Raw genomic sequence first — 68,953 nt, 5'->3', positions numbered from 1 at the left:
TAACCCTTTAAAGGGGTTGTACCAAGTAGTATTGTTATCTCCTATCCCAAATCTGTTGCCAGTCCGACTGCTGAGATCCCCCTGGTCATGAGGTTAACAGTGTCCCTACATGCCTCCTACCACTTCATTCAAGGTATTTTTCGTACTCGTGTTCAATGGCAGACATATATCAGCACATGTATGCCAGTTTTTTTGTGTACAAACCCTGAAATAATCACAATTACTAGCAAAACTCCATTAATTGGGATTATTACCCCCTATGTGGAGGGTTGTCAAGGGGGCGAAGCCAGCAGTAGAGTAAGCTGGCACAGGGCAGGGAAGCCTTTGTACTAGCTACAGCCTACAAACATTAAGGCCTGAAAGTTTGAAGGATATAGCACAATTCTACTGCACTACCTTGCGCTATAACCTTCAAACTTGTATGATAAATGTCCCCCACTGTCTGGGAGTGTGAGAGGTAGCCTATTGCTATGCTCAACTATTTATGCCACTCACGTAGAAATGAGACACAAGACACATGCTCCCCCACTGCTCCATCACATAGTGAGAGAGGGACCACCTTGCACTGATGGGATCCAATGTCTTGATCAGTGGTGGTCTCAGAAGTTAGAACTTCACCGATCATATTATTATCCTGTGTAGAGTTGAAAATAAACATGATACAGCTCCTTTGAGTTTGTAATTCATAATATATCCAGTTGCACATCAAATAGTTCATAGAAATTATCAATCACTAAACACCCGATTACATCGGTCGAGAAATGGGTTTCCCAAGAGTGTCTTCGCCAGATTTCTTTGCCCTAACCATCATCAAACATATAGCTAATTATTATTTATGGGTTTTGGCAACTTACAAGTTTGAAGAATCTACAGGTCCTGCATTAATTTGTGGATGCTCAGGATAGAGAACCTGTATGATCCATGCCCAACTGTATCTCATCATGTACCCAAGCTACAAGTGCCTTCATAAGTAACAGGTTCAACAATACAAATTTCCCCCAATAAACTTATCCTATCATTCTAATATCGAAGTCACTTACAGATATCATCATTACATTTACACAAAGAAACTTACATTCTGTTCTAACAAATTCTTGGTTATTTTCTTTTGTCAATGAGTGTAGTATATAAGTGACACCAGCATATGTAAAGCCCTTTAATTCACACCTACAGCTGGGTGATGGCACCCACAAGTCATCTGTGACGTAGCCACAGACAAACAATGGTTTGACCCTATTTTATTACACATTGTACCTTAGACATGTGGCTGAACAGATGCAGAGTTAAGAGCTTTTGACATGGGAGGGCAAATCAACTGCAATTAAGAAACAGCGGGTCCTAAATTCTGCCCCTGTAAACAATGGGCCATAAAGGCAACAAACATTTGTTAGTGGATTGCATAGTTTCTGCAAGCTTGTTTCTCAAAGAATATCTGCCCATGCAAACCGGTTATGTGCTACCAATGTAACGGTTCGTAACATCACTGAGTATGTGTAATCCTCTACTTTAAGTTTTCAGGAGTTTTCATCTTGTGTTTGGAGTAGTCAGGAAGAAAAGTTTATGAACTGCCAAAGTGTTAGCCTATTAGAAGTACCTATTTGCATTGGATGATTATGAACATGTAACAAGTGCTGATTGATAATACTATTGATGTATTTATTGCCATTTACACGGAGCAGTTGTCGGGAATTTATGTAGCTGTTAGACCACCCCCATACACATGCACACAGGCGTCCTATGACAGGGGCTTATCTACCAAGAGAACAAAAGTCTTGGACATGTTGCAATCCAGCGTAGAACATGCTCTAGCCGGATTTAGAGGTCACTTTAAAAAGTCCCCTTTTTGTTTCTTTGTTCATTTTTCTTGCAAAACAGAGGAGCTCAGGACATGTCAAGGCAGTCATCTGTCATTTGATAAGAAGGCCACAGGCAACCGTAGGTCAATCTGCAGATGAGGAGAAATGGCCGCCCTGAGGGTACATGAGGATACAATTACTTGGATCAATAGACAACAAAATGTTTACACTTGCAACATGCAAAAAAACAAAACTAATAACCATCAGTGACATCCATTTTTTAGCATTTAGCAAAAGCAACGGATGGTTGGCTAAAAATATATAAAAAATGGTGACAGATTTTGCTTCTTTTTTGCGTTCCCATTGAAGTAAATTATGTGCAAAAATCATGGAAAAGAGTCCATATGCATAAAACTGTGACTCCCTTTTTCAAGATCAACATTAATGTCATGCTTTACTCCCACTTTAAACCTATTACATTGTTTTATTACTATAGTATACACTCACCGGCCACTTTATTAGGTACACCATGCTAGTAACGGGTTGCCTTCAGAACTGCCTCAATTCTTCGTGGCATAGATTCAACAAGGTGCTGGAAGCATTCCTCAGAGATTTTGGTCCATATTGACATGATGGCATCACACAGTTGCCGCAGATTTGTCAGCTGCACATCCATGATGCGAATCTCCCGTTCCACCACATCCCAAAGATGCTCTATTGGATTGAGATCTGGTGACTGTGGAGGCCATTTGAGTCCAGTGACCTCATTGTCATGTTCAAGAAACCAGTCTGAGATGATTCCAGCTTTATGACATGGTGCATTATCCTGCTGAAAGTAGCCATCAGATGTTGGGTACATTGTGGTCATAAAGGGATGGACATGGTCAGCAACAATACTCAGGTAGGCTGTGGCGTTGCAACGATGCTCAATTGGTACCAAGGGGCCCAAAGAGTGCCAAGAAAATATTCCCCACACCATGACACCACCAGCACCAGCCTGAACCGTTGATACAAGGCAGGATGGATCCATGCTTTCATGTTGTTGACACCAAATTCTGACCCTACCATCCGAATGTCGCAGCAGAAATCGAGACTCATCAGACCAGGCAACATTTTTCCAATCTTCTACTGTCCAATTTCGATGAGCTTGTGCAAATTGTAGCCTCAGTTTCCTGTTCTTAGCTGAAAGGAGTGGCACCCGGTGTGGTCTTCTGCTGCTGTAGCCCATCTGCCTCAAAGTTCGACGTACTGTGCGTTCAGAGATGCTCTTCTGCCTACCTTGGTTGTAACGGGTGGCGATTTGAGTCACTGTTGCCTTTCTATCAGCTCGAACCAGTCTGCCCATTCTCCTCTGACCTCTGGCATCAACAAGGCATTTCTGCCCACAGAACTGCCGCTCACTGGATGTTTTTTCTTTTTCGGACCATTCTCTGTAAACCCTAGAGATGGTTGTGCGTGAAAATCCCAGTAGAGCAGCAGTTTCTGAAATACTCAGACCAGCCCTTCTGGCACCAACAACCATGCCACGTTCAAAGGCATCAAATCACCTTTCTTCCCCATACTGATGCTCGGTTTCAACTGCAGGAGATTGTCTTGACCATGTCTACATGCCTAAATACACTGAGTTGCCGCCATGTGATTGGCTGATTAGAAATTAAGTGTTAACGAGCAGTTGGACAGGTGTACCTAATAAAGTGGCCGGTGAGTGTATATCAGTTGCACTATTTTAAAGGAAATACTGCTTTTGTGGAGCACCCAATTTTTTTGAATATGCTGCTCCTCGTGGCGGTGACGTTCAACAAATGAATCCTCATTCCGACTTTCCTAAATAAAATCTATTGTGATCAATGCATGAAGCGTTGCATACAGTGGTGAGGCATGACTGGAATTTTTCTGGAGCCTCATGACATTCATGGTCACAATGATACAAGGAATTCCATATATTCATTGCAGGCAATGTCCAGGAAGCTGCAGAACCACTTGTTTTCTCTCTAATCTCCACACTCTTCCCTATCCATTTGTTCAGGTTTGATAATACATTTCCTGTTGAAAGCCATATCTTCTGACGTCAGTCCCATGACGGATGTTATTACAGAGAATATATATGAAAATAAAATGAAGCTAAGTGTTCAAAAATAGACAAAAAAAAAACAAATTAACAAATAACACCTTATTAATGCAACATTTTCCTGTTTTTGATATCATTCTCTATCCATTAGAAACATCTGAGAGTAGGATCTGGGTAGGCACTAGTAGGGGTCATTTAAAGGGGTTGTCCAATTCAGAAAAGCTCTGTTATGCATGTCTCTCAATGTAATCTTCAGGACATCTGATCTACTAAAAACCTGGGTAACGAAAGTATTTAATTTTCCAGCAACGCCACCAAAGCTGGAGAATAGAGAATAAACAGTTCCTATTGGACTACAGTAATCAGCTGCTCATATAATGTATGGAAAGGGAGGGTGGCGTAACTAGAAGCTGATGGGCCCCAGTGCAAAGTTTATAGAAAGTTTATGGGAAAGTGAGACCTTGCGGGCCCCTAAAGCTTCTTGGGCCCGGTTGCGACTGCACCCACTGCACCCTTTCAAGTTACGCCCCTGGTCATGGGCACGGTCCCCCTGCGACCCATATCCCAGGTCGCAGGCGCACCCGCGTTCCACCCAGTGCCTCCGGTATCTCGCTGAAAGCTAATATTTAAAGGGCCAGCGCACCGATAATTGGAGCTGGCTGGCTGCCTTCCCTGATAAATTCCCAGCCCCTGCCGTTGAAAAAGCTTTTGTCCTTGCCTTGCGCTAGTGTTTGGATTTCCTGTTGTGACCCCGGTTCTGCCTTTGACTCTGATCCTGTTCGGCCTACCCTGACCTCCTGCTTTGTTCCTGACATTGATCTCGATCTCCTGCCTGTCTCCGACCACGAGTTTGTCTGACGATTCTGTACCTCGCCTTGGCTGCCACCTTGGACAAAGTCGCACCAGTGAAACGACCTGGTGGTACCACACTGCAGCAAGTCCTGCCCGCATTGCGGCAGGCTCTGGTGAAAACCTGGTGCCAGTTAGACTCCGGTCCCAGGTGTCGACATACATTGTCGTCCGCGGTGGTCCAGTGGGTCGACTACCCCTGGAGCCTGACAAGGACCAACTATATGAATGACTGTTCCATTTGATAAATAGCTGTTTATTGAAGAAGCATTCACCTGACAGCTAGTGTTCTTATGGTGGAGTGGCAATCTAGTATAAACTGGGTATATTCTAGGATTGTAGCTGGACTTGGTGGCGTAGGGAGCACTTCTATATGCGATCTCTTCATTAAACCACTGCACATCCCTTATACTCTGATCTGAGTAACAGTAGAAAAAGGATTCTTGTTAATACTTGAAGAAGTTTGCTATAACCAAAAGATTTTACTTGGAATAAAGATCACCATTCCTTCTTTTTAAAAAAATTTGTGTCGCCTCTTTTGTGGATTATATAATAGGTTTTTTTGCCAAGAACTTTATGGCTTAGCACCCACCCTTATTAAGTTGCTGTGCTTCTCTGAGCTTTAAAGTGTTTTTCCCACAAAACAAGTTAGGCCCTATCCACAGGATAGGACTTAGCTCAATGATGAGACCCCCACAGATCACGAGAACAGGGTGTCTGATGTACCTCCTTATGACCCCTTGTCGTTTACCGAGATGGGTGCAGATGAATGTTCCCCATTCATCTCTATGGAGCTGATGGAGTTTGTAATGCTCAGCAATCTCCTTTAGCTCCATAGAGATAAATGAGGAAGCACGGACAGGTGCATCCGTCTGCTGCACTCATCTCGGGGAGCGACAAGGGGTCCAACAGAGGTAAATCTGACCCCATCACTGAGACCCCCAACGATCAGCAAGTTATCCACAGGATAGGGTCTAACTTGTGTAGTAGGAAAACCCCTATAATTTATGTATATACAGTACAGATCAAAAATTTGGACATTCTCATTCAAAGAGTTTTCTGTATTTTCAAGATTCACACTGAAGGCATCAAAACTATGAATTGTGAAATTATATACTTAACAAAAAACTATGAAACAACTCAAAATATGTTCTAAGTTCTTCAAAGTAGCCACCTTTTGCTTTGATTACTGCTTCATACACTCTTGGCATTCTCTTGATGAGCTTCAAGAGGTAGTCACCTGAAATGGTCTTCCAACAGCCTTGAAGGAGTTTCCAGAGATGCTTAACAGCTGTTGGCCCTTTTGCCATCACTCTGCGGTCCAGCTCACCCCAAATCTAGATTGCTTTCAGGTCTGGAGACTGTGGAGGTCATGTCATCTGGAGTAGCAGCCCATCACTCTCCTTCTTGGTCAAATAGCCCTTACACAGCTTGGAGGTGTGTTTGGGGTCATTGTGCTTTTAAAAAAATAAATGATGGTTCAACTAAACGCAAACCGGATGGAATAGCATGCCGCTGCTAGATGCTGTGGTAGCCATTCTGGTTCAGTATACCTTCAAAATTGAATAAATCCCCTATAGCAGTGGTGGCGAACCTATGGCACGGGTGCCAGAGGTGGCACTCAGAGCCCTTTCTGTGGGCACTCAGGCCATCGCCCCAATTTCACCAAAGAGGACTACATCCACCAAATCTTCCTGCAGTCCCAAGCAACTTAAGGGATGCTGCTCTCAGTGCTATTTTAAAGCAACACTTCACTGGCTGTTTAAAACTGCAGGAAAAGTGAGAAGGTGTTGACCGAACTGCATTGTCTTTGGAGGTCCTCCTGCTGGACTCACCATTTTTCATGGAGCGAAGCTACAATGATGGTCTGAATAGGAGAGTCAATACACTTGAATGATGTTGAAGAACAGGAAGCAATAAGTTACTGCTTGAAATGCCATATTGGCACTTCATGTTAAATAAGTGGATTTTGGTTGTAGTTTGGGCACTTGGTCTCTGAAAGGTTCACCATGACTGCCTTATATTGTCACCAGCAAGCCCCCCACCACACCATTACACCTGCTCCTTCATGCTTCATGGTGGGAACCAGGTATGTAGAGTCCATTAGTTCACCTTTTCTGCATCACACAAAGACACGGTGGTTGGAACCAAAGATCTCAAATTTTGACTCATCAGACCAAAGCACAGATTTACAGTGGTCTAATGTTCTTAAACCCAAACATGTCTCTTGTGCTTGTTGCCTGTCCTTAGCAGTGACTTCCTAGCAGCTATTTTACCATGAAGGCTGCTGCACACAGTCTCCTCTTAAAAGTTGTTGTAGAGATGTGTCTGCTGCTAGACCTCGTGGCAGTGACTCGGATGAACTTATCCTCCGCAGCAGAGGTGAATCTTGGTCTTCCTTTCCTGGTGCTCTGACTCTTCCCCTTTTCTTCTGTTGCTGGCGTCCACCGTCAGCACATGTGCTGTGCACACAGGTGTGTGTTTGTTGTTCATTACTCAGCTCGCACTATCTATTGGCTCCTTCTGTGTACATATACCAGCTTCTCATTTCCTGGCGTCATCCTTTGAAAAAGACCTGGTGCAATTGAAACGCGCGTTGGGGTGCACGCCAGGTAATATCATGTCGTCTTTCTAGTCGCACTAGCTTTCACTTAGTCTGTATTACTTACATCTGTTCATCACTGTCTGTGATTTAGCTTTTGTGACTCCTGTCATTACTACAGGATACCTGTCAGTTATATAAGGGCTCTATATCATTATTATTTTACTGCTACTTCTGTATAGTACTGTTTACCATATTCCTGGGTCTCTTATACTGCATATTGTATATTTAGTTTATGTATCTTAGGACGTATTACCTGGCGTGCTTTCTTGTATCCATTCTGAGATGCTTCTCAGTCTATTTTATAAATTTTTATTGTTGTTCACTAATAAAGATTTTTATCTTCATGTTGTTGTATTGAAGCCTTGTCTTTTCCTCTTGTTTTCTCCTTTTTGGTATTTTGTTTAACAATCTATTCAGTAGGACCTGACTGACTTCTGCACAACACAACTGATGGTCCCAACCCCATTTATAAGGCAAGGAAACCCACCTATTAAACCTGACAGGGCGACCTGTGATGTGAAAACCTTTTCAGGTGACTACCTCTTGAAGCTCATCAAGAGAATGCCAAGAGTGTACAAAGCAGTAATGAAAGCAAAAGCTGGCTACTTTGAAAAACATAGAAGATAAGACATATTTTCAGTTGTTTCACAAAAATTTTTGTTTAATATAAAATTCCACATGTGTTAATTCATAGTTTTGATGCCTTCAGTGTGAATCTACAATTTTTATAGTCAAGAAAGTGCAGAAAACTAATTGAATGAGAATATGTGTCAGAACTTTTGGTCTGTACTGTATATATATAAAAGTAATTTTTTTCATAGACACAGTCTCACAGATAGACATGAACACATGTGAACGTTCCTCGTCCTCTATAGTGACTCATCCTGTATATATACGCCCTTTCATTTTTGAGTCTCTTGACTCATAAATTAGTCTTTTGGCGCTGGTGGCAAAATTGGGGTTAAAAGCTGCCTGTGCAGTCTGTTCTCAATGACCTCTATCACTGTCACAAGAAGCAGAAAAAAATGAACATTCTCAGATGACAATACTCCCTGTCTCGGCACTCCCCTGTTTCATTGCCAGACAACACCTCATAATTAACATTTTTTCTCTATCCACAGAAAAAAAGCACTTTGCTCAGCATGTCCTTATACACACATGGGACGGTACACAATATATATATATATATACACACAAATATATCTTTATTACAGCTGTTGAAATTTCATTAGAAAAAAAACAATTTTCCAATGTCAAGTGTACGGAAAAAAATTGGCATAAAAAATTCTCATACTGTGCTTTCCTGAAACAGTTAAGGTTTTTTTGACACTAGCTGTAGCTCCCGTCGATAGTAAATAACTGCTCTTATCTCTTATAACAAAATAGAATGGGTTAACAAAAAATATTTTATATGTATCATATTTTATATGAATAAATCCTCCTTAATGGGGAAACCCAATGGTGGCTGGAGGAGGTGTAATATAATAAATATATAAATAATAATAAAAAAAGAGGACATATGCTCCAGCTCTTCCACCTGACCAGCTCAATTCCCTCCTCTTCCAGCCCTGCCTGGAGCAGGGGTGAGACACCCGTGCCCAATGTGAACCCATCACTGGCCTCACTTATTGATAGTCTATCCTTAGGAAACATCTCAAATATTTCACAGTGAAAATGGAACAACAAATTGCCACTTCTTGATGATCTGTAGGGTTCTGACCTCTAGTATTGTGGCCCCTGTGATAATTACGGGGTTGGTGGCGTACAGGCGGTCCCCTACTTAAGAACACTCGACTTACATACGACCCATAGTTACAAACGGACCTCTGGATATTGGTAATTTATTGTACTTTAGTCCTAGACTACAATAAACAGCTGAAAGAGTTATCAAATGTGTCTGTAATTAAGCATTAGTGTTAATATTGATTCTTATGATAACCCAACATTTTTAAAATCCAATTGTCACAGAGACCAAAAAAGTTCTGGCTGGGATGACAATGATAAATATACAGTTCCGACTTACATACAAATTCAACTTAAGAACAAACCTACAGACCCTATCTTGTATGTAACCCGGGGACTGCCTGTATTTATAAAACATGTATGCAAGAAATAAGCCAAAAAAAAAAAAACAAAGGCCCCCCATGCTGATACTGTTCCCTCCTGCTTTATAGTGTATTGTATATAACATATGTGTCATTGGGTGCAATACTCAATATAATATACTCTGATTTTCTCTTTAAGAGTCACTTTGCTGTTTTATAACCTTGCTCTCCGTGTCACTCATCAAATCATAAGATTTAAAAGATAAAGGTGAAAAGTTTTATTGACCTTTTTATAGCCATATTCCTATTTTATTAGGTCTTCACAGTCATGTTTGGAGTTTTCTGCAGTGGATGATATTACATCTTCATTGAGCTTTCCAATTTTATGTTCCTATAATTGAAGCTAGATGGGGATGGTTCTAGTATGACAGGTGCGATCAGATCCCATTGTTAAAGTCCTATTCATTTACTGCCTCCACACTTTAAACATGTATTACAACCTTATGACCCTCCCACTATCTCTTCCAGCATTTTTAGGACTATTTTTCCCCATCATTATCATTAATGATAAGTCATTATCACTGTACAATGCCTTATGTATCTTTACTGATGTGATATAATTGTCAATTGATGTCTGATTCTTGCAGGTGAAGTGTCTTTGCCATGTCTGGAATGCTCCACTTACCTTATCATAGTGGAAGCTGCACTGTATGATTACCATTTCAGAAATATTTGGAGGGTGATTAGTATTCGGAATTGTCTCTTATGTACATTTGACAAGCTACCTAGGCATCTTTGAATTTCTTTTCTGCCAGCAAAAGTTTTCACAACTCACTTTAGTTGGTAACCCTCCTATGCAGATTAGGACAAAAAGTTGCTAGTGCTCAAAACCTGCAGAAATTAGGGGCTTTATCAGCTACAGGGGGCACAATGCACAATGTCAACTTTGATTGGCATTAGGTTCAATACGGTTAGAGTTTAGGAACTGATTCTACATTGGCACTTAACCCCTTAACGCTGAAGCCACTTTTCACCTTCCTGACACGGCCCATTTTTTAAAATCTGACATGTGTCTATTTAAGTGGTTATAACTTTGGAACGCTTTAACATATCCAGTTGATTTTGAGATTGTTTTTTCGTGACACATTGTACTTCATGTTGGTAGAGAAATTTAATCAATATGTTTAGTATTTATTTATGAAATAAATGGAAATTTGCCAAAAATTTTGAAAAAAACAATGTTTTCAAAATTCAAAATTTTCTACTTTTTGGAAAGTTGGTCATATCACTAAAATAACTTGATAACTAACATTTTCCATATGTCTGCTTTAACTTGGCATCATTTTTCAAACATCTTTTCCTTTTTTTAGGATGTTAGGAGGCTTATAACTTTAGGTGCAATTTTTCAGATTTTCACGAAAATCATCAAAACCTACTTTTGGAGGGTTAGTTTAGTTAGAAGTGACTTTATAAGGCCTACATGATAGAAAACCCCCACAAATGACACCATTTTAGAAACTACACCCCTCAAAATATTCATAACAACCTTTGGGAATTTTGTTAACCCTTTGAGCGTTTCATGAGGGTGAAAGATAAATGAAAGTGAAATTACAGAAATGTAATTTTATCTTACAATAGATTCATTGAACACTAAAATTTGCACCTTCACAATGGGTTAAAAAGGAAAATGCATTTTACCATGTTTAGGGCAATTCCTCCTGAGCATGCCAATGCCCATTTTGTCACTGTACCCTGCTGTACGGGCACAGGGGGGCACTTGGAATGGAAAGAGCGTTGTTTCGTTTTTGCAGGGCAAATATGGATGAAAAGTTTTCATGTGACAGGATGCATTTGGAGAGCCATAATGGTACCAAAACAGAGGAAAGCCCCAACAAGAGACACCATTCTGGAAAGTACACCCCTTGGAGAGTTTAGCAACGTGTAATTTGTGTATTTGCCCAAACAGGTGTTTGATTCAATTAGGCCCCAAAAGGGAAAAAAGGTGAAAATGTTCTCAAAAAAGTCACTTTTACCCCAAATTTTTGTAAGCCACAAGGGATAAAAGATGAAACAACTCCCATAAATGTGTAAAACTATTTCTCCTAAGCACAGAACTGCACCACTTTTGCATATAAAGTGTTGTATGGGTACACAGTAGGGCTCAGAAGGGAAGGAGGGGCTTTGGCCTTTTAGAAGCCAGATTTGACAATCATCCATTACATGTGTCAGGATGCATTTGGAGAGCCCTAGTGGTACCAAAACAGAGGGGAACCCCAACAAATGTCACCATTTTGGAAAGTGCACCCTTTGGAGAATTTAGCTAGGTGTAATATGTGTATTTACCCCTACAGGTGTTTGCTTCAATTAGGTCCCTAAAAGGAAAAAGATGAACATTTTCCCAAAAAAGTCACTTTTACGGCTAATTTTTGTATCCCATAAGGCATTAAAGATGAAACAACCCCAAAAAATGTGTACTAGCATTTCTCCCGAGTATAAAATTGCCCCACACATGCAAATAAAATGTTGTATGGGTACGCAGTGAAGCTCAGAAGGGAAAGAGGGGCGTTGGCCTTTTAGAAGCCAAATTTGACAAACATCCTTTACATGTGTCAGGATGCATTTAGAGAGCCGTAGCGGTACCAAAACAGAGAGGAAACCCAACAAGTGTCACCATTTTGGAAAGCACACCCCTTAGAGAATTTAGTAAGGTGTAATATGAGTATTTGTCCATATAGGTGTTTGATTTAATTTTGGCTTAAATAGGACAAAGGTGAACATTTTCTTATAAAGGTCATTGTACCCCTAATTTTTTATAGCCACAAGGGATAAAAAAAATGTAATAACCCCCCAAAATGTGTAAACCTATTTCTCTCGAGTGTAGAAGTACCTCACATGTGTATATAAAATGTTGTATGGGCGCACAGTAAAAGGGAAGGGGGATGTTTGCCTTTTAGAAGCCAAATTTGACAGAAATGTTTGACATGCATTTGGAGAACCCTAGTGGTATAAAACAGATAAGAATCCGAAAAGTGACCCTAATTTTTGAACACACACCCCTTAGAGAATTTTGCAATGTGTAATATATGTATTTGACCCTACAGGTGAATGATCCAATTAGGCCCTAAACATTAAAAAGGTGAAAATTTTCCTATAAATGTCACTTTACTCCTAATTTCTGTAAGCCACAAGGGATAATATATTAAATAACCCCGAAAAAGGTGTAAAACTATTTCTCCCGAGTGTAGAAGTACCCCACATGTGCATATAAAATGCTTTATGGTCGCACAGTAGAGGAAAAGAGGGGTGTTTGTCTTTTAGAGGCCAAATTTGCAAGAAATCCTTCACATGTGTCAGGATACATTTGGAGAGCCGTAGTGGTACCAAAGCAGAGGAAAACCCAAAAAGTGACCCTAATTGTTGAATGTACACCCCTTGGGGAATTTAGCAAGGTGTAATATGTGGTGTAGTGTAATACACGTCGTGAAATGAGCATTTGAACATACAGGTGGTTTCCAAATACGATGTGCGATGGAGTCCAAGATGGAAATTGCAATTATTTCTGGAACGTTCAGTGCCCGTTATGTGGCGCCCCTTATGAAATAATGGAGGGGTATAGGGAGCAACGTGACCTTCCAGTTGTTAAATTATTCATTTTACTGAATTCACAACAGGTTGGGCGTGAATTGTGAATGTGTTGCGTATAAGGAGGTAGAATAGACCAGGGGACCATCTAAACTTTTGTCACACTTGGAGTTGTCGCAGGTCTCTTAGTAGTATATAGTGTCCATCCTTAGTATATAGTGTCCATCCTTAGTATATAGTGTCCATCCTTAGTATATAGTGTCCATCCTTAGTATATAGTATCCATCCTAACTCCTCTTTTGGAACAAACTCTTTTCTGAGTCCTTCCTTTAGAAGCAGCAGAATTTACCGTGAAAATGCTGCCCTGACAAAATACATCTAAACCAGAGGTACAGGAGCCCCGTCCTTCTTGTCCCAATATTAGTTTCCTAATATCTTCCTCTTGAAAACGGAGAAATGATACGGCAGGACCTGCATATTGGAACAGCTCGTAAGAGTTGTACAGCGTAATCTGTACAATGTACACGGCCAGCGCTTTTGTACCATATCTTCGTTTTTCGTAGGGAAATTATCGCCAAGTGTTGCTCTTATTCACTCTAGCGATGCCCATTGTGACGAATATTGCTGCTTTTAGCTGGACCAAATCGACCAGCCAATAGCGGCAAACATGGACAGAGGGGGGCAACAAAACCCCTCTGAACCACAAGGCAAAATTGGTGGCTGTCAGGAACAGCCGCCACCCTGCCCCGATCACCGTGTCTACAGACATGGTGATCGGTATTACTGACGTCATAAGTAAATTCGCTGCTATCGGCTCGTCTGAATTGATGAGCCAGTAGCAGCGATAATAAACTGGGGGTGTGTGGGGGGGACGTAACCCTTCTGGTCCATGGGGCAGGATGGATGGCTGTCAGGAACAGCCGCCGTCTTACCCCGATCACTGTGTCTGACCGGTGTTGGCAAGTCACTACCCGCCGCACCGTTCTATTACAACGCGCGTTGGGAATAGGCTATACAATCTTTATTTTTTAAACAATTTAGACAAATAAGGGCTTATTTTTTGCGAGACGCGATGCACTGTAAAAAAAAACTTTATTTTAGAGGGTGTTTAGCTTATCGAAGCAATTTTATTAACTTTTTTCGTGTGGAGGAAAATAAAATCATCAATTCTTGTTTTGGATTTTTAGCATTTTTTGGGGGGGGTGTTCGCTGTAGCATAACAATAATATATTATTTTTATTCTACGGATCACTACGATTACGGTGATACCTCATTTATATAGTTTTATTTTTATTTGTCCAATTTTATTGAAGGAAAACTAGAATAGAAAAAATTGCATTTGTTTTAGTATTGCCATCTTTATAGCGGCATAACTATAGTATTTTTTGGTTGACGGAGCTGGTTGTGAGCTTATTTTTTGCGTGACAAGTTGTTCTTTTCAGTGGTATCATTTTGGCGCTTGTAACTTTTTCGGATCACTTTTTAGAACATTTTTTGTAAAGCATTTTGATAAAAAGTTTTAATTTTTGGCAAGTTTTTGGTTTTTTTTTTTACCACGTTCACCTAGAGGGTCCAATTATGATTAGGATTTATTGTACAGATTGTTACGGACGCGGCGATACCAAATAAGTGGGTTTTTTTTGTGATTTAGTGTATTTTATACTTTATTACATGTGTAAAGGGAAATGTGGTGTTTGGGGGGACTTTCACTTTCTTTTATTATTTATTTTTATTTTAAAAAACCTTTATTTATTTATTTTTCCTTTTTTTACAGTTAATGACATCTAAGCTTGAACAAGTGATCTTCTGATCACTTGTTCAAGCTATTTTACAGGTTACACAGTGCAATACAGATGTATTGCACTGTGTAATGTAAGACACTGAGCATGCTGCGCATGCCCAGTGTCTTACAGCCGGGTCCTGCCAGAAGGCAGGACCCGGCTTCCGGATGAAGATCTCGCAGCCCCGGGCACCGGCAGTCCCGGGGCTGCGATCGGAGCAGCGGACCCCCCCGGTAAGCGCCGCGGGGGGGTCCGATTCCCATCAGATAACATTTAAATGCCTCTGACACGCCGCGGTCAGCGCGACCGCGGCGTGTTAGGGGTTAACACCCGCGATCGGAGAAATCTCCGATCGCGGGTGTTAGAGGCAGGTGTCGGCTATAATATATAGCCGACACCCGCAGCTTCTGGCGCCGGCTCCGTTCAGGAGCCGGCGCCAGAAGCTTGACGTAATAATACTGCATTTTGCGGGAACGCACCTCCCGCCATGCAGTACTATTACGTCAAATGTCGGGAAGGGGTTAAAGTACTTTAACCTACATAATGGCACGGTATGTAAATAAGAATATACCACTGCTCTCCAATCTCGCCACGCTTGTACATGTCCCTCATTGCCTTTCCAATCCTTTGAAGGTATTAATGATTTTTACCAGTTTGGATTGTGGTTATTAATCTTCCTTTCACATCTATACTCCCTTAATTATATTTGATCTTCACCAGCTTCAGGTTTGGAGACAACACCCGATATCCTATATTCCTCAGGGGCAGTAAGTGCCCAACCTATAGTAAGTATTTAGATGAAGAACATAAATGACAGCTGTAATGGATTAATTGTCTATAGGTCTCATTCTGCACAGGGCATTAGGATACATTGTATATCATTGACAATAATAATCGCTACACACCCTGAACGAGAACTAACTAACTCAGCATTTTATTCGTTTTTAATATACATGGTATGTGTTCAGGAGTCACACGTGCATAGACATGGTTACTTAGGCAATCATTTCTGCTGGTTTCAGCACCAAATATTCACACTTGTCTCCATACTCTCAAATGAGTTGTGTGCTCCAACCCAGGATAGTCCATCTAGATACATATTGGATACTGAAACAGCACTAATTGTTAGGGGATGGTGAGAGTAAAAAGTCAGAATAAATGGAGCGATACCTAATGAAAAAGTTCAGTTGACGGAGGTGGTTCTCTTTAAAAGCCAATACACTCATTGGGGGCCATTTATTAATTTGGATGTATGGTGGTGCTGGAAGCATGCTATAAATTTTAATAGTATGTAAATTTGTAGTGTGAGGAGTTAAATTATTAGGCGCCCAAACAATAAGGATTAGAACTGTCTCCTCATCCATGAAGGTGAAATAGCTCTCCCTAGACCAGCCCTTAGCTGCTGTAATCTTGCGCCAAAAACTGTACCATAAATGGAGTCGGAAAACTAGAAGCGCCACTAGAAGTTGTAAATGACAAAATAGTGGTGCAGACACTTCATAAATAAAGCACAAGAGGCGCAGCAAGGGGAAAAATTTTTCCCATTAAATAGATAACGAAAACAAAGATTTATTTGGACTACATGGCCCAGAGGTATACAGCTCAATTCCTCAGATCCAACCCAGGGAGGTAAGGAAAGCAGTGGTGCACCCATTGAAATGGGTGAAGAGAACTTTGGACTGAATAGGTAGGGTACCCCCAGAAATTGGCAGCCACTGGTGATGGCTAATGTCAAGTGAGATGGAGTTTTGGTATGAGGTATGGTATGGTTGTTTTAAGTGGATGGTTGTCATAGCTCTCCTCCTCCGCTACTGTTTACTTACTACTTTAGTACCTCATGCACACAAACTAGCTCACTGCCCCATAGTCAGTGCGGTGCATGCATCATGCCTCACCGCCCCATGATTGTGCCAACTGGAATAGTATCCTTCAATTGACATGTTCGTGGTGAGCAGCGCTCATCCCACCCGTTGTTTGTGGCCCATATGCAAACGAATGGGGGGGGGGGGATTTCTGTGTGTGTTTTGGAGCACTTTACAAATATTTTCCACACAGTTCTTACTGTCAGCAATGTAAAAAGTGTTTATTAAATATCTGATTTTGTAAACTATTTAACAGCACTCTCTACTTCCCATAAGTGATTCACAATACTTCTCTCTACCTTTGGGTCCCACCAATCACTGGGGTCTTGGTAATATTTTTACTTATAGGACCAGCTAAGATGTTTGTGCAATGCATGTGATTGTGTTGTGTGGTATTCTTCATGTGAACTTCTAGTTTTTGTCTTGTTGCCAAGGATTTTTATGGCTTAGGAAGGTTATCTCAAGATATCACTTTACACATTGTACAAAAATAATAAAGAAAGCATAGCTTGCCAGGGGTAACAGTAATAAACAGTATTGTGGCTTATTATATAAGAATGCAGCTTAAAAGCACCTAGGAAACGTTAAGGAAACTAACAGAAGATAACATAATAGAATAAAGAGAAATTTCTGAATTGGACATCACCTTTAAAAATTCACAATTGGGCTTCTTGTATTTGCAAGACAAGGCAGCTCCAAAGAGGGGTCTCTTGGGGTCTCTTGGGGTCTCGGAACAGCCTTGCATTACATGGACAGTCTATAGATTATAGATATCTTACATTTTCACTCTGGGTGGTGCTCAGATAAAAAAAAAAAGTTTGTCTTTAAAAGAGAACACAGTCCTCTGTCTCATACCTCCATTCATAAAGAATGATGTGAATGCAATCTACCAGGTCAGGAATCCCTCTAGGCTGATAATCACCCCAAGTAGAGAGTTGTAGTTCAGCCAGTTGAGGTGTAGATTAACTTCTTTTTATTTTCTGTGAAGAAAAAAGTGCAGCATTTAGGCTCAAGGTTGCACTTTTTTATGCTGGAACAATAACGAGATTTAAAGGTTTTTTTTTTCTGTGAAGATGGAAAAAACTCCAGGGGGCCATAGCAAGAGAAGGAGAAAAAAAACAGATCCCGTACTTACCCTGCTCCAACTCCCAGTTCCTGTGTTTTTTTATTATTCACTTTAAGAAGGAAGGGGGTCATGGACCTGCTTCATCCAATGATTGGCCTCTCCGGACCAGGGGAAAACACAGGAAGTGAAGTACTCAGGAAAAAAGTGAAATCCTTTATCTGAGGAGGCAACTCTCCTGTGACCCCCTAGAACTTCAGATGTAGGGCCCAAAACCAGTGCCCACGCAATGCACAAAAGCTGAGCTGGAGTGGGGTAGACGAATATTGGATATTGCAAGTTTCCTCCACTTTTGGTAATTGAATATTTTTCCCTTGATTGATCTACTTTTGGGACGGGTGGCATGGCAGCTAGGCATTTTCATATTTTTATAAAACCTTAAAAATGTCCAAAGCACACAAGTCAGTAAAGGGGTCCACTTGATATTGCAAACCTATGTATCAATTAGGTCATCAATACCAGATCAATACGGGTCCGATTTAATTAAAAACTGAAATAACATAGCTCCGCCACTATAGGGAGAACAGCACTGTACCTCTGGTTTCACTGTCTCTACATTGTCTATGGTGCCTGCGATGTCATGAGTAAAGTTAAAGTGGAAGATTGTTGTCTAATTTCTCATCAGTTTTGTTGTGTATTTTGCTATAGTATTCAGTCATTTTGGCAAAATTGCAACAGAAGTAAGCAAAACACAATCAAAGACAGGATGTTTCTGGAAAATTCATACTACAGTATAATGTGTGTCACAAAAAATAAAAACAAGGTGTATAATAAAAGCCTAAAAAAGATAAAAAAGAGACTCTAAAAATGAACTGATAATGAATTTGATGCGTCTTTTTGTATTGTATGGATCATGCTGTCTGCTTCTTGAGAAGCAGAATAAGGTTCAGGGATGGAAGAGACATGAATACCCCTAAACAGTTGCATAGAAAATCTAATCACAATTTGACATATGATGCTGTCTGAAAAATCTCAGGCAACTAGAGGACACATAAAGAATCCGCTCTAACCATCTGCTGCCTGAATCAAGAAAGCAGGTGCTTAATACAGAGGCAGAAGTCACATATCAGATCTATCAGCAGATGGGACTTCCCTCACAGGAACATTTCTCAGACGCTCGGTTTAACTATTCCTGACCAGGGAATATTTCATGACTTGCCAAGAAAATCCATAACTACTTTTGAATCTCCAGGAATGGTGTGGTGGCCAGTATGGAAAAAAAACGGAGCCACACTGCCACCATATTGGAGAAGGTTAGAAAATATATGAAATTTGGTCTTTTGTCAGCAGTTTTTTTTCATCTGCTCCTACAACCAACATTAGAGGGGTTAATCAAAAATTCTGGACAACACCATCGGGTCCAGGGTGTGGATGGCAAAAAAATAAAGCATACTTACCCTGATTCTTCTCCCAGTTCCCATGACACTCTAGTACAGGCGGTCCCCTACTTAAGGACACCCGACTTACAGACAACCCATAGTTACAGACGGACCCATCTGCCCACTGTGACCTCTGGTGAAGCTCTCTGGATGCTTTAAAATAGTCCCAGATTGCAATAATCAGCTTAAAATTGTCTGCAATGAAGCTTTATTGATAATTCTTGGTCCTATTACAGCAAAAAAATTTGAAACTCCAATTGTCACTGGGGCAAAAAAAAAAATTGTCGGGAACTACAATGATAAAATATACAGTTTTGACTTACATACAAATTCAACTTAAGAACAAACCTACAGTCCCTATCTTGTATGTAACCCGGGGACTGCCTGTACTTTCAATTTTCTGCCCTTTTGTTGTCTGAAAGTTGCAGAAGCTCATGGGACCCTCTTTGGCCAATAAGTGGCACTTTTAGACCTCAGAACATCACATTACTCCCTCTGTCTACAGGGCGTCACCGGGGGTGGAATAAGATTGCCATGGCGCTGAGCTGAATGAATATTATATTCCCTACAAGTCTGGGATTCACTTTCTTCATATGGTTCTACTTTTAATGTGCTGTTTCAGGACCTTAGGAGGACCTTCAAAGGTCTTATAATGGCTCTTGTGTACATGTATAATGAGAGCAGGTACAGATGTATAATGATTATATGGGTGAAGTATAACATTTGGTGGTTGGTTTTGGTGGCCGTAGGCCCCCTCGAAGGTTTAGGCTACTGCCCAAACACCTGTATTATAATCCAATACTGGGCATCATTCCCATTATTGTCCCCAGGCCCTGGGAAGGCCAATCATTGGCCAAAGGGGGACCCATAGCGGCTCTTCGATTCTGGGTGAGTGCAGAGGATAAAAGCGGACGTACTTGAGCAGAGCAGCAAACCAGGACTCAAGTAAGTACCCAAAATTCCTGAAAAACTCATTTAAAAAACTTCTCTACTTTAGACAATCCCTACTTGTTTAAAGTGACCTTCACAATAAGATGATCACATGAAAGCCGCTGCAATTGCGCCAAAATCTGATCACATGCGACACAATCCCCTTTTAAATACCTGTCCCAGCCATGCAAAAAACGAAGGAATATCCACCAAAGTGCGGTCCGCGGACCCTTAGTAAATAAGCCCCATACATTTAGTTTCCCTACAGCACCACCACAGGGTTAGATAGGTATTACACCATACATACCTGCTTAATTCAATGGCTTGAAGTAATCCAGAGCAAAAAATGGACTGATTAACTAAGACCTTCTGCTATTATAACATCACTTATTCAGTGTGCAAATAAGAAAAAATAATTGAGCCATTATTTGCCATTAGTCCTTTTAAATATATCTTATAGTGTTTTTTGTAAACAATTGTATTAACTATTATATACTGTAACCATATGTCTGTATGTTATTACAAAGGATTTACAAATAAAGTGACAACTGGGTTGAACCTTGATGGGGGGGTCCTATGAATAGTCTCCCACTGTCCAATCAGTGCTGTCTGCTCTGGACTTTGCAGGAATACACTGGTAATTGGCAATTGGCTGTTGTCAATTTAAGAATCAATTTGTAATAGGGATAACAGAGGAACGGTACAATGCAAAACTGGAAGAAAGTTCCAGTTTAGTTATTTTATAGACAATTTTATAGTGTTTACTTAGTGTTCTCAAAGACATATTATCATATTCCAGACTAATCTTTTTGGTGAGTTGTGGTATTCAGCATTTCAGATTTGCTAATTTGTGGCTTCTGAACATTTCCTTTATTATTATTGTCAGATGTATTTGCAGATACAAGTCTCAATGAGTTGTCAGCACATAAATCCCACATGTCAGCAATGATCTGTTACGACACAAACTGTTTCTTAGTTGCTCTGAGTTGAATCTTCAATTATGTAATGACTATGAATTATTTTTTAGCCGTGTACAATGTGCCAGTCACACACACACACCACGGTTACTGAACACGAGTTCTCACATCATGTGGATCGCCAGGAGCGAGAAGTGTAATTATTGGGAATTGTTAGGAATACACCCTTGATGGATACAAACACGTCTAAACATATCCATGGACTCAACAGGAGCCGTATATAACAATGCAATACAAGAAGTTGGCACTATATACAGACGCTTGCCTCCAGTTATGCCATCATTACCTGTGTTATACTGAGGAGTGTAGACAGGGCAGTATCCGGGCCCATGGCAGCACAAAAAATGGGGCCCACTTCAATCGCTTTGTAAAAGAAACAGGCTGAAAAACACTCACGGATTGCATATAGAAGCACATTCACCTACATCTTATATGTTTGCACAACTATGGTGTTTATGCCATATGTCAGTTTGTATATAACCTTTTTGTTAGGCTTTGCAGGTATGTAACCAAGACTGTGTCGGACCATCTTTGTGTCTGTATTTGTCAAATCCTGACTTCAGCTTACACTTCAAACCGAAGCTCTGTATTTGTGTGGCCTCTGTAAACTGCGGGTCCTTAGGGGACTGGGGGTGTTTAAATACTTACACCTAGACGTCATACACTATGGTAAGACCATCAGACGGCAGGTATATTGTATGTACCATTTATGTGTATAATAATGCCACCCAGAGGACATGACAGCACACCTTTCCCTAAGCAGACAGTTGGTTTAAGGGAATTAGTTACCAACTGTATAGTCCTCATTTTCTATGTACCCAGACCGACACCAACCTCTGTGCCTGTAGCAAGGGCGGTTTGTCTCCCCTACACTGCATATAGCCAGCACTTTACCACCCGCACCCCTACATGCTGTAGTGTGCATGGACCATCTGGAGACCATATGCTGTTAGACAGCTTTGGTTTTCCTTCCCATCCGGTCCATAGCCAAGTCGTGGGTGGCTCTTTCAATTACCTAGGGGGTATTCAACACCCCTGCCAACAAATAGGGAAGGGAGTAGTTGCGAATAAAGCCCTCAACCTGTCAGGTTCTATCTGGTGAGCCTGCGCAACTCAACCAAGGGACAATGCACCACACCATGACACCACCACCACCAGCCTGAACCGTTGATACAAGGCAGGATGGATCCATGCTTTCATGTTGTTGACACCAAATTCTGACCCTACCATCCGAATGTCGCAGCAGAAATTGAGACTCATCAGACCAGGCAACGTTTTTCCAATCTTCTACTGTCCAATTTCGATGAGCCTCAGTTTCCTGTTCTTAGCTGAAAGGAGTGGCACCCGGTGTGGTCTTCTGCTGCTGTAGCCCATCTGCCTCAAAGTTCGACGTACTGTGCGTTCAGAGATGCTCTTCTGCCTACCTTGGTTGTAACGGGTGGCGATTTGAGTCACTGTTGCCTTTCTATCAGCTCGAACCAGTCTGCCCATTCTCCTCTGACCTCTGGCATCAACAAGGCATTTCCGCCCACAGAACTGCCGCTCACTTGATGTTTTTTCTTTTTCGGACCAAATTAAGTGTTAACGAGCAGTTGGACAGGTGTACCTAATAAAGTGGCCGGTGAGTGTATATATTATATATTAAATCCATATATCGCTCTGTGTAGAATGCGGTAGTGTCTGTCTCGCCACCTTTTACAGATTATGCCTTTCTGGTACGGTTCCACCCAGCTGTGTAGACAGATCTTCACCTTCTACAAATCCCTCCAAGACCTGGAAGATGGTTCATTCCACTGCTGTGGTGCCTATATTTCTTCTGTTTTCACTGATGGGTGAAACATGGGGACGTGTATGCTTCCTCTTGCTACATCCGGAATAAAAGGGATTTTCAGAAATTGCTACGCACAACGCTAGTATGTCACAAGTATCTCTGGCTCTCTCATTTCCAGTAATTGGAATTGCTAGAGATACCTGAGCGCTGTGCTGTGCAATTTCTGTATTTAGTGGAACCATCAATTAGTGGAAACGAGTCTCTGGATTGCTGGGTGTTCCGAATTCATGAATGGAAGGGCTCACCTCACCAAACAGCTTTCCTCTGGATAGGGGATAACTTAGATAGTTTTCACCCAACCATTTACTAATGTTTGCACCATTTTCTGTAAATGAATAATTACACATTGAACGGTTCTTCATCTAAGGTTGAATTTGCCTCATTTTAGGACCAAACTTGGATGCCACTTTTATGGTCTTCTTTCTCTTCTGCTTCTCTCTCCTCACTTATTGGTTTGGGGTCCTTTGTTATATTGGAGTCTAAATTTGGCAACAGTTACCTGGGATGGGATGGAAATCACCTGTAAATAATATTGGCAGCTTATAATATACATGGAGAAGCCCACCACATATGAGAGCAAGTTCCTGGAATCATAGTAAACAGAGAAAGAGAGCGTTGTATTTTCATTATCAATTTAGGGGTTTACGTTTTTGTAATATTTTGTAAGTTTTACCTGCAAGACAATAACTAAAATATGATCATTTTAGCTCTGATTGGTTGTCCAGAGCATTGTGACATCATCACTGGTCTGTGATGTCATCATCAGCCAGGAGGTTCTATTCCTGGCTGACCCAGGACACCAGGGCTTCATTTCTGTGGATATCACAGAGCGAATAGTTTGTGGATTGGAGACTCTCCTGATTACTATGGAGTTTAGTGGATTGGGGTTCGTCCCCTCCTTCTTGACTTTTTGGTGTATGGTCTGGCTCAGCACCAGCTACATCCTGACTTTGACTTATTCCCATTCCCCCCCACTGATGTTCATCAGGTAAGTTATATCATATTATGTATAGATTATGTAGGGATTTCTAGTATTACCCTCAGTCCTACAGATGAATATGTGCAGAAAAAAAGAATTCTGTATATTTTTCACGTAATTGACATTTCCTTTTTTTATTTCACAGTGAAGCAGGAAATTATTATCCTGAGAAGATTCCATTCAAGATCGGATTCATTGGGATGTCCATTGCCAGTAAGTAAATGTTATATAAATTATCACATGGAGATTACAGATTATTTTATAGGGGTTGATGTCTGTGGGGTAGAAGGTGTTTCAGTAAAACCGTCATATAATGTTACAGAAATCTGATTCCTCTGGCAGTAATAGATTGTTGTAGACTGTTTGTAGGGACACTTTACCTCATAACCCCATAGAAAAGACTGTGGTTGCTAGGTATGTGCATTCCTAGTAACCAGAATCAGGTAATGGTTTGGTCCATTATGGAAGGTTCCATTTGTCAGGTTTAGTTCTAGACCCCTCATATTTGGTTGTGTTATAATCTTTCTCTGGTTTTGCTCTCTTTCAGCCTTGGGCTTGATGTTCCTCCAGTATAAGTTCATCCAGCTTCACGCTGAGGCCTTCGGAGCCCATCAGCCCATAATCCAGAAAGTCCTGCTGGTGTTGGGATGGACATCCTGCGGTGGTATAGTGATACTTGCTGTGTGTGAGGTTAGTTATTACAGGTTGTAGGTTTGGCGCACCTCACCATAATCTAGCGGATGATAAAATTGATTGATTTTATGGAGTTTCCGCTAACCAGTTTCTTCTTGTTTTCTAGACTAGATTTTATCCACTGACACACCGGATCGCCGCATTCACCGCCTTTATCTGTGGCAGCGTTTACAACCTTTCGCAGGCCATCATCCTCTACAAGGCGCCTGGATGTAGCAGAGCCATCTGCCATATTAGAACGGCGTCCTGTGTTATGGCTTTGATCTGTGTTCTTATATGTATCCTTTCTTATACAATATAATCTCCATTGTGCAGATTTATCAAACTGTCTAAGAGTAAGGCTACATTCACACTGCCGTATGGGGGACGTATATACGGCCGACGTATATATGGCCGATATACGACCCCAATAGACGGCAATGGGCGCACGGCGCCCTACGGGAGCGGTGCGGTGCAGCACACGTGCGGCACCGTACCCCAGAAAAAGATAGGACATGTCCTATGTTTCGCCGTAGTACGGCGCCGTGCGCCATAACTTCCTATGGAGAGGGGCGGGGGTGAGCTGCCCTCACCACCTCCTCCTCTCCCCGTACACTGCCGTTGCCCGCTACGGTATGGTACGGCGGGCAACGGCAGTGTGAATGTAGCCTAAGAATGTACTTAGTTGCCCATGGCAACCAATTACAGGTCAGCTTACATTTACCGGTACTCATGAATATTTTAAAGGGGAGCTGTAATTGGTTGCCATGGACAGTTTGATAAATCTGCCCCCATGTCCTTGTCTGTAGATCCACATTTACAAAATGGTGGATCCTGAGGTAAATGTATTTACCTAATTGAGTTATAAGATGGCGACATGTGGTTATATCATGCATATCATGGCTGCTCCCCCTACCTTCTTTTTTCTATGGCACCATTAGGTAATGTTGTCCACATTTCCCTAATAAGATACTGGAAATTAAGAATTGGTAGTCATCCTATATGATCATCTGATGTTAATTTCCTTAACCCATAACTCTTCAGTCACTGGATGTCAGACATCAGTTCACACCAACCTATGCAGAGTAGGCAACCCACAGGCAAGTAGCATATCATTCCTATCATGAAATGGACATATGATATAACAAGTGTAATTTTTATATAACCCCGAAAGACTGGGATTAAATTATTAGTCATTCTGGATTACTGCACCTATTCTAGTAGTTCTATGGAAATCCAATGGGAAGACATAAAACTTACTGCTTACTCTAATCATCATAGTGGTCACGAGGTCTATAATGTCATGTGAATGGGTCACTTCTAATATATTTTGGTCTTCAGTCACATGACTTCAACAAACACAATTTATTTCCTGGAAATTTCTTGTTTATTTGTGGTATCCTTTATTACCATTATTTCTCTACAGATCAGCGCCATCATCTTCAAGACCATGGAGTGGCTGATACTGCTTCTCATCCTGATTAATGTACTTACCTACCATCAGCATATGCAGGTCAGTAGACTCTCATCTTATTATTACCTATCATACACTGTAATAACATTATTATTATTGATCTCTACAATTCTGAGGTTTATAATGTTTTTTCTCCTTAGAGTTTATCATTGACGGTGTCCAAGAAAGGTTGCAACATCTCCACAAGAGCGAATAACCAGGACTCTGGAGTATGATGGGACCACTTGGGCCGTCATCTGGACGATGTGAACACTACAACATCCTGAGGCATCAGTCCTGGATAACAGCATTATAACATCATAGAGCAGGGTCTTCCCATAATAACATCATGACCACCATGTAAGGATCACTTGACCCGCGCTTCCAGAGGCAGATTCTGGGCTCGATCTCTGTCCTCACAAATCGTCATCAATTGCCCAAGGGAAGGGCAGTCCTTCAGCCACGGTTCCCTAGAGGTTTCCTCCACTGGGGGTTTTTCCTCTCCTGAGTTGTTGAAGGACAAGTCAAAGGCCCAACATCATCATTAACATCTTCAGGGCCCTGACTTCTTATAAGAACTTCTACATGATAAACATGTAGTTAATAAAGAAGTCAGATTATATCATATAGCTGTGAATCTATGTCTCTTTATTCTATAGGAACCTTTAGTATGATAGTGTGTAATATATGTGTTGTATATGTGAGTGTGTGTAAGGTTTCTAATGTATATGTGTGTAAATTATATTTTGCATACATGAGTGTATATTGTTTGTGCTGTATATTACATTACATTCTTGTGTGTGTCATTTAAATGCTGTATATGTCAGTATGTGCACTGAATATGTTATATAGATGATTGTGTGTAAAGACAACACCGTAGCCATAGGTGAAGGGGGAACATGACGATGGTAAGGAGGGACCTGTAACGCCTAAATTTCATGTACTAGTATTGAGGTAAAATGACGGTCCTTGTTAAAAGAACAGAGTAGGTGGTGTATAGCGTAGTGATGTAAGAGGGGAGGGGCTCAGGAGTAGATGTCACTTCCTGTCCTGTATCTATCTTTCTCTCCATAGAAGAACAGAAAGAAACATGTCCCTCCCACCTGCCCTGTTTTATCACTATTCTGCAACTGGTTATTTTAACTATTACATGTATAATGCTATGAAACTGATTGTAACTGTGATTTGTTGGAGTTTGACTCTATTTATCATTACTGTTTATCTTTGCCCATGTAAAATTTTCAATTGACCGTTGATGAGATGAAAATTGGGGTATCCTTCTAAGCCCAAGGGAAGGTCAATTCTTCAGCCATGGTTCACTAGAGGTTTCCTCCACAGGGGGTTTTTCCTCTCCTGAGCGCTGTCGGATAACTCTTCGTTGCCCATCATTTGTTTCACAATGATATCTTCATGGCTTTGGTTAAAAAAGGAAATGTATAATTAAACAATTAAAAATATGTAATTTGAAAAACATATAAAAAATATATGTATATATGGGAGTCAATATTAGGCCATAAAGTTTGGCATTTTCTTATATGTCACAGCTTTTATTTTGCGGTGGAGGAGTCAGGTGTAAGGTGCAGGCAAGTTATTGGTGAACTAATTTAACTTATAGAGGATGTAAAACCTCATGGTGGTGAACAGGCTGAGCTTTGGAAGTGGCCAGCCTCAAGGGTCTGTTAATGGTAAAAGCAGCCAGGGGCGGGCACGGTGATCAACTGGCTCTGCTAGAATGGCAAGCCAGAGCGTGCCGCCCCCCTTTACTGCTGTCTGGGCCGGGTGCTATATGCAGGCAACTGTGGATTGGGGTATTGGTGAATCCCACCCCTAGTGGGTCACCTGACTCCTCCTCTGTTTGTTTTTTTCCAGTGGTTAAAATAAAACTGTGGGCCATTTGACCCATTAATCACTACGCGCACCAGGACATTATAGTACATCCCTGCGGGAAGATACTTCCGTCACGGGGACGTTCTCTAACATCCCACTTCTGGCACGGTCTCGCGAACAGAACCAGAAGCAGCAGCTGTCAGCTGTATATTACAGCTGACACTGCACTCTAACACTCGTGATCAGAGCTGGCTCCGATCGCAAGTTTTAACCCCTTACACACCGCGGTCAAGTACGACCACGGCATGTAAGGCTCTTCCCCCTATGGATTGGATTCCCATTGCCGCTTACCGGGTGATCCAATCCACTCCTGGGCAGCCCTGAGGTCTGCAAAGTGCCCCGGGGCTGCCCGATGTTCTTGGCAGTCAGACCCCTTCTGGGTCTGGCTGTAAACCGTCTGCACATGCGTCTACATGCTCAGACAGTTTACACTGCTCTACAATTAGTTAGTATTGTAGAGCAATGGACTTGGACCAGCGATCAGAGTATCACTGGTAGAAGTTCAAGTTTGTATTGGTAAAAAAAAAGTTAAAAAACACTAAAGTTTAGACTATTTTTATTAGAATAAATAAAAATAAATACATAAATATATAAGCCCCTAAAATGTCACTTTCCCATAAAAACTTTTAATAAAGTATGAAAAACAAACACACAAAATCCCCCCCCCCCCCACATATTTGGTATTGCCGCATCTGGAACAATCTGTATTATAAAACAAAATCATTACTGGACCTGCACGGTAAACGCCGGGGGAAAAAAACACAAAAACGCTCTGAAAAAAGATAATTTTTAATTATTACCTTTTAATAAAATGCTCTAAAAAGTGATTTAAATAAGTTACGCACTCTACAATAAGACCACTAAAAAGAACAACTCTTCTCGCAAAAGTTTTTTTCATAACTAAACACAAAAGATATTATCCAAATTTTTAAACTAATTTGAAATACAATGGGGGGATGTATTAACGTACTTGCGGCTAGTACTATTTGCATGTTCCATGCGCCAAAAAGTAGGTCTAAACTGGAAACCGACAGTCCTATCCTGCACCAGATTCATTAACACAGTGATAAATCTGGCACAGAAAATGCCTAGGGTTTTCCTCCAATAAATTAACGGAACCTGGGACACATTGATAAATCCCCCCAATGTGTCACGAGAAATGGATCTCAAAATCCCCTGGATATCTTATAGTGTTCCAAAGCTATAACCACTTATAGCGACTCGGGCAGATTTGAAAAGGGGTCCGTGTCCTACAGGCCTAAATGGGCTAAGTCCCGAAGGAGTTAAGTTGTGTTTCCCCCAGGATATGACATACAAAATGAAATGAGATGAATTAGGTATAGATTTCCACTAATAGTATTAATACTACCTTCAATATATTACTATTTTATTGATTTTCTTTAATATTTTACATTATGTATAGATTAGAATAATTATTAAATTTGAAAGGGGCCTGATGAATAGCAGATTGTCAAATATTTTGGATTTGTACCAAGTCTTCCAGGGGAGGTCTTTAACCCCTAGGGGACACAGCCTATTTTGGCCTTAAGGACGCGGTCCCATTTTTCAAATCTGACCTGTGTCACTATAAGTGGTTATAGCTTTGGAACGCTATGAGATATCCAGGGGATTTTGAGATTGTTTTCTCGTGACACATTGTACTTCAAATTAGTTTAAAAATTTGGATGAAATCTTTTGCGTTTAGTTATGAAAAAAAACAAAATTTGGCAAAAATTTTGAAAAATTCTTTATTTTCAACGTTCTAAATTCTCTACTTTTGATGCAGACAGTCATAGCACCCAAATAAATTCATAACTTACATTTCCCAAATGTCTGCTTTATGTTGGCATGGTTTTTTAAGATTCCACATATTTTACTAGAATGTTATGAGGCTCAGAATTTGGGAGCCATTTTTCACATTTTTTGTAAAATTGCCAAAACCCGTACTTAGATGGACCTGATCAACTTCTAATTGACACTGAGAGGCCTAAATAATAGCAAGACTCGTAAAATACCCCATTGTGGAAACTACACCCCTCAACGTATGAAAAACTACTTTTAAGAAGTTTGTTAACCCTTTACGTGTTTTATAGGGGTTAAAACAAAATGGAGGTGCAGTCTGCAAATTGTAATATTTTTTCACAATACACTCATTTTGGGTGGAAAATTAAACATTTAAAATGGATTAAATTAAAAAAGGCTCCACAAAGTTTGATACCCAATTTCTCCCGAGTACACGGATACTCTATATGTGGTGGTAACTTCTGTATGGGCGCACGGCCGGGCATAGAAGGGAAGGAGGCGCCATCCAGAGCAGATTTGCTATGTCACATTGTACAGGCTATAATTTTTTTCTTTTTTTTAATGAGGACCTATAGGGGCTTATTTCTTTTGCCACATGAGATGCACTTTTCTGGTATGTAATTTTGGGGCATCTACAGCTAATTGGTGAGATTTAATTAACTCTTTGTTGGTGGAGGAAATGAAAATCATCAATTTTTAGGAAAATTTTTATGTGTTTTTTATTTGGCCGTTAACCATACCATAAAAATAGTATATTATTTTTATTCTATGGGTCGCCACGATTATGAAAATACTTCATTTATATATATTTTTTATTTTTTACCATTTTTACTGAATAAAAAGTAATTTGGCAAAATTGTTGTTAATTTTAGCATCACCGTCTTTCATATGTATAACTTTTTTATTTTTCACCTCACAAATCTGTTTAAGGGCTTATTTTTTGCAAGAATGATAGCTCTTTTTAGTGGTCTTATTTTAGATTGTGTAACTTTTTAAAATCACTTTTTTTAGAGCATTTTTAAAGGGCATTAATAAAAAATCATCTTTTTCAGAGAGAGTTTTTTTAGGTTGTTTTTTACGGGGTTCACTTTGCGGATCTAATAACAATTCTGTTTTATTATACAGATTGTTACGGACGCAGGGATACCAAATATGTGGGGGTTTTGTGTATTTTATTCAATTGTACTGAATAAAAACTAATTTGGAGAAAATCTTATTCATTTTAGCATCACCATCTTTTTATATGCAGAACTTTTTTATTTTTTGGCTGACAAATCTGGTTAGGGGCTTATTTTTTGCGAGAACAGTTTTTCTTTTTAGTGGGCTTATTTTAGAGTGCATAAAATTTTTAAAATCACTTTTTAGAGCATTTTTTATAGGGTATTAATTAAAAATTATCTTTTTTTCGGAACGTTTTTTGCGTTTTTTTCCTCCGGCGTTTACCGTGCGGGTCCAGTAACAATTCTGTTTTATTATGCAGATTGTTACGGATGCGGCAATACCAAATATGCAGGTTTTTTTTTGTGTTTTTATGTTTTTTATACTTTATTAAGTTTTTTATGGGAAAGTGACATTTTAGGGGCTTATATTTTATGTATTTATTTTTTATTTATTATAATGTGTAGTGTTAACTGTTTTTGCATTTTTTTTTACTTATACATACTTGAACTTAAACCAGTGATGCTCTGATCACTGGTTTAAGTTCAATACACTGCTCTACAATACTATTTTATTGTAGAGCAGTGTAAACTGTCTGAGCAAGCTTGCGCATGCTCAGACAGTTTGCAGTCAGACCCGGAAGGGGTCTGGCTGCCATGGAGACCGGGCAGCTCCGGGGCACATGCCAGTCCTCGGAGCTGCCCGGAAGAGGATCGGATCCCCCGGTAAGCGGCACGGGGGATCCGATCCACAGCAGGAACACCCTTACACGCCGCGGTCATGCTTGACCGCGGCGTGTAAGGGGTTAACACCCGCGATCGGAGCCGGCTCCGATCGCGGGTGTTACAGCGCGGTGTCAGCTGTGATAGACAGCTGACAGCCGCTGCTTCTGGTACCGGCTCCGTTCGTGAGCCGGTCCCAGAAGCTAGACGTTATACTACGTCCCGGTGCGCTAAGCATCTAGCCCCGGGGACGTAGTATAACGTCGTGGTGCGCCTAGGGGTTAAAGCTGAGCATCTAGCACAACCTATATAAATTTAGTTATGATATAAATCAAACTAAACAACCCGTTCCTGGTCAGAATATTGGTTTCTGGATCGGGTCAGGATACAGGATTCAAGATAAGAATACTGGGTTCCTGGTCAGGATACTGGGCTCTGGATCAGGTAAGGATACAAGATATAAGGTAAGGATACTGGGTTCCGGATAAGGTCGATTCCAGATCATGATACAGGGTAACGGATCATGCCAGGATACCGGATTCCATGTGAGGATCCGGATGAGGTCAGGATACTGGTTTAAGGTTTCTTGTTCAGGATATGGGGTCACAGGTGAGGACACAGGGTCAGGTACTGGCTCCAGCTCAGACTGGGGTTCAAAGTACCGTCTCGGGCTGGAGGCCAGCTCAGATACAGCTTCCAGTTCACATTGGGGTTCTCAGGGCTCAGGGCGGATATAAGCTTAGGTACAACTTCAGAATTTCAGGTTGAGCAAAACAGAAACAGGAATTACAGGTCACAGGTTACCCAAATAACCAGAATGCAGTGAACTGAGAATAATAATAATAATTGTTATATTTATAGGATAATCAAATTCCACAGCACTTTACAAATCATTCATTTTTATCCAGTTCCTGGATGCCGACCCCAGCAGCTGACTTGTGAGACCCTGCATCATTCAATCCACAGCTAAGTCCAACACAGAGCTCCAGAATGAACTTACCAAGAATCAGTTACTGCAAGGCAGCTGTCAATCAGCTCCCTGCAAGGCAACCCTGGGTGCGGCCCACAAGCTCTGAAGTAGATTCCAATCAGAGGATCCTGACAGTCAGCTCCCCCTAGTGGTGACAAAATGTTTTATTTCATTAAGTTTATAAGATAGGTCATTAAGTCCTTCTTGTAACAAAGGAGTAAACTACACTTGTAAATCTTACAGGTTGGCCTATGCACATGTCTAATAAACTGTCTTATAGTTATAGGTCACAGATCATAAAACAGCGTCCCATTGAATGCAACCGTATACATTTGCATATAAGAGCCCCAGTTTAACCCCCGTCAAGACACAGCCCGTTTCTAGGACATGTGCCATTGGTGCCAGGAAGAGTGTCACAAACCCACAATGCTTTTTGCCTAGCTGTCACCAATACCATACTGTAGTCACATAATGGCATCACAAAGTGCCCAAATAAGGGGACCAAAATACACAAATACCAGGGCAAAGAGAGTCTGCCAGCAGTATTGTCCATTCAAAGCTTTAGACAGTGTTAGGTATTGGCCTTAGCAATCTAGCTTCACAGGCTGTTAAACCTTGCAGGATCACTTCCCCCCTCCCACTATGTGCTGAAACTTCCTCCACTACAGTAAGATAATAATAAGAAGAATTCCTGTATTTATATAGTGCATACAGATCCACAGCTAAGTCCAACACAGAGCTCCAGAATGAACCACCCAACTTTCCAAGAATCAGATACTGCAAGGCAGCTGTCAATCAGCTCCCTGCAAGGCAACCCTGGGTGTGTCCCACAAGCTCTGAGTCCAATCAGAGGATTCTGACAGTAAGCTGACAGTCAGAGCTTGCCAAATTGGTCCATTAGGAAAAGGAAATCAAGGTGCTGAAGGGGGGAGGGGGAGACAGTATAACAGCCTGTAAAGATGCAGCAAAAAGGGAATCTGATAACACGCCCAGTAGCCCTTCAGGCTCATCAGAATAATTTTAAAAGTTGATTTCAGAAGGAAGGAGGCCATGGATAACAAATATAATAAAATTACCACTGTCACTGTGCCTGGATCTATAAGTAGTATAAGTGGTTTATCATGCTTGATTTTGATGGTAGATTTACAATAATTATATTCCGGGATTGTAGCTGGAATATAACTAATGCACTTCTGTGTCAGATCTATTTACTGAACATGGCCTTATGGTTAGATATTCCAGCAGAGGGGAGCACCTAGCGAGCAGGATTAATGTAGAGATCAAATAACACAGCAGTGTGAGGTCAACCCCAAGTGCTCCAAGTCCAGCTACAAATCTGGAATAGAAGTGCATTTTACACAATTTCTTGATTCTCTTATAAACATGTATATAGCAGCTCACAATTATTAAGTTTCTTCTTCTCTTGTCAAAATCCTGGATTTGCCCCCGGGACCCCGCCACATATGTAAAATGCTTAATTGATATAAATGCTTCATTATTTGCCAGACATTTGCCAGTGATGTACATTTGTGAACCTACAATAACATAACTAATTATAATGTAACTCATAAATATAAGAATTGCTCCTGGTCTGATCAGCTGCCAGGTATTTTACTGGGATAGGACTTGTCACATGCACGTTATAAATTTGACACGTGTTTGTGATAACTCCAACTGTACCGCATACCAAAACGAGAACAAAAGCTGAATGTTGGGATCACATTCATGGCTACTGCAAAAAATTTTAAAAACTAAAATGTAGAAATTGGGGGTATTTGGAAATTTTTATTGTGTAAAGTCGAATAAACTCGAGTATGGACATATTTTTTAATACAAATACTGCCCCTAGTGGATGCTTCTTTAGTAGCAGAATTTTAATGGAAGTAATCACGCTATAGTAATCTCACTGTTCCTAAATGTTGTGCACAGAGATAATATTTTATTATTTTATTTGTCACACACTAAAACCGTGTCAAGAAAAACATAAGTACAAACTGACAAAGAAAAGACAACTAGTATTCTAAGTTCTTATATTGTTGTAAAGGTGACACCTTGTGGTTCTTTAGTGTCATTACATTATTTATTATACAGTATTCATACAACCATAACCCTTTAAAGACCTGGCCCTTTTTTGTTTTTTCATTTCCATTTTTCACTCCCCACAATCAAAAATCTATAACTTTTTTTTACAAATAAAGAGCTGTGGGATGGCTTGTTTTCTGTGTAACAAATTGCACTTCATACTGGTGGTATTTATTATTCCATGCCTTGTGCTGGGAAGCGGGAAAAAAATTCCAAATGCCGTGAAATTGGTGAAAAAACGCATTTGCGGTGTTTTCTTGTGGGCTTGGATTTTACAGTTTTCACTGAGCATCACAAATGACATGTCTACTTTATTCCTTGGGTCGGTGCAATTACGGGGATACCAAATTTGTATAGGTTTTATAATGGTTTCATACATTTACAAAAATTAAAACCTACTGTACAAAAATTTTCAAATTCGGCTCTATTTTCCATTACAGGGTTAAACGCAGTGAAAACCCATTGTTATATTTTGATAGATCAGCCATTTTCAGATGCAGTGATACCTAATGTGTTTGTGATTTTTACTGTTTATTTATATTTATATCAGTTCTAGGGAAAGGGGGTGATTTGAATTTGTAGGTTTTTTTTATAAAAAATTATTTTAACGTTTTTTTATTTTTACTATTTTTCACAGCCCCTAGGATACTTTAACCCTAGGTTGTCTGATCGATACTACCATATGCTGCCATACTACAGTATGGCAGTATATGGGGATTTTCTTCCTCATTCATTACAATGGGGATTATTAGAATTTTAAGGTTTAACTTTTTTTTATTTTTACTTTTACTGTTTTTCAGAACCTCTAGGTTGTCTGATTGATCCTACCATATACTGCCGTACTACTGTATATGGGGAATTTCGTTTCTCATTCATTACAATGTGCGAATAGCACATTGTAATCAAAGGGATACAACGAGACAGCCTCAAGTCTTAGGAAGACCCGAGGCTGTCATGTCAACCGATCGCCGCTCCCAATGACGTCGCGGGCAGCGCCGACCATGCGCCGACATCTTTTTAAAGCCGCCAGCAGCTTTGCCGGCGGCAATGTGCAGTTCGAGACCTGCGATTGGTGCTAGCACCGATCACGGTTGTTAACGGTAAGTCTTTGCTGCGATATACAGCAAAGATTTACCCGATATAGAGTGGGCTCAGCCCATGAGCCCTCTCCATGCATCCACAGCCGACCCGTGACATGCTATTTTTGTTAAATTTTACAGAGCCAGCTCACGATCACCCTAGGAGGTGGGGATGTGTGCAAGGAGCAGCGAGATACGCCGCTGGAACCAGGCAAGGTGAATGAGGCAGTGGGCACAGCGACCACACAAAGGTACACCGGTGCGCCTGCAACCCAAGGCATGGGTCGCAGGGGCACCCATGACATAACCATTTGAAATTCTTATAAAGCCCCTTGCATACAAATGTTTTTATACAGCCGTGTGCTACCCCTACTGTACCGTTGTAATGCAGCCACAAAACAAGACCGAAGTTATGATTAATGACTATTGGTGTTACGTACATGACGAGACTGATATTGTGCTGTACATAACACGCAGGCCAGAGCGGTAGCCTTGGGCAAAGCTTTTACATTTGGTTGTAGTGGAAAATATGGAAGCACCTAAAATAAAATGACCAAACAGAAAGATGTAGACGCTAAAATAAAAGGGAAATCACCGGATCTAAACGCATTAAATGATTCATTGTGGACTGAAGGAATAAAGGTCAACAGGGAGGAATTAGTGTACATTCATGTCATACAGTGCAGTGTATAGCATAGAAATAGGTCATGGTTGCCTCCAATAGGCCCCCGCCTACACAAACCCGGCCCCCATATGAAGATCGGTGCCATTGACATGATTCATGTAACTGGTGCCAGCATGTCACCTATTACATAAGTTCTTAGTAATGAGTAATGATTTCCTATTTTATTTACAGGAAAAAGGTCCAGTTCACATCTCCATTAGGCCTTCCATTATATGCATCAGTTATTGTGAGCCAAACCAGGTTAATACACAGAGGTAAGTTATAAATTAAAAAAACATCTCATTAATAAATAAATGCAAAATAGATCAGTATGTTTCAGTCATCACAATTTTTATCACATAAGATGTGTCTTTACATTATATATGTATATATATATGTATATATATGTTGTGGCTGGTGGGGGGAATCTTTGCTATCCCAATTGAAATGTAGAATGTGGTCCGGGCCTTGGATTCTTCCTAGACAGATCCCCCCTCCCGACCCGTGATAGCTCCTCTTTCCCTGCCATCCTGCTTGCATTTGTACCCCCTGCAACCGTCATCATTACGCCCGTTTATTAGTATTTTGGATCCTGAAACTAACACCACTAATTGCTCAGGAATTGGAGAGGCTAAAAAAAATGCACCAGGATCAGTGGCGCGGCGTGTAAGGGGTTAGCACCCGTGATTGGAGTCGGCTCTGATCGCGGGTGTTACAGCGCGGTGTCGGCTGTCAGCCACTGCTTCTGGTGCCGGCTCCGTTTGTCAGCCGGTGCCAGAAGCAGGACGTTATAGCACGTCCCCGTGCGCTTAGCATCTAGCCGCAGGGACGTACTATAATGTCCTGGTGCGCCTAGGGGTTAAATGCCCTCCAAATTATTTTGTGCTACCAAACCACAAGATGTCCTGTACTTGGATAGAGAGTCAGAAAAGGTCCAGTGCTGGGATAAAAAGCTGGAAGAAGTCCTTTCTGGAGATTTAGAACCCGGGGAGGTCCTGTCCTGGGATGAATAATTAGAAGAGATTCTTTTTATGAATTGAGAAGAAGATGACACTAAGGATAAAAAAATTGGACTGAATCCACCCTTTGATTTAGAACCAGGAGAGACCCCATTATTTAAATTAGAACCAAGAGAGATCATGTCATAGGATGAAGAATTAGATGAGATTTTTTTCTAATAAATTTAGAATATGATATCCAGGGAAAAAGGCTGGAACAGGTCCCATCCTTGGATTTAGAACTTGGAGAGATCAGTAGAATCAGAAATCATACATATCCTGTTTTGGGAGGAATAATTAGACAAGATACTTTCTATGGATTTAGAATATGATAATACCCAGGATAAAGAATTGGAACTAATTCCATCCTTGGATTTAGAACCCGGAGAAATCCCATCTTTAGATGTATAAATAAGAGAGAACTCAACATAGGATACAGAACAGGGAGAGATCCTGTTATTTGAATGCCAAATTGGACATCCAGCAGACAACTTGTAATAGGATAAGGAGTCAGGAAAGGTCCAGTGCTGGAGTTCTCACATGGGATTTAGAACCTGGAGAGATTCTGTCCTAGGTTCAAAAATTAGAGGAAATTCTTTATATGGATTCTAAAGACCCAGCAAAAAGGGTTGGGACCAATCCCATCCTTGGATTTTGAAATGAAATTGGTCTTTCCACTGATTTTAGAAATGGATGAAAGATCATTATTGGATTGAGAACAGGAAGATATATCATCTCTGGATTCAGAAATGGCAGATGTCTCCTCACTGGATTTAAAAATAGGGAAGTGCTCATCATTGAATTTGTAGTCAAGAGAGAGTAGCTCATTGGATTCAGACAATGGTGAAACCAGATCCTTGGATTTTGATTCAGGACAGATCCCATACAGCTTTGAAATTGAAAAAATACGCCCTGGCATATACACGTGCAAGAGATCCTATCCCAACCTTTAGATTGGATCCTACCAAAGTTTATAGAATGGGCAGAGATCCTACCAAGGCATTGAGAAATTAGAGGAAACCTGTCTCAAGACTTAAACACTAAATCTACTTCCATGACATGGGAGAAACCCCAACCTGTGATAAATCAGATGGTGAGAGACATGAGAGAAAGGAGACAAAGACTGGAAGACTCTGATCATGTGACTAGAACACATAATGACCATATAGTAAGAAACTTTCCAAGCTTTGGAATATAGTGAACTGAGGCCAGAACCTTATTTCTGCTGCTGTCACCAGACATGGTATTGGAGCCCCATAAATTCCTCCCTGTGTCTTTATTTTTCTTTATTCCAGTCTCATCCCCTAATTCCAAAGTCTTGAAGATGGTGGCTGTGGTCCCAGACTGCTGTTCATATACTCAGGTATCTTAAAAAGCTTCTTCCAGGTAAATTATAAACTTTACTTTTTAATGACTGAATTCCATAGACATAAATGAAAATATTTGTCCCAGAGCCCAATTTTCCCATTTCAGTTTTGTTTTATCATCTATTGTAGTAACAGGAGAGTAGAGTGTCCCAGCAATAACGGTTTCCTGAAAGATCCGTATTCTTCCACCAATATCCATCAGAACAAACAGGAGTTGACAAGACGTCTCTACAGGTTCTTTAACCAGACCAGGTAATGAGGTAATGCACGATAACAGCCATGTACAGGCCAACAAGTGTGTGAAGTGACTGAAGACTGACATATAAATATAGTATACAGCCCCATCATTCATACAATCAGGCATTTCTCATGTTCTCTCCTTCCTTCCTCTGTAGCTTCCTGCAGACATGGAGATCAGCTGGAATAAAAGGCTGAGGAGACAAGCTGGCCGCACTGGATTCGGGAAGAAGAACGGGGTTCCCTATGCCGTCATTGACACATCTGATAAAATCTGCAATTCTGCGGGTAGAAATCATATCTTGCACATTATAGAGATTGGGGCATATTTTTCAGGGCCTCTGCGCCACGTCAGAGGGTGCGGCTTGCCAGGAGTAGGCCGCGTTGGGCGTTACTTTCTTGCGCCGGTGCACTCGCTGCTGCCGGTGACTTTTCATATGTGAAAGGTCGCCAGCCGCTTCCTTTTCTACAGCCGCCTGCGAGTTGGAAGCCTTGTCTCTTTCCTCTTCATAGTCAGTATCTCCTCCTCAGTGTTCAGAATGACACTTCGAGACACATTAATACACAAGATGTGTCACGCTGCCTGCTGGTTCATCGATGGAGAAGCAGATCTCACCCGTGGTTTGTAATGGGACTATCACTGTGCGATGGCAGAACTGGCCCACCCTGACATGTCACCCATCACTCAGTTTCACACCTATGAGACCCACTACAAGAATTAGATGAGATTTTAAAAAAGTAATTTAGAAGATTATCCAGGAAACAAGGTTGGAACAGGTCCCATCCTTGGATTTAGAACCTGAAGAGATTCCATCAGTAAAATTAGAAACCAAAAATATTCTGTTCTGGGAGGAAGAATTAGATGAGATACTTTCTACAGATTTACAATATGATAATATCCAGGATATAGCATTGGGACCAATCTGATCCATTGATTTAGAACCTGGAGAAATCCCATCTATATAAATAAGAGAGAACTCAACATTGGATTCAGAACCAGGAGAGATCTTGTTATATGAAAGCAAAATTGAAAAGTTGGAAGAGGTTTTGACCTGGGATTTATAACCCGGAGAGATTATATCTAGAGATGGGCGAATTTGTTAAAATTTGTTTCGTCCCGATTCGCCGAATTTTTCAAAAAAATTCGATTCGACCCGAATCGAATCAAAACTAATCACGTTAAAAAACAGGCATTTCCTGGCTGCAGAGAGCCTGTAGGGCAGTGGTGGCGAACCTATGGAACTGGTGCCAGAGATGGCACTCAGAGGCCTCTCTGTGGGCACACGGGCTTTCTCCCAGGCACAGAGTTTGCCAGACATGGTATCTTCCTGCAGTCTCAGGCAGTCCAAGTAGTGCCCTGCTATTTTAAAGTGACCTATCCTGTTCTGCTTGGTCTTGTCCGAAGAGCAAAAAGGTGTGGACAGGGTCGGATTTGAGCTCAAAGATTCTGGTAGCAGTAAGTTTGGTACTGCCTAAATTGCCGTGTTGGCACTTTGGGAAAAGCTAGTGTGTTTTGGGTCTCATTTTGGCCACTCGATCTCTAAAAGGTTTCCCATCACTGCTGTAGGGCAGTGATGGCGAACCTATGGCACTGGTGCCAGAGGTGGCACTCAGAGACCTTTCTGTGGGCACTCAGGCCATCACCAGAGATCACTCCAGGTATCTTCCTGCAGTCCCAGACAGCCCAGGACTTGCTGTGCACAGAGGTATTTTAAAGTGACAGCTCTACCTGGGACTATTTTCTGCTTTATTGGTGTCCTCAGGGGGCTGGTATCAATGAAAACTGTGACAGAGAAGGGAGTATAAATCACAAATAGAATTTCTGTGTTGGCACTTTGCGATCAGTAAGTGGGTCTTTGTTGTAGTTTGGGCACTCGGTCTCTAAAAGGTTCGCCATCACTGCTGTAGGGTGTTGTAGAATGTTGTGCCATGCTTAAATATGCATAGGGAGCGTGGTTTGGTCTTCAAACAATGCTGTGTTTTAGTATGACACGCACATGACAGCCGCAGCTCTTAGAATCGCTTCACTCTTCACTTCCATGTGCAGTTAGATAGGCCAACTTCCCCAAATAAGCCAAGGTAACGTCTGTGCCAGCACGAAAGGACTGAGCTGAGGGCCACAATCCCACTATAACATCAAAGAGTGCACTCTTTTTACACTGACATCAGATGATTCCATAGATTACGACAGAACCTGTTCTGTTAAACGCGAATACATGTGGAAAGCTCCCCAAAAGAGTACAGAGGATGGCGGCAGTAATTTTGCGAAAAACACTGTATAAACACTATTTACACTGCAGAATAAATCTGCCTGTAAACTAGAGCCCCCAAAAGGTATTGCAATGTGCGTTATACAGATACCCCACAACTGACAGCTCACTACTGCAGATACATAGTGTCAAACAGATTTCTTCCTATTCGATTTTGTCACTAAATAGAACTGCTATTTGGGGTATATAGGAACTCCTTTAGAGAACAGTGAGGGATTGCAGCAAGAATCGCACAGCACAATAGCAGCAGCTGGACGCTACAACATGAAGTGTGAAGTGCTGAGATAGAAAATGGCTGGTTTTATAGGGCTGTGTGACATCACATAAGCCTGCCGGTCGCTGATTGGCTTACAGGTCTGTAGATGTCATCGGGGGTGTTCCTTTCTCCTTCCCAGAGTTCTCTGCCCCATGTAACACGTTGTTCACGCGCCCAATTAGCAGAAACATAAGGGGAAAAAAAAAACTTCGTTCCCGCGAATCAGCATAAACTTCGGCTTCGTGGCGAATCGAATTTTTCCTGAAATTCTAACCGAAGTTAGAATCATTAGAATCGATTCGCCCATCTCTAATTATATCCTAGGTTCAAAAGTTAGAGGAATTTTTTTCCAAGATGATGAAAGAAATAAGGGTTGGGACCAATCCCATCCTTGGATTTAGAAATGAAATTGGTCTCTCCACTGTTTTTAGAAATGGATAAAGACTGTTATTGGATTGAGAACAGGAAGACATATCCCCTCTGGAATTGGAAATGGCAGGTATCTCCTCACTGGATTTAAAAATAGGGAAGTGCTCATCATTGAGTTCATAATCAGGAGAGAACCGCTCATTAGATTCAGACATTGGTGAAACCCTATCCTGGGATTTAGATTCGAGACAGATCCCATACAGTGGTTTTGAAAATTCAATGTGCCAGCTTTTAGATTAGATCCTGTCCAAGTTTATAGAGATCCTATCAAGATATTGAGAAATTTGAGAAAACCTTCCTCAGGACTTAGACACATCAATCTTGCGATAAATAAGATGGTGAGAGACATGAGAGAAAGGAGAAGACTCTCATGTGACCAGAACACATCATTTCCATATGGTAAGAAAATTTCCAACTTTTCCAGCCTCTGGAATCTAGTGAACAGAGACCAGAGCCTATATATATGTATATATTATATATTAAATCCATATATCGCTCTGTGTAGAATGCGGTAGTGTCTGTCTCGCCACCTTTTACAGATTATGCCTTTCTGGTACGGTTCCACCCAGCTGGACCTGGAAGATGGTTCATTCCGCTGCTGTGGTGCGTATATTTCTTCTGTTTTCACTGATGGGTGAAACATGGGGACGTGTATGCTTCCTCTTGCTACATCCGGAATAAAAGGGATTTTCAGAAATTGCTACGCACAACGCTAGTATGTCACAAGTATCTCTGGCTCTCTCATTTCCAGTAATTGGAATTGCTAGAGATACCTGAGCGCTAGTTTTCACCCAACCATTTACTAATGTTTGCACCATTTTCTGTAAATGAATAATTACACAGTTGAACGGTTCTTCATCTAAGGTTGAATTTGCCTCATTTTAGGACCAAACTTGGATGCCACTTTTATGGTCTTCTTTCTCTTCTGCTGCTTCTGCTTCTCTCTCCTCACTTATTGGTTTGGGGTCCTTTGTTATATTGGAGTCTAAATTTGGCAACAGTTACCCTGGGATGGGATGGAAATCACCTGTAAATAATATTGGCAGCTTATAATATACATGGAGAAGCCCACCACACATGAGAGCAAGTTCCTGGAATCATAGTAAACAGAGAAAGAGAGCGTTGTACTTTCATTATCAATTTAGGGGTTTACGTTTTTGTAATATTTTGTAAGTTTTACCTGCACGACAATAACTAAAATATGATCATTTTAGCTCTGATTGGTTGTCCAGAGCATTGTGACATCATCACTGGTCTGTGATGTCATCATCAGCCAGGAGGTTCTATTCCTGGCTGACCCAGGACACCAGGGCTTCATTTCTGTGGATATCACAGAGCGAATAGTTTGTGGATTGGAGACTCTCCTGATTACTATGGAGTTTAGTGGATTGGGGTTCGTCCCCTCCTTCTTGACTTTTTGGTGTATGGTCTGGCTCAGCACCAGCTACATCCTGACTTTGACTTATTCCCATTCCCCCCCACTGATGTTCATCAGGTAAGTTATATCATATTATGTATAGATTATGTATGGATTTCTAGTATTACCCTCAGTCCTACAGATGAATATGTGCAGAATAAAGAATTCTGTATATTTTTCACGTAATTGACATTTCCTTTTTTTTCTTTTTTTTATTTCACAGTGAAGCAGGAAATTATTATCCTGAGAAGATTCCATTCAAGATCGGATTCATTGGGATGTCCATTGCCAGTAAGTAAATGTTATATAAATTATCACATGGAGATTACAGATTATTTTATAGGGGTTGACATCTGGGGGGTAGAAGGTGTTTCCGTAAAACCGTCATATAATTTTACAGAAATCGGATTTCTCTGGCAGTAATAAATTGTTGTAGACTGTTTGTAGGGACACTTTACCTCATAACCCCATAGAAAAGACTGTGGTTGCTAGGTATGTGCATTCCTAGTAACCAGAATCAGGTAAAACTCCTAATCGCACTCCATTATGCCCTTTCTCATCTTGGCCTAGTAATCAGATGTCACAAATGAATTAAAGAATTTGGAGATCTGGGTCATTGTAATCGATGATGATGGTCCGGATTAGACAATACAGATAAATGGTTTGGTCCATTATGGGAGGTTCCATTTGTCAGGTTTAGTTCTAGACCCCTCATATTTGTTTGTGTTATAATCTTTCTCTGGTTTTGCTCTCTTTCAGCCTTGGGCTTGATGTTCCTCCAGTATAAGTTCATCCAGCTTCACGCTGAGGCCTTCGGAGCCCATCAGCCCATAATCCAGAAAGTCCTGCTGGTGTTGGGATGGACATCCTGCGGTGGTATAGTGATACTTGCTGTGTGTGAGGTTAGTTATTACAGGTTGTAGGTTTGGCGCACCTCACCATAATCTAGCGGATGATAAAATTGATTGATTTTATGGAGTTTCCGCTAACCAGTTTCTTCTTGTTTTCTAGACTAGATTTTATCCACTGACTCACCGGATCGCCGCGTTCACCGCCTTTATCTGTGGCAGCGTTTACAACCTTTCGCAGGCCATCATCCTCTACAAGGCGCCTGGATGTGGCAGAGTCATCTGCCATATTAGAACGGCGTCCTGTGTTATGGCTTTGATCTGTGTTCTTATATGTATCCTTTCTTATACAATATAATCTCCATTGTGCAGATTTATCAAACTGTCTAAGAGTAAGGCTACATTCACACTGCCGTATGGGGGACGTATATACGGCCGACGTATATACGGCCGATATATGACCCCAATAGACGGCAATGGGCGCACGGCGCCCTACGGGAGCGGTGCGGTGCAGCACACGTGCGGCACCGTACCCCAGAAAAAGATAGGACATGTCCTATCTTACGCCGTAGTACGGCGCCGTGCGCCATAACTTCCTATGGAGATGGGCGGAGGTGAGCTGCCCTCACCTCCTCCTCCTCTCCCCGTACACTGCCGTTGCCCGCTACGGTATTGTACGGCGGGCAACGGCAGTGTGAATGTAGCCTAAGAATGTACTTAGTTGCCCATGGCAACCAATTACAGGTCAGCTTACATTTACCGGTGCTCATGAATATTTTAAAGGGGAGCTGTAATTGGTTGCCATGGACAGTTTGATAAATCTGCCCCCATGTCCTTGTCTGTAGATCCACATTTACAAAATGGTGGATCCTGAGGTAAATGTATTTACCTAATTGAGTTATGAGATAGGGACATGTGGTTATATCATGCATATCATGGCTGCTCCCCCTACCTTCTTTTTTCTATGGCACCATTAGGTAATGTTGTCCACATTTCCCTAATAAGATACTGGAAATGAAGAATTGGTAGTCATCCTATATGATCATCTGATGTTAATTTCCTTAACCCATAACTCTTCAGTCACTGGATGTCAGACATCAGTTCACACCAACCTATGCAGAGTAGGCAACCCACAGGCAAGTACCATATCATTCCTATCATGAAATGGACATATGATATAACAAGTGTAAATTTTATATAACCCCGAAAGTTCTGGATTACTGCACCTATTGTAGTAGTTCTATGGAAATCCAATGGGAAGACATAAAACTTACTGCTTACTCTAATCATCATAGTGGTCATGAGGTCCGTAATGTCATGTGAATGGGTCACTTCTAATATATTTTGGTCTTCAGTCACATGACTTCAACAAACACAATTTATTTCCTGGAAATTTCTTGTTTATTTGTGGTGTCCTTTATTACCATTATTTCTCTACAGATCAGCGCCATCATCTTCAAGACCATGGAGTGGCTGATACTGCTTCTCATCCTGATTAATGTACTTACCTACCATCAGCATATGCAGGTCAGTAGACTCTCATCTTATTATTACCTATCATACACTGTAATAACATTATTATTATTGATCTCTACAATTCTGAGGTTTATAATGTTTTTTCTCCTTAGAGTTTATCATTGACGGTGTCCAAGAAAGGTTGCAACATCTCCACAAGAGCGAATAACCAGGACTCTGGAGTATGATGGGACCACTTGGGCCGTCATCTGGACGATGTGAACACTACAACATCCTGAGGCATCAGTCCTGGATAACAGCATTATAACATCATAGAGCAGGGTCTTCCCATAATAACATACTGGCCACCATGTATGGATCACTTGACCCGCGTTTCCAGAGGCAGATTCTGGGCTCGGTCTCTGTCCTCACAAATTGTCATCCACAGCCCAAGGGAAGGGCAGTCCTTCAGCCATGGTTCCCTAGAGGTTTCCTCCACTGGGGGTTTTTCCTCTCCTGAGTTGTTGAAGGACAAGTCAAAGGCCCAACATCACCATTAACATCTTCAGGGCCCTGACTTCTTATAAGAACTTCTACATGATAACCATGTAGTTAATAAAGAAGTCAGATTATATCATATAACTGTGGATCTATGCCTCTTTATTCTATAGAAACCTCTAGTATGATAGTGCGTAATGTATATGTTGTATATGTGAGTTTGTGTATGTGTGTAAATTATATTTTGCATACATGAGTATATATTGTTTCTGCTGTATATTGCATAACATGCTTGTGTGTGTCATTTAAATGCTGTATATGTCAGTATGTGCACTGAATATGTTATATAGATGATTGTGTGTAATGACAACACCGGAGCCGATGGGAGAACATGACGGTGGTAAGGGGGGACCTATAACGCCCTAATTTCATGTACTAGTATTGAGGTAAGATGGTGGTCCTTGTTAAAAGAACAGAGTAGGTGGTGTATAGTGTTGTGATGTAAGGAGGGAGGGGCTCGGGAGTGGATGTCACTTCCTGCCCTGTTTTATCACTATTCTGCAACTGGTTATTTAACTATTACATGTATAATGCTATGAAACTGATTGTAACTGTGATTTGTTGGAGTTTGACTCTATTTATCATTACTGTTTATCTTTGCCCATGTAAAATTTTCAATTGACCGTTGATGAGATGAAAATTGGGCTATCCTTCTAAGCCCAGGGGAAGGTCAATTCTTCAGCCATGGTTCACTAGAGGTTTCCTCCACAGGGTTTTTTTCTTCTCCTGAGCGCTGTCGGATAACTCTTCGTTGCCCATCATTTGTTTCACAATTATATCTTCATGGCTTTGGTTAAAAAAGGAAATGTATAATTACACAATTAAAAATATGTAATTTGAAAAACATATAAAAAATATATGTATATATGAAGGAAATAGAATGGGAGTCAATATTAGGCCATAAAGTTTGTCGCAGCTTTTATTTTGCGGTGGAGGAGTCAGGTGGAAGGGGCAGGCAAGTTATTGGTGGATTAATTTAACTGATAGAGGATGTAAAACCTCATGGTGGTGAACTGGCTGAGCTTTGGAAGTAGCCGCCTCAAGGGTCTGTTAATGGTAAAAGCAGCCAGGGGCGGGCACGGTGATGAACTGGCTCTGCTAGTGGCAGCCAGAGCGTGCCGCCCCCCTTTACTGCTGTCTGGGCCGGGTGCTATATGCAGGCAACTGTGGATTGGGGTATTGGTAAATCCCACCCCTAGCATGTCACCTGACTCCTCCTCTGTTTGTTTTTTTCCAGTGGTTAAAATAAAACTGTGGGCCATTTGACCCATTAATCACTACGCGCACCAGGACATTATAGTACGTCCCTGCGGGAAGATACTTCCGTCACGGGGACGTTCTATAACATCCCACTTCTGGCACGGTCTCGCGAACAGAACCAGAAGCAGCAGCTGTCAGCTGTATATTACAGCTGACACTGCACTCTAACACTCGTGATCAGAGCTGGCTCAGATCTCAAGTTTTAACCCCTTACACACCGCGGTCAAGCACGACCACAGCATGTAAGGCTCTTCCCCCTATGGATTGGATCCCCATTGCCGCTTACCGGGTGATCCAATCCACTCCTGGGCAGCCCTGAGGTCTGCAAAGTGTCCCCCGAGCTGCCCGATGTTCTTGGCAGTCAGACCCCTTCTGGGTCTGGCTGTAAACCGTCTGCACATGCGTCTACATGCTCAGACAGTTTACACTGCTCTACAATTAGTTAGTATTGTAGAGCAATGTATTGGACTTGAACCAGCGATCAGAGTATCACTGGTAGAAGTTCAAGTTTGTATTGGTAAAAAAAAGTTAAAAAACACTAAAGTTTAGACTATTTTTATTAGAATAAATAAAAAATAAATACATAAAAATATAAGCCCCTAAAATGTCACTTTCCCATAAAAACTTTTAATAAAGTATGAAAAACAAACACACAAAATCACCCCCCCCCTCCCCCCACATATTTGGTATTGCCGCATCTGGAACAATCTGTATTATAAAACAAAATCATTACTGGACCTGCACGGTAAACGCCGGGGAAAAAAACACAAAAACGCTCTGAAAAAAAGATAATTTTTAATTATTACCTTTTAATAAAATGCTCTAAAAAGTGATTTAAAAAAGTTACGCACTCTACAATAAGACCACTAAAAAGAACAACTCTTCTCGCAAAAGTTTTTTTCATAACTAAACACAAAAGATATTATCCAAATTTTTAAACTAATTTGAAATACAATGGGGGGGATGTATTAACGTACTTGCGGCATGTACTATTTGCATGTTCCATGCGCCAAAAAGTAGCTCTAAACTGGAAACCGACAGTCCTATCCTGCACCAGATTCATTAACACAGTGATAAATCTGGCACAGAAAATTACTAGGGTTTTCCTCCAATAAATTAACGGAACCTGGGACACATTGATAAATCCCCCCAATGTGTCACGAGAAATGGATCTCAAAATCCCCTGGATAACTTATAGTGTTCCAAAGCTATAACCACTTATAGCGATTCAGGGCAGATTTGAAAAGGGGTCCGCGTCCTACAGGCCTAAATGGGCTAAGTCCCGAAGGAGTTAAGTTGTGTTTCCCCCAGGATATGACATACAAAATGAAATGAGATGAATTCGGTATAGATTTCCACTCAGGCCTCTTGCACACTAGCGTTGCGTTTCACGTGCGGGTGCAATGCGTGAAAAACTGACGTTTTGGCTGCGTTTTTGTTCCATTTTTCCTTGGAGTAATTTGCGTTTTTTTTGCGTTTTCGGCGCATTTTTGACGCGCGATTCAATGGGAGACTCGAGCATATTTCAAAGGGACCATGGTTTGGGATTAAAATGTGTTATTTAATTGAAAAATAATGTCTTCTGATAATTTGCAAACATCGGCGATCTATTCTTCACTGTTCCGCGCGTATATTATCTCCCGACAATTTAGCAGATGTGAAGAACAGTGAAGAATAGAATAAAAACATTGTACACAGTGAACACAGTGAACACAGGATCATTTAAGATAAAAACACAGTGCAGAACACAGTGCAGAATAGATTACAGATGTTCGGCACATCTGCTTACTTGTCGGGAGATACGCGCGGAACGGCGCGAACAAAATAGCATGTGAAGAACAATATATATGTGTGTGAAGAACAAATTGCAGATGTTTAAATACATCTGCAATGTCTTCTTCACACATATATATTGTTCTTCACATGCTATTTTGTTCGCACCGTTCCGCGCGTATCTCCCGACAAGTAAGCAGATGTGCCGAACATCTGTAATCTATTCTGCACTGTGTTCTGCACTGTGTTTTATCTTAAATGATCCTGTGTTCACTGTGTTCACTGTGTACAATGTTTTTATTCTATTCTTCACTGTTCTTCATTGTGTTTTTTTAATTAAATGCTCGATCGCGAGCAGGGGAAATAATGTTATTCTGGTCACCTAGCAACCCTTACGTTTAAAACGCATTGCACTCGCATTGCACTTGCAATGATTGCGAGTGCAATGCGTTCTTGATGCATCTCCATAGACTTGAATGGGGCGTGAAAAACGCGCGTGACCCGCAAAAATAGAGCATGCTGCGATTTTGACGCGCGTGCAAACGAACGCAAGCACGCGCGTTAAAAACCACGCTAATGGAGAAAGACCCATTGAATACAATGGGACAGAGTGCAATGCGAGTTCTGAGCGTCAAATGCACGCGCAGAACTCGCGCGTGAAAAACGCCAGTGGAGAAGGGGCCTCATAGTATTAATACTACCTTCAATATATTACTATTTTATTGATTTTCTTTAATATTTTACATTATGTATAGATTAGAATAATTATTAAATTTGAAAGGGGCCTGATGAATAGCAGATTGTCAAATATTCTGGATTTGCACCAAGTCTTTCAGGGGTCTTTAAAGCTGAGCATATAGCACAACCTATATAAATTTAGTTATGATATAAATCAATCTAAACAACCCGTTCCTGGTCAGAATATTGGTTTCTGGATTGGGTCAGGATACAGGATTCAAGGTAAGAATACTGGGTTCCTGGTCAGGATACTGGGCTCTGGATCGGGAAAAGATACAAGATATAAGGTAAGGATACTGGGTTCTGGATCAGGTCGATTCCAGATCACGATACAGGGTAACAGATCATGCCAGGATACTGGATTTCACATGAGGATACACGGTTTCCGGATGAGGTCAGGATACTGGTTTAAGGATTCTGGTTCAGGATATGGGGTTCTGGATCAGTTGAGGACACAGGGTCAGGTACTGGCTCCAGCTCAAACTGGGGTTCAAAGTACAGTCTTGGGTTGGAGGCTCAGATACATCTGCTAGTTCACATTGGGGTTCTCAGGGTTCAGGCTGGATATAAGCTTAGGTACAACTTCAGAATTTCAGGTCGAGCAAAACAGAAACAGGTGTTACAGGTCACTGGTTACCCAAATAACAAAAACACACAAAGCCAGGCAAAGATGGATGCCCGTCAGACGTAACGGTTGCCCCACTGGAAGTGTCCCGGGGCTTACAACTTCCACCAATATTGTATAATACTAACATAGCACGGGGTGAAAAAACATATATAAAACCTAACTTTTAATGATTAAGTCTATAAAAATACATATAGGATTAAAATCTCTGGACCATCAAAATAAACACTCACCCATGTAGAAGACCTAATGTGTCACAGGCTTCATATACATATACAGGAATGTATTAGAACAATCTTACCAGTCTAGGGGGAGTGTGAAGGTGCTGGAGCTCGGTCAGGAGTATAAGTCCACTGGATCCACCAGGTCAGGATGAAGTTGACTGCACTGCACCTAGTAATCCCTATGGTAATCTCTCCCTGACCCCCAAAGAATTAGCTCCCGCCCTTACAAAGGCAGTCCCAGGGTGACCCTTGGTACTATTAACACCCTGGTATTCCCTAATAAAATCCCAACGCGTTTCTAGACCTGGGGCTACCAGGATCTGTCATCAGGGGATATATCAATTCATCCAAGATGAATTGGTTGTACATTTACATTTGGTTGTAGTGGAAAATATGGAAGCACCTAAAATAAAATGACCAAACAGGAAGATGTAGACGCAAAAATAAAAGGGAAATCACCGGATCTAAACGCATTAAATGATTCATTGTGGACTGAAGGAATAAAGGTCAACAGGGAGGAATTAGTGCACATTCATGTCATACAGTTCAGTGTATAGCATAGAAATAGGTCATGGTTGCCTCCAATGGGCAAACCCGGCACCCATATGAAGATCGGTGCCATTGACATGATTCATGTAACTGGTGCCAGCATGTCACCTATTACATAAGTTCTTGGTACTGAGTAATGTGTTCCTATTTTATTTACAGGAAAAAGGTCCAGTTCACATCTCCATTAGGCCTTCCATTATATGCATCAGTTATTGTGAGCCAAACCAGGTTAATACACAGAGGTAAGTTATAAATTAAAAAAACATCTCATTAATAAATAAATGCAAAATAGAACAGTACGTTTCAGTCATCACAATTTTTATCACATTAGATGTGTCTTTACATTATATATATATATGTTGTGGCTAAAAAATAATGTGGCCATTTGGGGAATATTGCATTGTCTATGATCCATGCCTATAACTAGTCTATAACATTGGCCTTTATCTCTATAATTCTTAAAGTGACCCTTCTGGCTAAGGCGTATTTCACTCAGAATATATGTATCTATTATTTTTTTTATATTTCTCTGTACACGAGTTATGTTTATACACAGCAGCTAAACTTAACACCTTGACCCATCATAACATTCCTCAACATCATGATTTAGCAGCAAGTGTATGAAGAGGGCTCAGAGGTGAAGCCATATACATTAGGTGTTTGCTGCATTATATATCAAACACACAGCACTAACACCTGCTATTGGTGCTGGCACCGATCGTGGGTGTTAACTATTTAAATGCACCCAGCAAAGGTGCCTTCATCGACTTCATTGGGTGTTGTTGATCCTTTGCTGTGACATCTATGTGAGACTCCCAGGCCTGTCATTTGGCACAATCTATAACTGTGTGCATGTGACCTATAATGTCCGCCTCCCAATACCAAGTGGTGAGTTTAACCCCTTACCGCCGCGCACCGTAATAGTACGGTGTGCTGGTGCTTGGAGAGGGCTCACGGGTGTTAGCACCAATTGTGCGATCTGTTGCTATGACAGCCTTGGGTCTTCCGAAGACTCGTTTTAACCGATTTGCACATTGTAATGAATGAGGAGGAAAATCCCCATCCCATATACTGCCTTACTGTAGTATGTCAGTATATATATACACTCACCGGCCACTTTATTAGGTACACCATGCTAGTAACGGGTTGGACCCCCTTTTGCCTTCAGAACTGCCTCAATTCTTCGTGGCATAGATTCAACAAGGTGCTGGAAGCATTCCTCAGAGATTTTGGTCCATATTGACATGATGGCATCACATAGTTGCCGCAGATTTGTCGGCTGCACATCCATGATGCGAATCTCCCGTTCCACCACATCCCAAAGATGCTCTATTGCATTGAGATCTGGTGACTGTGGAGGCCATTTGAGTACAGTGACCTCATTGTCATGTTCAAGAAACCAGTCTGAGATGATTCCAGCTTTATGACATGGCGCATTATCCTGCTGAAAGTAGCCATCAGATGTTGGGTACATTGTGGTCATAAAGGGATGGACATGGTCAGCAACAATACTCAGGTAGGCTGTGGCGTTGCAACAATGCTCAATTGGTACCAAGGGGCCCAAAGAGTGCCAAGAAAATATTCCCCACACCATGACACCACCACCACCAGCCTGAACCGTTGATACAAGGCAGGATGGATCCATGCTTTCATGTTGTTGACGCCAAATTCTGACCCTACCATCCGAATGTCGCAACAGAAATCGAGACTCATCAGACCAGGCAACGTTTTTCCAATCTTCTACTGTCCAATTTTGATGAGCTTGTGCAAATTGTAGCCTCAGTTTCCTGTTCTTAGCTGAAAGGAGTGGCACCCGGTGTGGTCTTCTGCTGCTGTAGCCCATCTGCCTCAAAGTTCGACGTACTGTGCGTTCAGAGATGCTCTTCTGCCTACCTTGGTTGTAACGGGTGGCGATTAAAGTCACTGTTGCCTTTCTATCAGCTCGAACCAGTCTGCCCATTCTCCTCTGACCTCTGGCATCAACAAGGCATTTCTGCCCACAGAACTGCCGCTCACTGGATGTTTTTTCTTTTTTGGACCATTCTCTGTAAACCCTAGAGATGGTTGTGCGTGAAAATCCCAGTAGATCGGCAGTTTCTGAAATACTCAGACCAGCCCTTCTGGCACCAACAACCATGCCACGTTCAAAGGCATCAAATCACCTTTCTTCCCCATACTGCAGGAGATTGTCTTGACCATGTCTACATGCCTAAATGCACTGAGTTGCCGCCATGTGATTGGCTGATTAGAAATTAAGTGTTAACAAGCAGTTGGACAGGTGTACCTAATAAAGTGGCCGGTGAGTGTATATATTATATATTAAATCCATATATCGCTGTGTGTAGAATGCGGTAGTGTCTGTCTCGCCACCTTTTACAGATTATGCCTTTCTGGTACGGTTCCACCCAGCTGTGTAGACAGATCTTCCCCTTCTACAAATCCCTCCAAGACCTGGAAGATGGTTCATTCCGCTGCTGTGGTGCCTATATTTCTTCTGTTTTCACTGATGGGTGAAACATGGGGACGTGTATGCTTCCTCTTGCTACTTCCGGAATAAAAGGGATTTTCAGAAATTGCTACGCACAACGCTAGTATGTCACAAGTATCTCTGGCTCTCTCATTTCCAGTAATTGGAATTGCTAGAGATACCTGAGCGCTGTGCTGTGCAATTTCTGTATTTAGTGGAACCATCAATTAGTGGAAACGAGTCTCTGGATTGCTGGGTGTTCCAAATTCATGAATGGAAGGGCTCACCTCACCAAACAGCTTTCCTCTGGATAGGGGATAACTTAGATAGTTTTCACCCAACCATTTACTAATGTTTGCACCATTTTCTGTAAATGAATAATTACACATTGAACGGTTCTTCATCTAAGGTTGAATTTGCCTCATTTTTGGACCAAACTTGGATGCCACTTTTATGGTCTTCTCTTCTGCTGCTTCTGCTTCTCTCTCCTCACTTATTGGTTTGGGGTCCTTTGTTATATTGGAGTCTAAATTTGGCAACAGTTACCTGGGATGGGATGGAAATCACCTGTAAATAATATTGGCAGCTTATAATATACATGGAGAAGCCCACCACACATGAGAGCAAGTTCCTGGAATCATAGTAAACAGAGAAAGAGAGCGTTGTACTTTCATTATCAATTTAGGGATTTACGTTTTTGTAATATTTTGTAAGTTTTACCTGCAAGACAATAACTAAAATATGATCATTTTAGCTCTGGTTGGTTGTCCAGAGCATTGTGACATCATCACTGGTCTGTGATGTCATCATCAGCCAGGAGGTTCTATTCCTGTCTGACCCAGGACACCAGGGCTTCATTTCTGTGGATATCACAGAGCGAATAGTTTGTGGATTGGAGACTCTCCTGATTACTATGGAGTTTAGTGGATTGGGGTTCGTCCCCTCCTTCTTGACTTTTTGGTGTATGGTCTGGCTCAGCACCAGCTACATCCTGACTTTGACTTATTCCCATGCCCCCCCACTGATGTTCATCAGGTAAGTTATATCATATTATGTATAGATTATGTAGGGATTTCTAGTATTACCCTCAGTCCTACAGATGAATATGTGCAGAAAAAAAGAATTCTGTATATTTTTCACGTAATTGACATTTCCTTTTTTTTATTTTTTTTATTTCACAGTGAAGCAGGAAATTATTATCCTGAGAAGATTACATTCAAGATCGGATTCATTGGGATGTCCATTGCCAGTAAGTAAATGTTATGTAATTATCACATGGAGATTACAGATTATTTTATAGGGGTTGACATCTGTGGGGTAGAAGGTGTTTCCGTAAAACCGTCATATAATTTTACAGAAATCGGATTTCTCTGGCAGTAATAAATTGTTGTAGACTGTTTGCAGGGACACTTTACCTCATAACCCCATAGAAAAGACTGTGGTTGCTAGGTATGTGCATTCCTAGTAACCAGAATCAGGTAAAACTCCTAATCACACTCCATTATGCCCTTTCTCATCTTGGCCTAGTAATCAGATGTCACAAATGAATTAAAGAATTTGGAGATCTGGGTCATCGTAATCGATGATGATGGTCCGGATTAGACAATACAGATAAATGGTTTGGTCCATTATGGGAGGTTCCATTTGTCAGGTTTAGTTCTAGACCCCTCATATTTGGTTGTGTTATAATCTTTCTCTGGTTTTGCTCTCTTTCAGCCTTGGGCTTGATGTTCCTCCAGTATAAGTTCATCCAGCTTCATGCTGAGGCCTTCAGAGCCCATCAGCCCATAATCCAGAAAGTCCTGCTGGTGTTGGGATGGACATCCTGCGGTGGTATAGTGATACTTGCTGTGTGTGAGGTTAGTTATTACAGGTTGTAGGTTTGGCGCACCTCACCATAATCTAGCGGATGATAAAATTGATTGATTTTATGGAGTTTCCGCTAACCAGTTTCTTCTTGTTTTCTAGACTAGATTTTATCCACTGACTCACCGGATCGCCGCATTCACCGCCTTTATCTGTGGCAGCGTTTACAACCTTTCGCAGGCCATCATCCTCTACAAGGCGCCTGGATGTGGCAGAGTCATCTGCCATATTAGAACGGCGTCCTGTGTTATGGCTTTGATCTGTGTTCTTATATGTATCCTTTCTTATACAATATAATCTCCATTGTGCAGATTTATCAAACTGTCTAAGAGTAAGGCTACATTCACACTGCCGTATGGGGGACGTATATACGGCCGACGTATATACGGCCGATATATGACCCCAATAGACGGCAATGGGCGCACGGCGCCCTACGGGAGCGGTGCGGTGCAGCACACGTGCGGCACCGTACCCCAGAAAAAGATAGGACATGTCCTATGTTTCGCCGTAGTACGGCGCCGTGCGCCATAACTTCCTATGGAGATGGGCGGAGGTGAGCTGCCCTCACCTCCTCCTCCTCTCCCCGTACACTGCCGTTGCCCGCTACGGTATGGCACGGCGGGCAACGGCAGTGTGAATGTAGCCTAAGAATGTACTTAGTTGCCCATGGCAACCAATTACAGGTCAGCTTACATTTACCGGTGCTCATGAATATTTTAAAGGGGAGCTGTAATTGGTTGCCATGGACAGTTTGATAAATCTGCCCCCATGTCCTTGTCTGTAGATCCACATTTACAAAATGGTGGATCCTGAGGTAAATGTATTTACCTAATTGAGTTATAAGATGGCGACATGTGGTTATATTATGTATATCATGGCTGCTCCCCTACCTTCTTTTTTCTATGGCACCATTAGGTAATGTTGTCCACATTTCCCTAATAAGACACTGGAAATGAAGAATTGGTAGTCATCCTATATGATCATCTGATGTTAATTTCCTTAACCCATAACTCTTCAGTCACTGGATGTCAGACATCAGTTCACACCAACCTATGCAGAGTAGGCAACCCACAGGCAAGTACCATATCATTCCTAGCATGAAATGGACATATGATATAACAAGTGTAAATTTTATATAACCCCGAAAGACTGGGATTAAATTATTAGTAATTCTGGATTACTGCACCTATTGTAGTAGTTCTATAGAAATCCAATGGGAAGACATAAAACTTACTGCTTACTCTAATCATCATAGTGGTCATGAGGTCCATAATGTCATGTGAATGGGTCACTTCTAATTTTGGTCTTCAGTCACATGACTTCAACAAACACAATTTATTTCCTGGAAATTTCTTGTTTATTTGTGGAGTCCTTTATTACCATTATTTTTCTACAGATCAGCGCCATCATCTTCAAGACCATGGAGTGGCTGATACTGCTTCTCATCCTGATTAATGTACTTACCTACCATCAGCATATGCAGGTCAGTAGACTCTCATCTTATTATTACCTATCATACACTGTAATAACATTATTATTGATCTCTACAATTCTGAGGTTTATAATGTTTTTTCTCCTTAGAGTTTATCATTGACGGTGTCCAAGAAAGGTTGCAACATCTCCACAAGAGCGAATAACCAGGACTCTGGAGTATGATGGGACCACTTGGGCCGTCATCTGGACAATGTGAGCACTACAACAGCGTGAGGCATCAGTCCTGGATAACAGCATTATAACATCATAGAGCAGGGTCTTCCCATAATAACATGGTGGCCACCATGTAAGGAATCACTTGACCCGCGCTTCAAGAAGCAGATTCTGGGCTCGGTCTCTGTCCTCACAAATTGTCATCCATAGCCCAAGGGAAGGGCAGTCCTTCAGCCATGGTTCCCTAGAGGTTTCCTCCACTGGGGGTTTTTCCTCTCCTGAGTTGTTGAAGGACAAGTCAAAGGCCCAACATCACCATTAACATCTTCAGGGCCCTGACTTCTTATAAGAACTTCTACATGATAACCATGTAGTTAATAAATAAGTCAGATTATATCATATAGCTGTGGATCTATGCCTCTTTATTCTATAGAAACCTCTAGTATGATAGTGCGTAATGTATATGTTGTATATGTGAGTTTGTGTATGTGTGTAAATTATATTTTGCATACATGAGTGTATATTGTTTCTGCTGTATATTACATAACATGCTTGTGTGTGTCATTTAAATGCTGTATATGTCAGTATGTGCACTGAATATGTTATATAGATGATTGTGTGTAATGACAACACCGGAGCCGATGGGAGAACATGACGGTGGTAAGGGGGGACCTATAACGCCCGAATTTCATGTATTGAGGTAAGATGGTGGTCCTTGTTAAAAGAACAGAGTAGGTGGTGTATAGTGTTGTGATGTAAGGAGGGAGGGGCTCGGGAGTGGATGTCACTTCCTGCCCTGTTTTATCACTATTCTGCAACTGGTTATTTAACTATTACATGTATAATGCTATGAAACTGATTGTAACTGTGATTTGTTGGACTTTGACTCTATTTATCATTACTGTTTATCTTGTACTATGTAAAATTTTGAATTGACTGTTGATGAGATGAAAATTGGGCTATCCTTCTAAGCCCAGGGGAAGGGCGATTCTTCAGCCATGGTTCACTAGAGGTTTCCTCCACAGGGGTTTTTTCTTCTCCTGAGCGCTGTCGGATAACTCTTTGTTGCCCATCATTTGTTTCACAATGATATCTTCATGGCTTTGGTTAAAAAAGGAAATGTATAATTACACAATTAAAAATATGTAATTTGAAAAACATATAAAAAAATATATGTATATATGAAGGAAATAGAATGGGAGTCAATATTAGGCCATAAAGTTTGTCGCAGCTTTTATTTTGCGGTGGAGGAGTCAGGTGGAAGGTGCAGGCAAGTTATTGGTGGATTAATTTAACTTATAGAGGATGTAAAACCTCATGGTGGTGAACAGGCTGAGCTTTGGAAGTAGCCGCCTCAAGGGTCTGTTAATGGTAAAAGCAGCCAGGGGCGGGCACGGTGATGAACTGGCTCTGCTAGAATGGCAGCCAGAGCATGCCGCCCTCCTTTACTGCTGTCTGGCCGGGTGCTATATGCAGGCAACTGTGGATTGGGGTATTGGTAAATCCCACCCCTAGCATGTCACCTGACTCCTCCTGTGTTTTTTTCCAGTGGTCAAAATAAAACTGTGGGCAATTTGACCCATTAATCACTATGCGCACCTGGACATTATAGTACGTCCCTGCGGGAAGATACCTCCGTCACGGGAACGTTCTATAACATCCCGCTTCTGGCACGGTCTCGCGAACAGAACCAGAAGCAGCAGCTGTCAGCTGTATATTACAGCTGACACTGCACTCTAACACTCGTGATCAGAGCTGGCTCAGATCGCAAGTTTTAACCCCTTACACACCGCGGTCAAGCGCGACCACAGCATGTAAGGCTCTTCCCCCTATGGATTGGATCCCCATTGCCGCTTACCGGGTGATCCAATCCACTCCTGGGCAGCCCTGAGGTCTGCAAAGTGCCCCGGGGCTGCCCGATGTTCTTGGCAGTCAGACCCCTTCTGGGTCTGGCTGTAAACCGTCTGCACATGCGTCTACATGCTCAGACAGTTTACACTGCTCTACAATTAGTTAGTATTGTAGAGCAATGTATTGGACTTGAACCAGCGATCAGAGTATCACTGGTAGAAGTTCAAGTTTGTATTGGTAAAAAAAAAGTTAAAAAACACTAAAGTTTAGACTATTTTTATTAGAATAAATAAAAAATAAATACATAAAAATATAAGCCCCTAAAATGTCACTTTCCCATAAAAACTTTTAATAAAGTATGAAAAACAAACACACATAATCCCCCCCCCCCCCCCACATATTTGGTATTGCCGCATCTGGAACAATCTGTATTATAAAAGAAAATCATTACTGGACCTGCACGGTAAACGCCGGGGAAAAAAACACAAAAACGCTCTGAAAAAAGATAATTTTTAATTATTACCTTTTAATAAAATGCTCTAAAAAGTGATTTAAATAAGTTACGCACTCTACAATAAGACCACTAAAAAGAACAACTCTTCTCGCAAAAGTTTTTTTCATAACTAAACACAAAAGATATTATCCAAATTTTTAAACTAATTTGAAATACAATGGGGGGATGTATTAACATACTTGCGGCTAGTACTATTTGCACTTTCTGTGTGCCAAAAAGTAGGTCTAAACTGGAAACCGACAGTCCTATCCTGCACCAGATTCATTAACACAGTGATAAATCTGGCACAGAAAATGCCTAGGGTTTTCCTCCACTAAACTGACGGAACCTGGGACACATTGATAAATCCCCCCAATGTGTCACGAGAAATGGATCTCAAAATCCCCTGGATAACTTATAGTGTTCCAAAGCTATAACCACTTATAGCGATTCAGGGCAGATTTGAAAAGGGGTCCGCGTCCTACAGGCCTAAATGGGCTAAGTCCCGAAGGAGTTAAGTTGTGTTTCCCCCAGGATATGACATACAAAATGAAATGAGATGAATTAGGTATAGATTTCCACTAATAGTATTAATACTACCTTCAATTTTCTTTAATATTTTACATTATGTATAGATTAGAATAATTATTAAATTTGAAAGGGGCCTGATGAATAGCAGATTGTCAAATATTCTGGATTTGCACCAAGTCTTCGAGGGAAGGTCTTTAAAGCTGAGCATCTCGCACAACCTATATAAATTTAGTTATGATATAAATCAATCTAAACAACCCGTTCCTGGTCAGAATATTGGTTTCTGGATCGGGTCAGGATACAGGATTCAAGGTAAGAATACTGGGTTCCTGGTCAGGATACTGGGCTCTGGATCGGGAAAAGATACAAGATATAAGGTAAGGATACTGGATTCTGGATCAGGTCGATTCCAGATCACGATACAGGGTAACAGATCATGCCAGGATACTGGATTTCACATGAGGATACACGGTTTCCGGATGAGGTCAGGATACTGGTTTAAGGATTCTGGTTCAGGATTCTGGATCAGTTGAGGACACAGGGTCAGGTACTGGCTCCAGCTCAAACTGGGGTTCAAAGTACCGTCTCGGGCTGGAGGCCAGCTCAGGTACAGCTTCCAGTTCACATTGGGGTTCTCAGGGTTCAGGCTGGATATAAGCTTAGGTACAACTTCAGAATTTCAGGTCGAGCAAAACAGAAACAGGAATTACAGGTCACAGGTTACCCAAATAACCAGAATGCAGTGAACTGAGAATAATAATAATTGTTCTTTTTATAGGGTCATCAAATTCCACAGCACTTTACAAATCATTCAGTTTTTATCCAGTTCCTGGATGCCGACCCCAGCAGCTGACTGGTGAGACCCTGCATCATTCAATCCACAGCTAAGTCCAACACAGAGCTCCAGAATGAACTTTCCAAGAATCAGTTACTGCAAGGCAGCTGTCAATCAGCTCCCTGCAAGGCAACCCTGGGTGTGGCCCACAAGCTCTGAAGTCAGAGTCCAATCAGAGGATTCTGACAGTAAGCTGACAGTCAGAGCTTGCCAAATTGGTCCTTTAGGAAAGGGAAATCAAGGTGCTGAAGGGGGGAGGGGGAGACAGTATAAAAGCCTGTAAAGATGCAGCAAAGAGGGAATCTGATAACACGCCCAGTAGCCCTTTAGGCTCATCAGAATAATTTTAAAAGTTGATTTCAGAAGGAAGGAGGCCATGGATAAAAAATATAATAAAATTACCACTGTCACTGTGCCTGGATCTATAAGTAGTATAAGTGGTTTATCATGCTTGATTTTGATGGTAGATTTACAATAATTATATTCCGGGATTGTAGCTGGAATATAACTAATGCACTTCTGTGTCAGATCTATTTACTGACCATGGCCTTATGGTTAGATATTCCAGCAGAGGGGAGCACCTAGCGAGCAGGATTAATGTAGAGATCAAATAACACAGCAGTGTGAGGTCAACCCCAAGTGTTCCAAGTCCAGCTACAAATCTGGAATATAAGTGCATTTTACACATTTTCTTGAATCTCTTATAAACATGTATATAGCAGCTCACAATTATTAAGCAGTCATTTGGCGCACCTTGTTTAAATGCGTTGTATAGGGTTTTCATACATGTATTTCTTGGGAAGGCACTGACTTTATGCATCTGTAAGTATTTTTGAGCATAACCACTTCTACTTCTTCTCTTGTCAAAATCCTGGATTTGCCCCCGGGACCCCGCCACATACGCAAAATGCTTCATTGATATAAATGCTTCATTATTTGCCAGACATTTGCCAGTGATGTACATTTGTGAACCTACAATAACATAACTAATTATAATGTAACTCATAAATATAAGAATTGCTCCTGGTCTGATCAGCTGCCAGGTATTTTACTGGGATAGGACTTGTCACATGCACGTTATAAATTTGACACGTGTTTGTGGTAACTCCGACTGTACCGGATACCAGAACGAGAACAAAAGCTGAATGTTGGGATCACATTCATGGCTACTGCAAAAAATTTTAAAAACTAAAATGTAGAAATTGGGGGTATTTGGAAATTTTTATTGTGTAAAGTCGAATAAACTCGAGTATGGACATATTTTTTAATACAAATCCTCCCCCTAGTGGATGCTTCTTTAGTAGCAGAATTTAATGGAAGTAATCACGCTATAGTAATCTCACTGTTCCTAAATGTTGTGCACAGAGCTAATATTTTATTATTTTATTTGTCACACACTAAAACCGTGTCAAGAAAAAAATAAGTACAAACTGACAAAGAAAAGACAACTAGTATTCTAAGTTCTTATATTGTTGTAAAGGTGACACCTTGTGGTTCTTTAGTGTCATTACATGATTTATTATATTCATATAACCAAAACCCTTTAAAGTCCAGGCCCTTTTTTGTTTTTTCATTTCCATTTTTCACTCCCCACAATCAAAAATCTATAACTTTTTTTTTTACGCATAAAGAGCTCTGTGACGGCTTGTTGCACGTCGTAGTGATGGTATTAACCCCTTAGGGACCAGGCCCTTTTTCGTTTTTGCGTTTTTATTTTTCACTCCCCACCTTCAAAAATCTATAACTTTTTTATTTTTCCATGTACAGAGCTGTGTGATGTCTTATTTTCTGCGTAACAAATTGCACTTCGTAGTGATGGTATTAAATATTCCATGCCATGTACTGGGAAGCGGAAAAAAAATTCTAAATGCAGTGAAAATGATGAAAAAACACATTTGCGCCATTTCTTGTAGGCTTGGTTTGTACAGCTTTCACTGTGCGCCCCAAATGACATGTCTTCTTCATTCATTGGGTCAATACGATCACGGGGATACCAAATTTGTATAGGTTTTATAATGTTTTCATACATTTACAAAAATTAAAACCTCCTGTACAGAAAAAAAATTCTTCATTTTACAGTGTTCTTGCGCTAATAACTTTTTCATACTTTAGTGTACAGAGCTGTGGGTGGTGTCATTTTTTGCGACTTCTGATGAAATTTTCAACGCTTTTATTTTTAGGACTGTGCGACCTTTTGATCACTTTTTATAGAATTTTTTCTATTTTTCAAAATGGCAAAAAAATGCGATTTGCGACTTCGGGCGCTATTTTCCGCTACGGGGTAAAACGCAGTGAAAAACGGTTATTATATTTTGATAGATCGGGCATTTTCGGACGCGGCGATACCTAATGTGTTTAGGATTTTTACTGTTTATTCATATTTATATCAGTTCTAGGGGAAGGGGGGTGATTTGAATTTTTATGTTTTTTTAATATAATTTTTTTTTTAAACTTTTTTTAATTTTTTTTTTTACTATTTTTCAGACTCCCTAGGGTACTTTAACCCTAGGTTTTCTGATTGATCCTATCATATACTGCCATACTGCAGTATGGCAGTATATGGGGATTTTGCATACCATCTATTACGATGTGCAGATCGCACATTGTAATAGATAGCCTCGATCATGACAGCCTTGGATCTTTATGTGATCCGAGGCTGTCATGACAACGGATCGTCACTCCCCGGTGATGTCACGGAGAGTGACGATCGGAGCCAAGATGGCGGGTGTTAGCGACAGGCATTTGCTTCATCATGAAGCAAATGCCCGGTGAGTATGAAGAGGGCTCAGCCCGTGAGCCCTCTTCATACTCCCCCCATGCGCAGCAAGACGTAAGGGTACGTCTTATTGCGCTATGGGGTTAAATATTCCATGCTGTGTACTGGAAAAAATTCCAATGCAGTGAAATTGCTGAAAAAACGCATTTGCGCCGTTTTCTTGTGGGCTTGGATTTTAAAGTTTTCACTGAGTGTCACAAATGACATGTCTACTTTATTCTTTGGGTCGGTGCGATTACGGGGATAACAAATTTGTATAGGTTTTATAATGCTCTCATATATTTACAAAAATTAAAACCTTCTGTACAAATATTTTGGGGGGGGATTTTTCCATCTTCTGGCGCCAATAACTGTTTCATTCTTTGGTGTAGGAGCTGTGGGTGGTGTAATTTTTTTGCGACTTTTGATGAAGTTTTCATTTTCAGGACTGTACAACCTTCTGGTCACTTTTTATTGAATTTTTTATATTTTTTCGAAATAGCAAAAAAGTGCCATTTTAAAATTTGGGCTATATTTTCCGTTATGGGGTTAAACCCATTAAAAAAAAACGTTATTATATTTTGATAAATCGGGCATCTTCGGATGTGGCGATACCTAATGTGTTTGTGATTTATATCAGTTCTAGGGAAAGGGTGTGATTAGAATTTTTAGATTTAACTTTTTTAATTTTTACTTTTACTGTTTTTCAGACCCCCTAGGGTACTTTAACCCTAGGTTGTCTGCCGTACTACTGTATATAGGGATTTTCCTCCGCATTCACATGTGCGATTCGCACATTGTAATCAATGGGTTTAAACGAGATAGTCTTCGGAAGACCCCAGGCTGTCATGGCAACCGATCGCCACTCCCGATGATGTCATGGGGAGCGACGACCATGCGCCGCCATCTTTTTGAAGCCGTCTGCATCTTTGCCGGCGGCGATGTGCAGGTCAACATCCGCGATCGGTGCTAGCACCGATCACGGTTGTTAACGGTGAGTCTTTGCTGTGATATGCAGCAAAGATTTACCCGCTATGGTGCGGGCTCAGCCCATGAGCCCTCTCCATCCACCCACAGCCGACCCGTGACATGCTATTATTGTTAAATTTTACAGAGCCAGCGCATGATCGCCATAGGAGGCTGGGATGCGCACAATAAGCCACGAGACACGCCGCTGGAACCAGGCAAGGTGAGTGAGGCAGCGGGAGCAGCGACCACACAAAGGTACACGGGTGAGCCTGCGACCCGAGGCATGGGTCGCAGGGGCACCCATGACATAACCATTTGAAATTCTTATAAAGCCCCTTGCTACCCCTACTGTACCGTTGTAATGCAGCCACAAAACAAGACCAAAGTTATGATTAATGACTATTGGTGTTACGTACATGACGAGACTGATATTGTGCTGTACATAACACACAGGCCAGAGCGGTAGCCTTGGGCAAAGCTTTTACATTTGGTTGTAGTGGAAAATATGGAAGCACCTAAAATAAAATGACCAAACAGGAAGATGTAGACGCTAAAATAAAAGGGAAATCACCGGATCTAAACGCATTAAATGATTCATTGTGGACTGAAGGAATAAAGGTCAACAGGGAGGAATTAGTGCACATTCATGTCATACAGTTCAGTGTATAGCATAGAAATAGGTCATGGTTGCCTCCAATGGGCCCCCGCCTGCACAAACCCGGCCCCCATATGAAGATCGGTGCCATTGACATGATTCATGTAACTGGTGCCAGCATGTCACCTATTACATGAGTTCTTGGTACTGAGTAATGACTTCCTATTTTATTTACAGGAAAAAGGTCCAGTTCATCTCCATTAGGCCTTCCATTATATGCATCAGTTATTGTGAGCCAAACCAGGTAAGGCTAATACACAGAGGTAAGTTATAAATTAACAAAACATCTCATTAATAAATAAATGCAAAATAGATCAGTACGTTTCAGTCATCACAATTTTTATCACATAAGATGTGTCTTTACATTATATATGTATATATATGTTGTGGCTGGTGGGGGGAATCTTTGCTATCCCAATTGAAATGTAGGATGTGGTCCGGGGCTTGGATTCTTCCTAGACAGATCCCCCCTCCCGACCCGTGATAGCTCCTCTTTCCCTGCCATCCTGCTTGCATTTGTACCCCCTGCAACCGTCATCATTACGCCCGTTTATTAGTATTTTGGATCCTGAAACTAACACCACTAATTGCTCAGGAATTGGAGAGGCTAAAAAAAATGCACCAGGATCAGTGGCGCGGCGTGTAAGGGGTTAGCACCCGTGATCGGAGTCGGCTCTGATCGCGGGTGTTACAGCGCGGTGTCCACAAGATTTCCTGTACTTGGATAGAGAGTCAGAAAAGGTCCAGTGCTGGGATAAAAAGCTGGAAGAAGTCCTTTCTGGAGATTTAGAACCTGGGGAGGTCCTGTCCTGGGATGAATAATTAGAGGAGATTCTAAGAGATTCTTTTTATGAATTGAGAAGAAGATGACACTAAGGATAAAAAAATTGGACTGAATCCACCCTTTGATTTAGAACCAGGAGAGACCCCATTATTTAAATTAGAACCAAGAGAGATCATGTCATAGGATGAAGAATTAGATTTTTTTCTAATAAATTTAGAATATGATATCCAGGGAAAAAAGGCTGGAACAGGTCCCATCCTTGGATTTAGAACTTGGAGAGATCCCATCAGTAGAATCAGAAATCATACATATCCTGTTTTGGGAGGAATAATTAGACAAGATACTTTCTATGGATTTAGAATATGATAATACCCAGGATAAAGAATTGGGACTAATTCCATCCTTGGATTTAGAACCTGGAGAAATCCCATCTTTAGATGTATAAATAAGAGAGAACTCAACATTGTATTCAGAACAGGGAGAGATCCTGTTATTTGAATGCCAAATTGGACATCCAGCAGAGAACTTGTAATAGGATAAGGAGTCAGGAAAGGTCCAGTGCTGGAGTTCTCACATGGGATTTAGAACCTGGAGAGATTCTGTCCTAGGTTCAAAAATTAGAGGAAATTCTTTATATGGATTCTAAAGACCCAGCAAAAAGGGTTGGGACCAATACCATCCTTGGATTTTGAAATGAAATTGGTCTTTCCACTGATTTTAGAAATGGCTGAAAGATCATTATTGGATTGAGAACAGGAAGATATATCATCTCTGGATTCAGAAATGGCAGATGTCTCCTCACTGGATTTAAAAATAGGGAAGTGCTCATCATTGAATTTGTAGTCAAGAGAGAGTAGCTCATTGGATTCAGACAATGGTGAAACCAGATCCTTGGATTTTGATTCAGGACAGATCCCATACAGCTTTGAAATTGAAAGAATATGCCCTGGCATATACACGTGCAAGAGATCCTGTCCCAACCTTTAGATTGGATCCTACCAAAGTTTATAGAATGGGCAGAGATCTTACCAAGGCATTGAGAAATTAGCGAAAACCTGTCTCAAGACTTAAACACTAAATCTACTTCCATGACATGGGAGAAACCCCAACCTGTGATAAATCAGATGGTGAGAGACATGAGAGAAAGTAGACAAAGACTGGAAGACTCTGATCATGTGACTAGAACACATAATGACCATATGGTAAGAAACTTTCCAACCTTTGGAATATAGTGAACTGAGGCCAGAACCTTATTTCTGCTGCTGCCACCAGACATGGTATTGGAGCCCCATAAATTCCTCCGTGTCTTTATTTTTCTTTATTCCAGTCTCATCCCCTAATTCCAAAGTCTTGAAGATGGTGGCTGTGGTCCCAGACTGCTGTTCATATACTCAGGTATCTTAAAAAGCTTCTTCAAGGTAAATTATAAACTTTACTTTTTAATGACTAAATTCCATAGACATAAATGAAAATATTTGTCCCAGAGCCCAATTTTCCCGTTTCAGTTTTGTTTTATCATCTATTGTAGTAACAGGAGAGTAGAGTGTCCCAGCAATAACGGTTTCCTGAAAGATCCGTATTCTTCCACCACTATCCATCAGAACAAACAGGAGTTGACAAGACGTCTCTACAGGTTCTTTAACCAGACCAGGTAATGAGGTAATGCACGATAACAGCCATGTACAGGCCAACAAGTGTGTGAAGTGACTGAAGACTGACATGTATATATAGTATACCACTCCATCATTCATACAATCAGGCATTTCTCATGTTCTCTCCTTCCTTCCTCTGTAGCTTCCTGCAGACATGGAGATCAGCTGGAATAAAAGGCTGAGGAGACAAGCTGGCCGCACTGGATTCGGGAAGAAGAACAGGGTTCCCTATGCCGCATTGGGCGTTACTTTCTTGCGCCGGTGCACTCGCTGCTGCCAGCGACTTTTCATATGTGACTTTTCTACAGCCGCCTGCGAGTCGGAAGCCTTGTCTCTTTCCTCTTCATAGTAAGTATCTCCACCTCAGTGTTCAGAACGACACTTCGAGACACAAGATGTGTCACGCTGCCTGCTGGTTCATCGATGGAGAAGCAGATCTCACCCGTGGTTTGTTATGGGACTATCACTGTGCGATGGCCGAACTGGCCCACCCTGACATGCCACCCATCACTCAGTTCCACACCTATGAGACCCACTACAAGAATTAGATGAGATTTTAAAAAAGTAATTTAGAAGATTATCCAGGAAACCAGGTTGGAACAGGTCCCATCCTTGGATTTAGAACCTGAAGAGATTCCATCAGTAAAATTAGAAACCAAAAATATCCTGTTCTGGGAGAAAGAATCAGATGAGATACTTTCTACAGATTTACAATATGATAATATCCAGGATATAGAATTGGGACCAATCTGATCCATTGATTTAGAACCTGGAGAAATACCATCTTTTGATATATAAATAAGAGAGAACTCAACATTGGATTCAGAACCAGGAGAGATCTTGTTATATGAAAGCAAAATTGAAAAGTTGGAAGAGGTTTTGACCTGGGATTTATAACCCGGAGAGATGATATCTAGAGATGGGCGGATTTGTTAAAATTTGTTTCGTCCCGATTCGCCAAATTTTTCAAAAAAATTTGATTCGACCCGAATCGAATCAAAACTAATCACGTTAAAAAACAGGCATTTCCTGGCTGCAGAGAGCCTGTAGGGCAGTGGTGGCGAACCTATGGCACTGGTGCCAGAGATGGCACTCAGAGGCCTCTCTGTGGGCACACGGGCTTTCTCCCAGGCACAGAGTTTGCCAG

The 68,953-nt window shown here is 41.2% G+C and overlaps 3 protein-coding genes across 3 annotated transcripts; all 3 read left to right on the top strand.

Annotated features, from left to right (window-relative positions):
- The first annotated feature begins 23,626 nt into the window (after positions 1 to 23,626).
- LOC140104565 (DNA damage-regulated autophagy modulator protein 1-like) lies at positions 23,627 to 26,616 on the top strand. Its single transcript, XM_072128151.1, has 7 exons — positions 23,627 to 23,816; positions 23,953 to 24,020; positions 24,355 to 24,497; positions 24,607 to 24,778; positions 25,524 to 25,579; positions 25,906 to 25,992; positions 26,094 to 26,616. Exons 1-7 carry the CDS (start codon positions 23,695 to 23,697, stop codon positions 26,166 to 26,168), a joined length of 723 nt encoding a protein of 240 aa, XP_071984252.1. The 5' UTR covers positions 23,627 to 23,694; the 3' UTR covers positions 26,169 to 26,616.
- A 16,543-nt stretch (positions 26,617 to 43,159) lies between these two features.
- On the top strand, positions 43,160 to 46,191 carry LOC140104114 (DNA damage-regulated autophagy modulator protein 1-like). The gene is made up of 7 exons (XM_072127485.1): positions 43,160 to 43,349; positions 43,495 to 43,562; positions 44,031 to 44,173; positions 44,283 to 44,454; positions 45,200 to 45,255; positions 45,560 to 45,646; positions 45,748 to 46,191. Exons 1-7 carry the CDS (start codon positions 43,228 to 43,230, stop codon positions 45,820 to 45,822), a joined length of 723 nt encoding a protein of 240 aa, XP_071983586.1. The 5' UTR covers positions 43,160 to 43,227; the 3' UTR covers positions 45,823 to 46,191.
- An 8,422-nt stretch (positions 46,192 to 54,613) lies between these two features.
- On the top strand, positions 54,614 to 57,942 carry LOC140104094 (DNA damage-regulated autophagy modulator protein 1-like). Its single transcript, XM_072127451.1, has 7 exons — positions 54,614 to 54,803; positions 54,950 to 55,017; positions 55,485 to 55,627; positions 55,737 to 55,908; positions 56,653 to 56,708; positions 57,031 to 57,117; positions 57,216 to 57,942. Exons 1-7 carry the CDS (start codon positions 54,682 to 54,684, stop codon positions 57,288 to 57,290), a joined length of 723 nt encoding a protein of 240 aa, XP_071983552.1. The 5' UTR covers positions 54,614 to 54,681; the 3' UTR covers positions 57,291 to 57,942.
- The last annotated feature ends 11,011 nt before the right edge of the window (positions 57,943 to 68,953 follow it).

The sequence above is a fragment of the Engystomops pustulosus genome, chromosome 10 (genome assembly GCF_040894005.1).
Source record: "Engystomops pustulosus chromosome 10, aEngPut4.maternal, whole genome shotgun sequence".
Taxonomy (NCBI): domain Eukaryota; kingdom Metazoa; phylum Chordata; class Amphibia; order Anura; family Leptodactylidae; genus Engystomops; species Engystomops pustulosus.
This window is presented reverse-complemented; position numbering and strand designations above follow the sequence as displayed.

Bases quoted from the DNA above. Each gene is read 5' to 3' on its own strand.
- LOC140104565 (XM_072128151.1), top strand. From the start codon at position 23,695: ATGGAGTTTAGTGGATTGGGGTTCGTCCCCTCCTTCTTGACTTTTTGG. The intron at 23,817-23,952 runs GTAAGTTATATC...TTTATTTCACAG, and splicing joins CCCCCACTGATGTTCATCAG to TGAAGCAGGAAATTATTATC. The intron at 24,779-25,523 runs GTATCCTTTCTT...ATAACTCTTCAG, and splicing joins TTTGATCTGTGTTCTTATAT to TCACTGGATGTCAGACATCA.
- LOC140104114 (XM_072127485.1), top strand. From the start codon at position 43,228: ATGGAGTTTAGTGGATTGGGGTTCGTCCCCTCCTTCTTGACTTTTTGG. The intron at 43,350-43,494 runs GTAAGTTATATC...TTTATTTCACAG, and splicing joins CCCCCACTGATGTTCATCAG to TGAAGCAGGAAATTATTATC. The intron at 45,647-45,747 runs GTCAGTAGACTC...TTTTCTCCTTAG, and splicing joins CCTACCATCAGCATATGCAG to AGTTTATCATTGACGGTGTC.
- LOC140104094 (XM_072127451.1), top strand. From the start codon at position 54,682: ATGGAGTTTAGTGGATTGGGGTTCGTCCCCTCCTTCTTGACTTTTTGG. The intron at 56,709-57,030 runs GCAAGTACCATA...ATTTTTCTACAG, and splicing joins GCAGAGTAGGCAACCCACAG to ATCAGCGCCATCATCTTCAA. The intron at 57,118-57,215 runs GTCAGTAGACTC...TTTTCTCCTTAG, and splicing joins CCTACCATCAGCATATGCAG to AGTTTATCATTGACGGTGTC.